This window comes from Watersipora subatra, chromosome 3 (assembly GCF_963576615.1).
Source record: "Watersipora subatra chromosome 3, tzWatSuba1.1, whole genome shotgun sequence".
In the NCBI taxonomy this organism is placed as follows: Eukaryota; Metazoa; Bryozoa; class Gymnolaemata; order Cheilostomatida; family Watersiporidae; genus Watersipora; species Watersipora subatra.
Window position 1 is genome coordinate 5,037,106 of NC_088710.1, and position 72,089 is coordinate 5,109,194.

General features: G+C 35.2%; 2 protein-coding genes across 2 annotated transcripts in view; both read right to left on the reverse strand.

The window, feature by feature from the left end:
* Positions 1-1,706: 1,706 nt before the first annotated feature.
* LOC137389711 (uncharacterized) lies at positions 1,707-28,785 on the reverse strand. The gene is made up of 7 exons (XM_068075790.1): positions 28,771-28,785; positions 20,030-20,778; positions 18,896-19,091; positions 15,440-15,625; positions 10,416-10,712; positions 3,876-3,967; positions 1,707-2,335 (listed from the first exon to the last, which is right to left on the reverse strand). Coding segments are annotated over exons 1-7 (1,536 nt in total). The 3' UTR covers positions 1,707-2,334.
* Positions 28,786-41,742: 12,957 nt separating this feature from the next.
* Positions 41,743-72,089, reverse strand: part of LOC137391314 (potassium voltage-gated channel subfamily H member 6-like) — a 48,125-nt gene continuing 17,778 nt past the window's right edge. The window contains exons 7-16 of the mRNA XM_068077743.1: positions 66,268-66,355; positions 63,600-63,764; positions 61,012-61,205; positions 57,530-57,614; positions 54,372-54,416; positions 50,198-50,434; positions 47,654-47,760; positions 46,316-46,357; positions 44,864-45,060; positions 41,743-42,557 (exon numbers count right to left, since the gene is read on the reverse strand). Coding sequence (XP_067933844.1) covers positions 42,389-42,557; positions 44,864-45,060; positions 46,316-46,357; positions 47,654-47,760; positions 50,198-50,434; positions 54,372-54,416; positions 57,530-57,614; positions 61,012-61,205; positions 63,600-63,764; positions 66,268-66,355 — 1,329 coding nt within the window. The 3' untranslated portion in view covers positions 41,743-42,388. The remainder of the gene's footprint in view (positions 42,558-44,863; positions 45,061-46,315; positions 46,358-47,653; positions 47,761-50,197; positions 50,435-54,371; positions 54,417-57,529; positions 57,615-61,011; positions 61,206-63,599; positions 63,765-66,267; positions 66,356-72,089) is intronic.

Here is a 72,089-nt window from a genome sequence, read left to right on the forward strand (position 1 = left end):
CTCGTCTGTTTGTCTCAACTTCAATAATATCGCAAACTAATAATTCGCCGGCTCACTAAAAACCCATCAGTAACTAGTTATCCTGACAACACTTTTTGCTTATTAACTACTGATATACAGGCTCAAATACTACCTCACTTGTTGCATAGCTTTTACACCTGCATTACCTGTCACCGTCAAACAATTAAATTACGCTTAATAATATATCTACACTTTAGATGTTGTGTCAGTAAATGTCCGACAGCTTGTAGTATACAGATAACTCAGACAACTTCACAATGCAAAAAACTAGCTAGCCTGTGCACTCACACGAGGCTTTTGTGAAAATATGTGCATGTATTATATGTATCGGAAGTTTGATGTTACGTACTTGAGGCTGGAATCGCTAAATTGTTACTCGTATTTTCAAATGCGCTATAGTCGTAAAAACGCGAATCTCAGAGCCGACTAGAGGACAGCCCAACGAAAAAGAGCGTGGTCTCTTGCTTCCACGCGGTTATTACTGATGGTTTCCGCAAACAAAATGCGATATATATGAGCAATCTAGGTAATTAATAGTCATATTTTACAACATGTTTTTTTCACAAGGTAGCACAGTAATGTGATGTGTTTGAAACAATTCAAATTTTATAATCAAAATGCTTCTATTATAAAAAGCTTGAGATAGAACGTGTGTGTGTGTGGTGCATTAAAGAATACACGTAACATTTGCCTGCGTGTATTCTTTGATGAAAGAGCCGAATTATGAATGTTGGACTTACTGCATGGTAACCAATGTGTGGTACAGCATAGTCCAAGTTTATGCAACATTAGCCATAACTTGTCATAGAAATGTGAGTAGCCTTTCTCCTCCAATGGATGGTTAAAGAATCACAAAGTAATAGAATGAAACTTTGACATCAATAAAAAAAACTGACATGTGATAATCTTGAAAAACCGATTAGTAATAGCATTGAAGATACAGTACAAGTAAGATCATTTTCGAGGATTGTTTAAAAATCAACTCCCCATTTTAGTACATTGCGTGCAATGAGTGCCGCGGCAGCTACATAAAAACTGCATCACTGTAGATTAGTTTCCTTAGCCAGGTCGATCACGTAGGGCCTACTTCTCACGATGTACTTCTCCCTCCCAAATTTTTCTTAATTGTAAATGTGGCTTTAATATCTGGTCGATTAAAAATATTTCTAAAAGACAGTTTTGGTAGCTTTTCCTTTTTTGACATGCAGGTAGGCGTGTGAAGACCGGGTACCAACAAAAAGTGAGAACAAAAGCAAGGGCAGTGGTACAAACATAGTGAGTTTATAGTTACTATACATTGACTTGAGTACCATTTCACAAGCTTCAACATAACATTTGGTAATATACTATGTCAATAATGAAGAAATTTCTTTTGCATTTATTGACTATATTATTTCTGATTAGAGATTCTAATGGCCTCTAATGCTTTCACTCAATATTAGTGTTGGAAAAAACATTGGTTATTGAAAAGTAACCACAATTATAGCCATTACTGCCATAATGCTATTGAACTGGTAACCAATTGCCAACACCACATACACCTCAAGGAAACTAAACAGGTGGCAGTACTAGGCTATTTTCTGTTTAACCTTTGTTGACACCATAATGCTGTCTATATCACCCATGTAAATATATGGTTTGAGTGTATAAGTGGATACGGAAAAACAATCTCATACTTGGCAGTGTAGTTTATACATGCTTCTATGGAATAGAGACAAGACTTGCGCATAAGTGTAATTCAAACACCAACCAACTATACAAGAACATAAAACTTCATATTATACAGAGAAAAAACTAACATAAACAAAGTATAAAAAATAAAAAAAGCTATGGCTATAACCTTTAGCCAGAGGCTAAATAAAACATACAAGCATAAAGAAGAGAAATGATCTAAGACTGGGGTACATACAAGTGCTGGGAAAATTGTGATTTGTACAGAGTTTATGACAGAGGCAACTGACACGTATGAACACTCAAAACACCTCTGACATTGGAAATAGATAACAGAAATGTTGTTGGGTAGCAGGTAGATACAGGTGATCCGCACCAACTAAAAAAAGCATTTCCGTGATCTAGTCAAATTGCTGATGTATGTTTGGAACTACTAATAAAACAGCGTATTTAAAGCTCTAGCTCCATATTAGATAACTGCTGAGTAAAAGCATACACCACTGAGAATGGTTTAATACAGTGAAACATGTTGCAAAAGAATGAATATTTAAACTGTGATGGTGGCACCAGTCCTGAAGCATGCATTTTGCTGAGGCGAATGTCCTGCCAGTTTGCGCTGTAATATAGTCTTCAAGGGTCACCTCTGAAAACCAAAGTTTGAAGCAATGGTGTTTAATTTAGAGCTAAGGTTACAATTTATTATAAATACCAAATAATGTAAACCTATGCATTGCCCCTGATACTTTACTGCATAACTTATTTTACTCTCAATAAAATCATTAATGATAGCACAATGCTAAAACAATGATTCCCTTTTACGAATGATTAAAAAAACATGAAACAACTTCTTAAAATCCATTAAGGACGAAAGTCTTAATTAATATTTTATTTATGCCAAATAGATCACTATAAGCGAAGAGATCAAGTACAAATCTTGCTATAAGACATCATTGCATGACCATTTTTACCAACATATTCTGCCTCAAAAGAGAAGGAACTTTTTGATTAATAACAATCTTCCACCATTGACATAGTGACATGCTGGTTATATTAGTTTATAGGCAAAGCATTAAGGCCGGTTCACACATGTTGCCGTTTGTCAGCATTTCCCTGTCGGCTTTCATCGTCAATTATGTGAACCATGAATTGATGCCATGGACGAAGCATCACAGACATGTCGGAAATGTTTGAAGCTGTCAAACTTTCCCGATATTTTGCCTAGGATCGTCGACCGCCTTTTAAATGTGAACCATTTTGGCGATGGTAATTCGTGGTCGCTGATGGAGTGATTTATTCATGTCCGTTTATGATAGTCGCTACGGGACTAGTTTTTAATTCTAGCACGTGAAAACAAAGATGTTTCTTCGTGAAAATTTAAAAAGATAAATGAGGACACTATGTCACAGAGTATTTCCTGATGCAAACGCGGATGGGTATGTGATAGTGTGAACATGGTTATCATCGATGATCACCGAAATATTGTGGCATCAACGGCGATATAGTGTGAACCGGACCTTTAGTTTGACAGCCTGTATCACTTCACCTAAGATTTTAACAAAGATTAAAAACAACCTGGAGAATGTTCATAAGTAGTACCAAGCCATGTACACGCTGGTAACAGACACAGAAAGGTAACTTAGCCACACAATTGTAAACACAACAAACCAAATAGTAGGATACAAGATTAACCATGCACACATAAGCGTAAGCAACCATTTATTTTTAAAGGGCCCAGTGTGGACAATCAACTTACATGTAGCATACACAACCACCACAAACACGAGTACCGGTGAACCCCAGGGCTAGTTAGTAACTGTATGTGAGCAAACAATGCCTGGAAGATGAAGTATGATGCTGGCTTATCTTACTGCAAGCAGAGGCTATGCATATAGTTTTTATAGAATCTTGTCACACAAAAAAAGGCTCTGTGATCTGGTTTGGGCATGTTTGAGTTCAATGGCAAGGGAACCTAAAGAACTGGAAACATGCCCAGCTGCAGAAAGCAATTTAGGTTTGGAAGTCACCACCAGTAGCTTTTTTGGGACTTGAAACCCAACCTGTTGTTTCCAGTTGAGGCATTCTAGACCATAAAGACACAGCTGCTCATGTTAGTAAGTAGGAACATAATGATGAGTTACAATTATGAAAGTTTAGTTGACTCTATTAGGCAGAGACGCACTTACCATTCATTAGTGTCTATTCTGTTCGGATCAGAGGAGCAGTGAGAGTTTGAGAACAATCCATTTTCCTCCCCACGAAAGATCCCAGGCTGTACCTGGTTAAAAGTAAGGCATGGAGAAAAGCTCAAGGTGATATTAACAGGCACACTCCAATTTGGGATACCTTCAGCACACAAACTTTACAACTTAAAACAGAAAACCTGAGTACGTATTTGACTTTAGACATGAGGTGATTGCCAGCATACAAGGTTTAAAGTTTGTTGAAAAAATGCAGTGTCAGAAGTGAAAAAGAAAGAGCTGATGAAAGTTAAAAATCACACATACTAAAAAAATACGAAAATTTGTAGCAAAGATGGTTTGAACTTCTGGTCTAAATCAGTGTTAGCTGCATTGCATATCTCCATCACTACCTCACGACCAGAGCCTGCTGTGGCCTTATGCTCTAGAGTGGTGACCTCCCAACAACAGGTTGGAGTTCAACTTCTATACAAACCACTGGAGGTGACAGGAATGACATCTGACCCTAAATTGCTCTCTGCAAGTGGCAATGTCTCCTCTAATCAAGGTTCTCTCCCCACATAATTCAGACATGCACAGCCTAGATCACAAAGTTATTGTTTGTGAAATCTAAGTCTATACCTCTAAGTCTATACATCTAAGTCTATATATCCATTCACAAGTTTCAGAATTAAAATAACAATTAAAACCTTTTTTTATTGGCCATCACTTTATTAAGTCTTTTTTATATACACAATTTCGTGCTTGAAATTTGGTATTTTGTAATAAATAGTGCTTTGATGCATCCGTTTTAATGCCATGTTTGACGGCCTGTAATATTTATCTAGGAGCTAATATGTGTTTGATAGGCTAAGGTACGAATTAAACAAACTACAGTGCATTCTCATGGCAACATCTGCTTCATCATATGACAGTTTTGACATGTGAAGCAGATATTGGAGTAAATTAACCTTTTATGAGGAGGTTTGAATAGTATCAAATCTACTTTAAATGCTGTTTATTTTAATGCCTTGATCAACATGTTATCATAGCGAGGGTTTTTGTGAATTCGTATTTTGTTTATAATTTGATCCGATGCTCTACCATTTTCAGAGTGAAGGTCTAATTTTAATGCTATTGTGAACAAAACTACTGCTTTGATGTCTTCATCATGAGGCACAAATGTACGCAGCAATCCCTCACTTATTGATGACTAACTCTGACTATGAAAAATAACAAATCGAAGATAAGTGTCAGCGCTTCATAATGTACATACATTACATCATGTAGTATACATGCTGTGAGCTTAGACAGGCTAGACAGGTGTGCTTGTTTTGTTACCAATGGTAAGGAACAGACTGCGGGTACATCTTGCAACTGAAACGATTTTTAATTTCTCATATATAACATTCGCTCAAGGGTTGTTGATAAATGACAAGCAAGTCCAGAATCGTTTGTTTCGCGGATCTATAATGGTGATCGTAATTAGGAGACTAATAATTTTTTCTCATGCTGTTTTTCATTTGTGGCACAAAAACATATTCCTTATTATTTCAGACCATACATACTATACCCTACAGGATGAAAATATTCGTTGGTTATAAAAATTTGCGATTTCTCGAACAGTCAATTCCGCGAATTATTAAATTCCGTGAATAATTAGTTCTATTTTTAATCACAAGGGAGAATAACTACTGCATCAAATTAAAAACTAGCTTCTAGGCTAGTTTTTAATATAAATACTAAACATAGTTGAGTTCCAAAACATTTTTAAAATCATTGCCTGGGCTTTGAGCTAACACCATTGCCAATGCATCACATTTTTTTACAAAATTATTCAAGGTAGTCACAAGATATGTAGAATGGCGTCATCGCAAAAATAGCCGCTAGGCATAAGTACTAAACGTAGCCGAGTTCCAAAACTTCTTCAAAATCGTCGCTGGGCTTCGAGTTTTATTGCCATTGCATCAAACTTTACAAAATTATTCAAAGTTTTCACAAGTTATTCAGCATGGCTTCGTCATCGCAAAAAATCTCTCCTAGTCTTTTTCCATTGAAATCAGCTCTATCAATCTCTAATACCAAAGTTGAGGACGATCATGATTTTGATCTGGACATTATGGTATGTATTTGATTTGCAGTGCAGATACGTTTTTTCATAATTAACTGCATTAGTTAATTCTTTTGTTTAAAAACTGATCGCTTTCATTAAATACTTCAGCTATTGTTTTTGTACTTCCTTAACACTTATTAATATTTTTTCTTTTTTGTGTTCACTGCAGATTGAGAATGAAACAACCTACTCCGATTACGAAAACTAGAGACAAGTAGTAATATCCATCAAGGCAGGAATATTGGCAGAGAAGCAACCAGTCAACCTAGACCTCTTCATCGACAACAACTCCTTGATATCGCTGCAGCAAACGCGATTAAATTATATATTTTATTTCATGTATAGATATATTATAATTTATTACAAACTTGAGTGTACAAATAAAATATTTCAAATACAAATAAAATTTTACAAACGATGAATGGAGTAAATATACAGTAATACTTCAACTTACGAGTGCTCCAACGTACGAGAAACTTGAGATACGAGCCAGCTTTCAAACAAGTTTTAGCACTAACATACGAGCCATGTTTGAGATACGAGCACTTGAGTCAGTTGCCAAGTATGCCGGAGGTGTTTTATGAGAACAGCATCACTCTGTATTTTTCAACTGCTCAGGTTATACTGTTGTACCGTGTTTTTGCACACGATTTTCTGTGCAGAATTATGTGAATTAAACGTACTGTGCGTAGACCAAACGTTTGCCAGTAAAATGAAAGATAATACAAAGAAAAAGCAAATGATAACAATTGATATTAAACGGAAAAATATGCGAAATGTGTATGCGTGATTGAGCTAGCTCGGCAATATGACAGAAATACATTCATAATTATCAAACAGAAGGATTATATTCAGGGCATTTAGTTCGCAAAAGGACTAACCATAGTTTCTAAACGGTGCAGCGATCTTCACGACCGCTGATGGCATTGGACAAACAATTGGCCGGTGACAGCGTAACTGAAACGATGCTATGTAAAAAGGCCGGCGCTATCTATCCAAACTGTTTAATAGACATTCGGACAAGCTGGCTAGTGGTCGTGCATTAACCATTTGTGACGACACCTGTGTTCGTCCTAATCGCAACATGTTGCAAGGGCGACAAAGGTAAACGTCTTAAGATAGGTTTATCCTAAAACGGCCGGCTAGTCGTGAAAGCGAAAAAAAGAAAAAATTTCTCGCTAACCAGCGAGAAACTTCAAACTATGAACGCCGAAGAAATTTTAATTACGTTTAGTTAAAAATGAAAGTTTGCTTTTAGGTTTGCTTCTGAGTTTGTCTTTTAAAACTTTGATAAAATCCAAATTTATCAAAGTCAAATGTTGTAACGAAGGATAACTTACATCTCCCTCCCTGGAAAATGTGAGTGTTAACTGCTATTGTATGTATTTAATTTTACATTTTAATTACTCACATTTCCTTGCATTATTTTTTATTTGTTGCTTTTTGAAAGCATGTAGAACGTAAGGACAATAACCAACATGTTCTTTCTGTTACAATATCTTGTTTTGAGTGTTTTATTTGCTTTTTTTAAAGTATGGAAACCAATCAATATATGAGGAGTTCATTTCCAAAACCAGTTATTTCCGATTTTAGCATTTTTCACAAACAAGAAAAGTTTGTATACTCAATATTGTTCAATATAATTGGCATAGTTTTTAGCTAATTCTCAAGACAAATGACAAAGCAAGCTTATACTTTCTTTTTGTTCAACAATTTTGTCAAGAAGCATGGTAAACAGCCAACAGATTTCTGCATTTTTTTTCAAAAGCAGTTATTTCCAGAAATAACTGCTTTTGGCATGAAAGAATCAGCAACTAGTGATTTAAACAATAAGTCTTAGATAATAGTCTGACTTTAACCACAGCTTTAGGTGAACTAATAATTAATGTGGACTAGTTACAAGCAGTGAACCAACATGTTATATACAATAATATCTCAAAAATAAAAACATACCGTATATCGTTTTACTGTAAAATGCATCTTATTTAGAAAGAGATTCTCTACAAGATATGTATAAAATTAATTAGTAAATCTCACACTCGCAACTTTTTTTGCGTTCAACAAACGGGGTGTGTTTCTTATATCTATGAAAATAACGATCTGGTTTTGCTGTTTTGAAAAATAATTAAAAATGAAATTGTTAAATCAAAAATTTTTTATTGGTTGCACGTGATTGGCAGTAAGGCTGTTTAAGACATCATTTGATTAGTCTAGCCAATGTTTGGGTCTTGTAATGAAAAGAAAAGTGACACCCTATTGATAAGGCAATCCATCAACTTATGTTCTGTACTTATTTTACTGTGCAAGCCGATACATTGGCTTGCGAAAGAGTTAGTAGCAAAAATAGTAGTAAATTACTACTACTAGCACTAGTTAACTTTCGTACTAAACACAAACAAACATGCATTGTGTTTAATGTGATTGTTTCATTTTTCTTTGCCTTCTGCAATTTAGTTAAATTTGGTTTCAAGCCAATTTAACAGTAAAAGGTTTAAATTAATTACCTTCTACACTCTATTTGTTCTTTTTACTTTTACCAGGTCGCGTTATTTGCACAGGTTCTTCCAAAAAGTCATTTAATGTTGCTACAGTAGAATTACTTGTTGAAGATGCATCCATCATAAAAGCACAGGAAGTGGAGAGATAGCTTACAAAACTAAGTCAACGAATCAAAACGCTGACCTAGTTTTACAACAACCAATTGAAAAGCAAGCACAAAAATAACTGCTTTTGGAATGAAACCCAATAGGAAATAACTGGTTCTGGAACAAAACAAAGATTTTAGTGGGTGCAATGTATGAGAAATAACTGGTTTAGGAACAAAAAATTCATTGAACAATGTACTCATATTATTAGAGTATAATTTAAAATTAAAAAATCAAAAAGTGCCAAAAATTGAAATAACTGGTTTTGGAAATGAACTCCTCATATATTTAATTGTTCTATATATAAATAAATTGCACCAACATGCGAGTAAATTGACATACGAGCTCAGTCTCGGAACGCATTAAGCTCGTAAGTTGAAGTATGACTGTAAACAGTTTAGTCTATATGGCGGTTATCTAGAGCAATAAAATTAAACTGATACTCATTATAAATGAATACTAGCGTGTAATGGTGCTCTCTGACTAGTTATTTTGGTAATAGCAGCTCTATATCGCTGTCACTGTCCTGGGTAGATGTTAAAGGCGATTCTCTCGCTACTACATGGCTGGTAAGGAAGTTATCATCAGAACTCTCCTCGTGGCTTACTATTGCAAAGTTCTGCCGGTTGATCAAAGATTTGTGCTCGTAAAGGCGTTTTGTTCCTTTTTTTAAAACAGATATATTCTCCTCGTAAGTAGCTGCGGTCACTTCTACCTCAATTTCCAGACCTCCCTGAATGATTGGTGATCTTCTAAGAATGACATATACCACCCTTGCAGTCATTGTACTTGCGTGTATAATGAAAAATCTCTCTCTCTCTCACACTAAAACAAATAATGAAGCGGTAGGGATGGAAAAAATAAATATTGCGTTTTACCGAAGAACCAAAGTAAAATTCAACTAATTTAATAAATGGTTTTGAAAAAACTCATTAGGCCTACTTACCACAAATTGTTGGTTCATCAAAGGCCTCCAAATCTATAAATATTCGTAAAAACCTCTGAACGCAGTAAAAATTTATAGCTTAGCACGATCGACCCGTAGTTGTAAGCTAAATAGAAAACGAAACACGCAATGCGCGCATGCGTAGGGTTAACTCTATTGGTAGACGTAATAGAGTTAACACTTGATAGAGAGTGACAGTTTTCAGCTGCGAATAAATTAATCCGCGAACATGCATGAAATGACAATTTTCGCGAAATATAACTCCGCGAATAAGTTCATCCTGTAGGGTATATATTTGAGAAACAAGTCTTGTAGACACTGTCTTCCACCAAAAGTATTCTAAAGAGATCTAATCTGGTTAATGCGTGCATCCATTTTATCCTATCCTGTGATTGTCAATGAAGGCTGGCCAATTACACATTAAGATTCTACTAGTACTCTGAAAGCTCCTAACTTACTTTTATATGGTTCAATGTAAATAAATGTTCCAAGACCATGTTAAATTTGGTCAAAATTCTATCGATGAATATCAACATGGTTTTTATTGGATTTTTGTCATAATGTGCAAATATGCTGTTACACCACAACCTGGTTAGATGGGCCAATATCTATCAATACTTAATAATATTCATGTGTAGAAAGAAAATTCTTAGCTATGTTGATTTGGTCCCCTCTTCCATATTGTGCACAATATCATTTGAGCTGTTGAAAAACTTGCAATATGAGGCCGCAGAAATGATGCGACGAAATATCAAGGATACCTAAATGACACGGCTTCATCTAGCAATTGCAAGCAATTGGAGAGAAGATAATTATAGGCATTTTTGGCACAGTGATAATACCTGGGTGGCTGGACATCTTACAAAGGTGTCATTCTCCTTGGAAGTACCAAGGTACACTGGACTTCCAAATAAGGTGGATGAGCTGGTGTTGGCTGTCAAAGGCAGGCTGGCAGGTCTGGCAGGTGTCATAGATAGGTTACTGTCCCTGACTGGCCCTAGGAGAGAGCCTAAATGCTTCTGAAGCATGGAGGGTAGGCTAGCAGAAAATGGTGATATGGGCATGGCATAGCCTGGAGAAAACAAGCTTGTTATCGCATCAGTAGAAGTGACTGTACTCTGTGTAAATACTCCTGGGCTCTATGAAAAGGGAAAAAATTTATATAGTAGACCCAAGAGTTACGGCATCCTGTCTTACAGTTTTTTCGCCTTACGATGTGGAACACAAAGTTTTCCCGCCCCTCGTCACGACATTCTCCTCGCTCTACGACATCAACCACATGTCCCTCGAAATTCAAATTTGGTAGTCGGTGTGTTGGATAGGTCGGAGACACAAATATACTGATATACTATTCGTCGAAACCTCTTCCACAATACCCAAGAGATATGATACTCTCTCTCTGGGGGTCCTACCACACAAAGTTGTCGTCAGAATAGTCACTTTCAAAATCCCCGTCGTCACCTTTTTCAAGTTGGTAACCAAAACAACCTCTTTCTTCACATTCGTTATTTTAATACAAATATCTATTCTGGTGGCAATTGGTTGCATTTAAAACCTGAAACTTGCTCAGCTTGAACTTCTGCTAATCAAAAGCATGGCTGAACCAGCGACCTTTACAAACTTATTAGTGATGTTTGGGAGCATTGCTGATAACTCCGCGAAGAGTGACTGCCGTCTTAGATTTTTAGGGCTACATTTATTGTACTGAAAATAGACCGAGATTGTCTTTATCAATCACTGTTGGTCACAGACTTGGAAACGGATTTGCTGTCTGTGTCGTGGCATTTCATTGCTGTGCACTTTAATTACCCGGCAGTCTATAAATGCTGAGCCAGACGCTTCAAACCAAAACTAGTGAAGTTTCGTTTGATCGTGTTGATTTATGGACAAATAATAAGTTAGTAAAGGTACGGCCACATTTTTCATTGGTTCTGACCGAAATCACGAAAAGAACGAAACACACAGAATTATTCTGTGCTGCTAGAATCGTGCTAGCGAGCATGATTCAATTAGTATAGTACAAGACACGTATAATGACACACAATAAAAGTATAATGCAATTCAACATAGTACACACGATGCAACTGCTTAGATTGCGCTATTGTATGTATTCATCGTTTGGACACTATGGCTACAAATAATTTATTTTTTAATAATGTTTTCTTTTAGTAGCAAAAGGTTTGTGGTAGAAAATATCACGGCAATTTATCATTGTAAATACGATGCAACCGACTTGATTGCGCTAAAGATCTTTAGCGCAATCAAGTCGGTTGCATCGTATTTACTATGATAAGTTGCCGTGATATTTTTCTCGCGTGTCGCAGTATGTTCTCGGACTAACATAAATTTTAAAATTTGCTAGATTCGTGTTCGCTCACCAACAATAGCGCAACTTGAACAGTTACATTGTGTGTACTATGTTGAATTGCCTTTGTACTTTTATTGTGTGTCGCAATACGTGTCTTGGACTATTCTAATTTTCTCGCTAATAATTTGTTTAGTCTGTTAAAAGCATTTCGTCGACGAATTCGGCGGGCATGCACAGCTCAAATAATTCTGTGAATTTCGACCAAATAATTATGTTTTGAGTGATTTCAACCAGAACTCAGAACCAACGAAAAATTCGTTACCGGTAGCCGTAACTTTAGTAATCCTACTTACACAATCATTATCACCTACACTGATAAATGATCATCTCATCTATCACTTTTCAAATGTTCCTGTCGTCGGGTCGTCAGGATCGTCACAAAACATGGGAGGACCCCCTCTCTCGATTCAAAATTCTTCGTGTTTTGTAGATGCTTGATATTGTGTGAGTGAGACGGAAATTGGTGAAAAGTGAGTGAAAGTGAAAATTTATTGTGCATTCTAGCGTTTAATATAATATTTACTATAAACTTTAATACATTATACATATACAACTATATAACTACATATATAGCTTTAATTCATTAGCCATGGGTCCTAGGATTTGTAATAGAGATGCCCCGATTCTAATTTCACCAGCCGATTTAGATACCGGTCCGATATACCGATTCTTATTGAAAAATAATCCAATTCAGATCTTTTGTGTTGCATCGATAATTGTTTATTTTATTATGCAAATATAAATATAATGCAAAGAAAATATAAATATTGATGTATTTATTTGTTTGTATTTATGGAAAAAAGATATACAGTACATGTATATATATTCATATATATACATTCTCATATATATATACAGTACATGTATATATATTCACATACTGACATACCGTGCATCTAGTAACAAAACAGTCCATGTTTCTTGTAATCTGTTATTAATATTAGTAATTACTGTTAGTGGTACAACTTTATCTGTGATAATGAAGTTTCTCTTCTACTGCTGAACGAACTGCTGCGCCTGTACAAGTTTAGAGCAAATAAATGTTTTTCTTAATTATCGTTAGTGATTCAATTATCTCAGCGAGACGTCTTTATCTTCCATCACTATCGATGCAGCCAGTCGTACTGAAGAAGGACTCACTTGCCACAGATGATGGAGGACAGGCTAAATACCGATAAGCCACTGAGGTTATTTTATGCGATACATTATACGGTATGATCAGGATCAAGAGAGATAAATAACTTTATGCATCGACTGCTCAAATTACTTTTGTAATGCTAGTACATAGAAATATTACACTGTATTCTTGTTTCCCATCATTGTTCTCTTGTTCGTGATTGGCTGCAACAAATCATATCACTGTAATTGGGAAACACCGCACTTGGCAATGACGTCCTGACTAAAGCCAAAAGATTCCTCAGCTGTGTTGATGTTTATCAAGCTATATACATGAAATAGATTGTGTGACAGGCCTGGAATTCATTAGGTAAGAGTAAGGAACTTGCAGCTGATGATCTTTGTATTAGTGTAGCAGGCTAAAATACGGTTTTCTGCTATATAGTTGATCTGTAAAAAGTATCTGAAGTTTCCGATTTTTTAAGAAAAAATCGGCCGATACCGATTCAGATACTTAACACCCACATCGGCATCGATTCCGATATTAAAATTGGGGCAACTCTAATTTATAACGATGTTAAAGAAAGATGTAAAAATCATAACCACAATCATAAGCAGATCATAACCACTAAATACACTACAGTTACTGTAGGTAACTATAGTTACTAAGGTTAATATACTATTCTGTTACTACTTTTTGATAGGTACAGTTTGTATATAATATTTTGATGTTTTTTCCCAGGGGGTGTTTTGCATTAGATATTCACTATAGGTTTCTATACCACTCTATTCAACATTTTCGCCTTACATTGCTAACACCGGAACAACTTAATGTCGTATGGCAGGGGTGCACTATAAAAAAAACTATATAGAATTAGCCGAATACCCGGCGTTGCACGGACATTAAAAACAGCTTATTAACAGTTGGAGGTAATGTAGTTGCCTGCCACTTGCCATTAGCCTGGCACATTGCCAAAGACTAATTTGAGTACGCTACTATCTGTATTGCTAAACTTACCAATATGAGCCATGAGAGCAAGCTTTAGTCACATTACGTAACGCAGAATGCTATGCCTATTTTTACAGACATAATAGCTCATATCACCTCAGAATTCAATGCATCGCGCCTAGCTTAATTGGTGAAATATTTGCCTGGCGAACGGGAGGTTCCGAAAACTCTTTCCTAAATTTTAATAGCTACAGCTGGACAAACTGATACACATACGAACTTGGAGATTTATATATATATATATACATATATATATATATATTGTAAAGTTTGCAAAAGCACGAAATCTACAAAAATAAACCAGTTCTTAGGATGTATACGTACAGCACTTATTATCGCTTGCCATAAAAAATGACTGTAGAACAACTTGATTGACCTGTTTACAAAGACAATAAAACAGCTGCCTTTTCTCACGAGTCGCCAAACATTTAATGAGTTTTCCAGGCCTTTACACTTGCCATGGTGGTCGTTCAATAAACATTTTTTACTCATTTCACCTATAAACTGTCATCAGACATTATTTCGAAAGAACTACACAAAAGACTGTCTGACACCTGGCTCGATCAAGTCAGTTGCGTGTGTGCCATTGACAAAGAAACATTATTTTAACGATATTACGGACAAGAAACTTATATGTATATTCTGGAGTATGGCAGAGGTATGTTTTGTGTTTACTTGTCTTTTATCTAATATTTCTGGTTATAACATTTGATATCAAGTAATTTACGTAACATTTTCTGCTTCAGACAGCAATTTTGCTTTAAAGATTGTGAATCAATTTGTTTTTTAAAACCTTTCAGGTTTCACGGTCGGTTGGAAATAAAGTCACAGTCAACAAAGATCTAACCACCGTTGTACTTTGGGAAGTACTCTAAATACAAATATACACACACGCATGATAAATAACTTCTAAAGTTCAAAGAACTTTATATATATATACATATATATATATATAGATGGTAGTATCATAAAATATAAATTTACAGATTTCAATTAGTCGACATATCTTTGTGAAGACAGAGTTCTTTTGAATTTCAACTATTTTCACAAGGAATGTTAATGCAGGTAGCCGTAAAGAGAAAAATAAATTGAATTTTAAAACTTTAATTTAATAATTCACTGCTTCTATTCTATCTATTGCTGTTTAATTTCTATGTAAATGAGTTCGTTTCTCATATATGAACACAATTTTAAAAGCAAGAACCATGAGAATAATAAGTAGGGATATTTGATGAAGATGTTTGTTTGAAACAGGAACTCCTGATGTAGTACTGGCTAGTAGTACTGGTTAGTAGCACTGAAGGTAGAACCATTGGCAGCAGAGATTCTTATGATGTCATGAATCAACCTTCAGTTCAAGTTTGATAACCTACCAGCATGTCACTAGAAGAGGCTGTCGCTTGTCGCTTTATGCGCATGGGTGGTATCACAAGCGGGGAAGGAACTCGTTTTTTTGATTTATCTTTTTCTTGCGAGGCAGCTACGCTTTGGCTGAGATACTTCATAAGCAGACTATTTGGCAGCGGTTGGGCATCAGCCTGCTTTCCAACATCAGACACCTGCAATCCCATGACACTGGAAAATGCATGAGTCAGTCTTCATGGTTGACAGCTGTTTCTTTGCACAATTGTTCTTTGGTAAGACAGAGTAGATAGGAATGTTGGTAGTTGGCTACACGATAATATACTTTGGTGTTAATGTGATGTAAGGGGTGCAACACATGCAGCATAGTGAAGTATCACATCGCTCATGAAGAGTGGTATGTACATGGAACACTATATTACTTTAAACTGATGTTATAGCAGTACTGTATATTTATGGGCAATATATAAACCTAGTGAATATTCATAAATGTGAATCTTACCCAAAACTATTAAATTTAAAAAGTTGGTAGTTTAGGAACTGGTCAAAAAGGCAACGATACGGATAACTATGTTTCATATCTGGATAAGCGCAAACTAATTAAAAAAAATGTCATGTTACTCTTCAAAGCATCTAGCCACATGCAATAAAAATTAGTATTTTATTAATTTGTATGTGATTTTTTGAAAAATGAGTGTCTAGGAAACTTCCTAGGCTCACCAGATGATAAACAACATGGTGTCAGAGTCAACATGGTTTTAAATCGCTTGTGGGTTACTTAGAAGATATAATGCTTGATAGGTAGAAATAGAAGTTGTGTTTAACTCGTTTAACTTTAAAAAGTGTTTAAACCAATCAAAACAAGAGCTGTTGAACTCAACTTCTCATTGCTTGGCACTAGCAACCTGGGCTCTAAGAAATAGAGCCATAATGTATGTTGTAAGGCAAAGTAACGTAAGAACAAATTAGCTTTGGTTTATTGTGGTAAACTAACAGAGTGTACATCAGACTCGAATCAACTAAGTGATCTATAAGAACGTTCAATGTTTTGACCTACTGGGAAAGCAATACACATACATAATATAACAAATATATTATATAAGACAGAAATAAATATTTACATGAACCTCTCTGAAAAAGGAGGTTTTATGGCCAGATTAGTTAAGGACAGGAGGATTTATAGTAATACAGAGGACAGACAGAGTTATGGAGATAATCTAACATAAACTCAGTGAACTCCAAACTAACTTACTATGTTCATTTATGTTTTTTCCGATTTGTACATTCTAGGTAAATTATTCCTCCACTCAATATCTACATCTCAGTATCTACATTTTCGCCTCAGTATTTAAATTTGGACCTCAGTATCTACATTTGTACCTCAGTATCTACATTTTCGCCTCAGTATCTAAATTTGGACCTCGGTATCTACATTTGCACCTCAGTATCTACATTTGCACCTCAGTATCTACATTTGCACCTCAGTATCTACATTTGCACCTCAGTATCTACATTTGCACCTCAGTATCTACATTTGTACCTCAGGATCTACATTTGCACCTCAGTATCTACATTTGTACCTCAGTATCTACATTTTCGCCTCAGTATCTAAATTTGGACCTCAGTATCCACATTTGCACCTCAGTATCTACATTTGCACCTCAGTATCTACATTTGTACCTCAGGATCTACATTTGTACCTCAGTATCTACATTTGCGCCTCAGTATCTACATTTGCGCCTCAATATCTACATTTGCGCCTCAGTATCTACATTTGCGCTTTAGTATCTACATTTGCGCCACAGTATCTACATTTGCACCTCAGTATCTACATTTGCACTCCCTCCAGACTTTCTTATGTCACTTTTAAAAAAACTTCAAGTATTGTTAGTTGGAAACTACTTCAGATCTACAGTGAACTATTGTTCAAGTTTTATATTGTATACTAAAAAATATTCAAATATTCAGTCAGGCAAATTTAACTTTAATTTTTATTTAAAAAGCTTTAATATTACACAAACAATTGTGGAATATCTTATAAATGAAATATGAAAATATTTTTTGTTACAAAATATAATCAGAATTACCCATGTATACACTGAGTGCCAGACGGCTAAGCAAGGGACCCAAATACAAGGTAAAGAATAGAGAAAGCATAATATTATTATGCTTTGTTATTTATCCTGAGGTGTTGACTGATGTTCTAAAAAAAGAATCAAGGAGATTGACCAACCAGAAGCTGAGATATAGCCAGCCAAACACAGGTCTACCAAAAAACATAAGTGTTTTGGTAATCATCAATATATGACGTATGAAATCGACTTGTGTGCCATTGGTCAATTAAGCCAACTAATGCGCTCTTCTATAACAATCACGGCGTTTTAATTGGTTTAATCCCTGGAAGTATAGAACAATCAAATTGGGCCAAACAATCATTGCTCTGAGAATTCCGAACCAGTCCCTCTGACGTGTAGATTAGTTTTAGAATAAAATAATTACACGCATCTATTATTTCGCAACATTCTGCTATCACTTTCTACAAATTATATTAGTTACATCATTTATTCTATACGCAGTTATATTATTATTTTGTATAATATGCATTATGATTATTATATTAATCATAAAAAATAATCATAGATAAGATAATAGATCAATAGAAAAATCAAATCAAAAGTTATCGTTTTCTTTTCTTACAGCAAGAGCAGCACGGTCAAGTTATTCTTTTTAAGATTATGGCTGTAGTGAACTTACAGTCTGTTAATAGTGACGATAATCATAAAAAATCAACTGAATGCTGTAGTAGATACACAGTAGAAAAATGATGAATGAACAAAAATTCACATTCTCATTTCTTATTCTAAACAAACTGCAATCGCGGATGTCGCATATAGACTATGCACGCGCCGTTCGTTGAACAGAGGATCTTCGGAGCATATCCGTGGAGATCGAGTTAAAATTTGAAGCACAATTGTCAAAATCTGCTTTTCTGTTTTGAAAAATCATGGCGAGGGGTTGTGGGCAAATGCCTTTACCACACAATGTTTGCTGGATTTTCCTGAGAAACCAGAGCTAGTCTCTAAATTATTTACTATCGCGAGAAGCGTTTCACATCTCGTAGCCAAAACAATCATTATGCGTAACGGCGGTAAGGGTGCGCAACTCCGGTACATGAACATTAAGCCGATTTCATACGTCACAGTTTTCGGGATTTTCGAAAGGTTTTCCTCTGATTCTTTATTAGGTAGACCTGTGTTTGGCTGGCTATATCTCAGCTTCTAGTGGGTCAATCTCCTTGATTCTTTTTTTAGAACATCAGTCAACACCTCAAGATAACTAATAAAGCATAATAATATTATGCTTTCTCTATTCTTTAAGAGCCAACTCTAACAAGAAAAGCGTATTGTTCCATATTGTGAGTTGTAAATTCTGTCATACCTAAATGAGAAAAATTATGGCTGACTCACCGATGTGTTGTCGATCTCTGTTGAGGCAGACTTTGCCTTCATAGCTTTATCAGAAATGACAGCAAGGAAGGGGTCGTAATCTTTGTGTGAGACAGGAGTGGTGCACGGTTGGGTTGTGTCTAGCGTGCTGGCGAGTGCTGGTAACATACTGTTGAAGTTGTTTTCTGTTATCTTAGAATTCTTTCTGGTGATCGGGCTGAACATTAATAAAGAAAAATTCAAATGGTTTCGAGGAGTTATCTTCTCTACCTATAAACTGAGACATGACTTAGATAATATGTAGTTTTTACATCTAAAACATGTTAATGTTCTACAAACAGCAGCTAGAAAAACGGTAGCATATAATACTATGATGAAGCAGTTTGTAATGGCCTACAATATGTTACTATGTAAAGAATAACCATAGTCTTATAAATTGCTAACAAATAAACCCAAATAAAAATGATTAAGTGTGACCGCATACATGAAATAACCAAAATACCAGGCACATTTTTGTTAGCAAAACAGAGACAATGACCATTAAAGGAGTGACTTAAGAATTTTAACAGCTTTTTGCACTATATGCTACTTCACACTTGGATTTATGCGACAACAAATTACAGATTTGTCTCTTTTGGTCTGTCCTTGGTAGGATGGTCTGTTGAAATGCTACCAATTTCGCATTCTAATTGCCGCCTACGCAGTATTTAGTACAAGCATACTCAGCAGAAAATTGGAAAAATTTTAAATTATGTGAAATGTGAAATTATACAACTGATAAGATTTGTTTCAAGACAAATCTTATAAAATACTTTCATTGAAAAACAATTGGGTACTTATGCATTGCCCAAGGTATACAGTTTTCTATTTAGTTGAGTACATGCTCAGCCAAAGAACTATCACAACAAGACCACGTTTGTTATTGGCCCGTATTACTGCTCGTGTTGTGCTGAACCATTATAAACTGTTTTATAAAGAAATCGCTAGTGATTAGAACAAATCCGTCTGCCTGTAGCATAAACTCTATACTAAAATGTGTCGACTGTCGCTACGGCACATCCATTATGTAGGCTAAAACAGAGTTAAAGTGTTATATTGAGATATCAAACTAGTGTACAGAATAGTCAATGAGGAGCGGTTATATCTCAAGCTTACCTCAGGTCCATTGGTTCATCGTCAGCGAAAAGGGTAGAAAGACTCTCAATAGAAACAGCGGAGAGTAGGTCAAATTGAGATTCCACGTAATCAGCTGAGCTGGCAGCGAGGGTGCCCTTTGTCCCAAATCCATCAGAGGACACTTTTATGTTATCAACTGAGCAAGCTTTTCTCAGCAGCAGTGGTTTAGGGTGCTTTGAAAGCGACGGTGAACTGGGAAAACGGGTAAAACGACCAAATGATGCGTAGCCAGGGGTCAGAGGTGGAGGAGATAAGTGACTTCTACGAATTTGTCTGCTAGATGATGGTTTTTCAGGCTTATGTAATAGTTTAGGCTTCACTGGAAACAAAATCTGCACATCTTCTGGGAGATCAGCAAACGGCCGGCAAACAGGTTGTTGACCATCAGCAGAAACTTGACTCGGCTGGAGGACGACATCTGGGAATACAAACTTTTGCGGCGGTCGCTGATGGCGTTTGGAAGAGCCTCTTGTTGATGATCGCCTAACATGAGATCCAATGATGGAACTTAATTGAGAGCAGGCAATTTTTGGAGTTTCTGAAGAAATGGATGGTGGAGGTGTTGGAATATTTTGAGGAGTAGGGTCTTCAAAAACAGGGTCTTCAACCGGCGGTATTCGAGCAAGAAGGTGAGGAGGAAGGAGATCTTTGGCCTCTGGCAGACCAGCTATAATGTTGTCAGCAAGATCTGGGTTTTCCTCCAAAAGTATCTTTAAGTATTTGATAACCTGAAGAATGGTTTTTTAAATAAATTTCAAAGACATTTCCTTCCTGGTGTTTCAATAATAGGCTGCCCTGCCATGCTTTGTTAACAAGCGCAGTGCTTCTACGCGTCAATGATTGGTAAGCCAAAGCTTTCCACAATATGTCAAACCATGCAAAATCGCAAGTTTCAAGTTCTGCAAGATTTTCCTTGCGCTTTACTCGTTGGAGTACATGCCCACAGAAGGATTACTTTACACGCAGTAATATTCAAAGATTTTAATTGCTACAAGCAATAGCCACCTCGTTTTTAAAACCCCATACCACAATTGCTACTTCAGCCAATTAAGTCAGTTTTATGAAATGAAATGTTAATTTAAAACTGAAAACAGAACAAACAACACAACACAACTTTTAAACTGCTAAAGGCAAATAACCTCAAACTGTGAATCACCATCGCAGTAAATCTACTTAAAATGATAAGTTTGCAATTGGTTGGCAATAGTGAAAAATGCTCTGACAATTACTTAGCAAGGAAACTTAATGGGTCTTCTTTGGCTGCAAGGATAAGCAACCGTGAATGCTTTATAAAAGGAATCGCAACTCCTTGATAGGATATGCACAAAGTTTTTGGTTTCAAAAAAACCAATTGTCTACATATATATGCGAAGGTATGAATTATTGCATGAGCATTATTTCTCAGCTAACTGCTGAGACCATCATCAGACGATATGGCAACAGGTAATTAATCTATTGGCTCAAACTCAGTTAAAGGTTATATCAATCAAATATAGATGGGTGAAGAGGATTTAGAGATTTAAACTTTGTGTTCAATATAAACAGCCGAAACATGGAGCACCCTCAGTAAAAATTTAAAGAATTATCAAGTGTACATAATACTTTTCTACTGGAGCCGTTTATATAAACCACTCGCAAGAGTGAAATACGTATTTCCATCATACGGTATGTGTGCGATTCGACTTTCATGATGGTGAAATATAAGATTTAGAAATATGTTCGAAAACCAAAGCACAAGTTTTAATTAGTTTGAAGCAGCAGTTTAGTATTCAGTAAAATATGGTTGAGATACTTGGTGTGAACACAACTTTCTGCAACCAATTTGTCATTGCAGATGTTGTCTAACCTTCGTTGCTATTGTTAGAATACTTCCCAGCTAAAAATATTAAGCCACGAATGCAATAATGTTCTGAGTTTTGAGTGAATATTCTTGTGTTTAGACATAAATCAGACTCCAATTTTTGACCATGTCTTCATGAAATCAGGTAAATAAATATTTACTTTTTCATTCTGTATCTGAACCGTAATTTGTTTTGCTCATAGGCTAAACATTTTTACAGTAGATACGGTTTTAGTGCAGTACACAGTATATAGTGCAATGTACTTAAACCTTATTAATGTGATTTTTTCTGTGTATATAAAGACCTACCTGTATATATAGACATATAGGTTAAAACGGACCATTCGCCACATATATTACTCCAGTTTAACGAGGGTCGACAGACAGTACTATGAATCTCCTTACCACCTAACGGAGCCACAGACCAAGTGGAATCACATTTTTCTTAGCTTAGGCAACAACTATCGCATCCAACATGCATTTGAATTAAGATAGCTCTGTACGAACCCGCTTTTTTGATAAACCAGTCCTTGATGAGAAAGGATTGTAGTCACGGAGGAGTTCTATAACAGCCCGCGCTATCACTCGCTGATCACTATAACAGCTGTGCAGCAATAGCAGGGCTGGCTGACTTATGGGGTACTTTCTCTCCTCAGCTTCTAAAAAAATACATATCTCAAAATTTTTGATTGAGTCACACAAGACACTGCAATTATGAATGCTTTAGTATCAAACATTTATGTACTACGAAGAAACCACCGCAGTCATCTAATAAATGATCAGTAAATAATGGACAGTGATTAGTAATCGCTAACATCGTGAGTGACTTCTCTGGTGGAAGAGAGACTGAGTGCCCCAAGCAAGACATGTAACCTTATGAGCACTATGACAGACTGGGTCATCTAATTTCTTCTATGAGTCAGGCACATATCCACTACACACAAACAATTTTCAAGATTAGTCACGCCAAGTTTCAAAATAATCTATCAGAGAGTTTAGATATCTTTCTATCTGAGATTGTGTTGCTGTTTAAGGTGATTTGACTGCCAGGCTGTTTCTAGAAGAAAAGCGGTCAAAACTTGATAGCAGGTAAAACACTAAAAAAAGACATGCCCAGACTTCTCCAAAATGACGTCAAAAGTCATGCTTCCTATTTAAACAGTCTCTTCTTTAGCCAATCATCAGCGTTGGATATTCATATGTTTACACATCACTGAGAGAAAAACAATGAAACAAATTCTAACGAAAACATCTTTAAATCAGTTGAAACATTTATAGCAATGTATCTGAGGCTATATTTAAAGTTTTATTCCAGCAATCATGAGAAAGTACATAACAAAATATAGGTCAGCACTGCAACTTGAATGCAATGGCCAATGTCATAACGAAAGGGACTATCAGGAAGTGCGAACATTGACACCATTTTTTGGGAAATATTTTTTTTCAGAGCGTTTTAACTGATCAGAAGAAAAGTGTCCATAAAATGGTACTAATGATTAGGTTACATCATTTACAATTAATTCTTTCGTGGTTGCTGTTCGTATCAAAGTCCGTTTTCTATCTCCACAGCTTTACAGATTTTTCTTTAAAACTTTAAAAATAACTCAATAGAAATAATTGATAACTGCACCAGGCTAATAGTAGTTCCTTGTTTAACGAGGTCTTGATACTTCGACATATGTAAAAATGGTTTATCGATCACGATGTAATCTGTACGACTATTGTAAGACTAAAACTTGTCGTTAGCAAGTTAGCGTCCCCGCAAGCCACGTTATTTGGCTAAAAGTTTATCAGCATTTGTGAGAAGATTATTTTCAATGGCTGGGCACTAACATCTACTAGTTCAACAGGACAGAAGATGAATTGGGGTCAGAAAACACTGGTAGGTATTGAACAGCCAGAAGATCATAAATGGCTTCAGACGAAAGCAACAATCAGAACGCAACTGGCCGAGCAAATCATGCAATTATTTTTGCTTCAAAATGATAATTTTTGTTTCTGCATGTATTATAAGTATGGTTTGTTAATGTCGCTTGTTCTTGAATATATATTTGTAGCATTTGATAGATTACATATAACTTACAAATTAACATATATTCTATATAACTTACAAATTTGCAGACTTATAGCCTATTACTTGATAGCATCATTGACGGTTTTTAAACTTGGCGTTTGATGGATTGACAACTCGTAACTCATCTTCTATTGCACGTGAAAAGTCAGTTTTGGCTGCAAACTGTAGCAAAAATATCAATGAGTGCAATGAGATTTTTTGCAACATTATTAAATATAGTTATAAAATAAAAATATGTCTTCAAATTAAAATAATGAAATAAAAAATTGAAAGTTTCAACAAATAGCCATGCATGCTATAAGATCATCATAGGTTAATTACAAGCAATATATATCAACAGGTAGAGATATTTTTTAGTTTCCTAATGTATAGGCCTACTTATTTAAAGATCTACAAGTTAGAGGTGAGTTGTAGCAGATTTCTCACACCTAAAAGGGCTAATGTCGTACTACCCAAAAGCGAGCACAAAATATAGGCTACATTCAATTCAACCGTAAAAGGGTTCAATTTATCTTCCCACAATTCTGAAAAGCTATTAAAAAATACAACACCACCCTCTATCAAAGTCTATTTGAACGCCACCTCTAATAAAACGTTACTATAGGGGAAGGGTTGAAAAATAGATCACCTTGGCATTAAAATAGAGGGTTTACTGAATGTCGATGTTAATTGTGATAGATAATTGTGCTCTTTTTAAAAACAAAAACAAGACACAGGCGCCTGTCTACATAATCGAATTGTATCTAGTGAATTTTTAGGCTTGTCTATTGAAAATTCTCCCTTATGAAATCCTGTAATGCATTGATAAGTTCATAAACAGGCCATTGGAAGGCATTGCTGCTTATGAAATGGGTAGAAAATTACTTACTATTTATTTAATTTTATTTACTAATTATTAATTATATATATTACTAATTATTTGCTTTCAAAATAAGATTTGGTTTTGTGTCAATGATGTAGACTAACAAAGGACTGGTCAAGTCTGTACAGGCATTACCTGGTAATTATGCCGTTATATACTAACTGAGCATACTTGTGAACATTCGTGAGTGGATAAGTTGATTGTATCAAGCCGAGATCCATTGGGCAGAATATTGAATGCCTGGCGTTGCCCGGGTAGTATGTCTTTGCACAGAAATTTTATTTATATGTAACATATAACAACAGTTACCATTGTAACTTCAAACGTCATATCATGTGAAAAGTGTTTTGTGCCATTTAAATAAATTAAGAAAAAAAAAAATAAAACAACTGTAAAGGTTTTCAAACTTTGTCACACAGTAGTAACTTTCAACTTCATATTATGAGAAAAATGTTTTGACAGGCCAAATAAATTAAGAAACAACATAAAATAACTATAAAAATGTTTAAATGTAAAATAATTAGCAAGAAATAGCTAAATTAAGTCTGTTTTGCTACAATTACAATAAAAGATGATTTGGTAATGATTAATGCGAACTGAGAATACAAAATGAAAATCTTGAATATGTTGAATTAATAATAACAATTCGTGTATAGAAGTGTTTGTATAAAAAAGGTTACTGTACCAGCAGACGCTATCCATCAAAACTCTCGATTCTGGTACAAATGTAAAAATGAGATATCAGACTGACTTTGTTTGGTATTTTGTCTGACCGAACAACGAGAGAACGTAGAGGCTATTCCTACTCGAGATAATACAATTGTTCGAGTGAAAAATATTTCCTTCTACCGATTTAGCAATCAAATCTTATGAAAAACCGGAAATAGAAATGTAATCCACATTTGAAACTGAAACAGCGTATTTAAAAATTACAATTTAAAAAAATAAGTATTAGTAGCAAAAAATTAGTTTTGAAACAATTTCAAAAAATAACAAATGTAAACGGTAATATTAGTTAATAATCAAAAGTGCATATTTGGCGTGCACTTTTGCACTATACGCTTGTGCGAATTGTATAGTCTATATGATAAGTGCCCCACATTTATAAGGTCTGTATAGCTCAGTGGTTAAACGCGCAAATTGGAAGATTGCGATTGTAATCACTGCGAGCTTTTAATCCAAGATTTTAATAGCTATTGCTGGATATACATACCAACTTTGACAAGTAGAGAGCTTACTTTACCCAATAATAATTATTCTCAAGTGCCAATCATGTCTCGGTAAAAGAAAGTGTAGGGATAACACCAAATGCACAGAGCTATGGAAGACTAAGCACATACATGCATGTATCACGTAATCCATTTGGTGATAGGTATTTGTCATTATTTTTATGCGTTCTTTGCTAGGCTAAGCGCAAGGAGTGCGGAAGGACCGTTACACCTAAATTCATCACGCAAATCCAAATATGTAGACCAAACTTATAGCTGTAACTTGTACACTTGTTACACAGAGTTGTTTACAAATTCATTTCTAGGATCTGCACAACAGGAAACTGCTAGACTTATAAAGGTCATCCATTTACTCTGAATGATCTCTTAGAGTGATTAAAAACTTGGTGTCAACCTGTTCTCTGATTCAGCAGCAGAGACTCCTAGTCAACTACAGTATCTCATGCAAAAGGAATGCTACATGTATAATCACGATATTATTGCTCTATGTTTACTTGTATATCAGTTGAAGATAAACGGAGTAGGATGTAGTTTATATACCAGTGATTAAAGTTAAAATGCTGAACACATGTTTAGTGGTCTCTGATTGCTGCTATACCAACATCATAATGAATCATGCTCTAACTCGTCTACTCTCTTTTAAAAAACCAAAACAATGTTATTCTACCTAATTTTGGAAATTATCCCGGAAAGTAATTCAGGTTGCAAAAATGATCATTATATAATCGCGAGGTCAAGTGCATGGCAGGCTCTTCTTTGATAAATGAAAAGAACCTGCAAAACTGCCTCCTCTCCATTAGTGTCAGAGAAATAAAGTTAATGGTTGGCGGTAGGTGTTTGAAAGGATAGCATAAATACATTATTGTCAATTGCTGAACAAAATGTTCGAAAGTTCTTTATTGGTTATCTTAAAGATGAAATTGCAAACAATTTGAATAGGTTTTATCAGAAGGTATTAGTATTTTTCTATCATTTGCGATTGTTTTTGATATTTTAGGTGATCTGCCGGATGTTTCCAAATTAAAATCGAAAAAAATTGTTCGTGGTTAAAATGCTCAGATCAAATGAGAGTGTGATTATGATGTCTATAGTTGAAAAAAGGCTGATGAAATAGAGACAGGTAACGCTGCGACTTCAACACAATAGCTGATATCAATAATAAGAGAGACAGGCAGCTGAGCAACTAGAGAAGTCATTTTGGTATGTACAGTCAAACATGGATAACTCGAACTTCAAGGGACCGAGCAAAAGTGTTCGAAATATCAGAGCGTTCAAGTTATCAGAGCACTGTCACAAGTCCATATATTTACTTATTTATTAGTAGATACATGTACATATACAAACTATAATATAAATCAAAAGCACAAATGGCTTGTTTCAAATTAAATGCTTCTAATGTAAAGTTTAAAACGTTTTCATGAAAAAGTATAGAGATTTTTCTATCACTTGAGATTGGTTTGTTGTTTGAGGTGATGTTATTGCCAGGACGTTTTTCAGATTGACATTGGCAAAACTTGATCGTTGTTGAAATGCTCAAAAGAAAAGACATTTTTTTCTTTTGGGGTTTTACCCACGATCAATTTTGCCGTTTTTTCTTGAAGTTTATGCAAAGATTACTTCACTTTACCTGGGATTCGTTAAGAGCAACACTCCGAGGCAGTTCAATTAGAAGTTTTACGAGGTTTTACGGTACATTCTATATCACTCACGCTTTTTTAATAGATACTTATTGAATGTACACACGTATTCTGTGTTTAGGTCAAACGATGAATAGTTTTTTGTAGCTCAGACAGCGTATACGTTTAATTACAACATTTTTTAAGACATTTTAAACATTCAACATTCCGACGTTGATTCAACACGGAATCAACATCGGAAAACTATTCATCACGGGCTAGCCGGGTCACGCACTCAAGGATTTTCGCCACGCACATACAAAACAACATGCGATTTTTGTTTTGTATGTGCGTGGCGAAAATCCTTGCGCGCGTGACCCGGCTAGCCTGTGCTATTCATCGTATCGCAGCATAAATCAATATTCACCAAACTTTTAGAAAAGTCGTTGACAAAAATATTTTGCCGATGGTGGTAATAACGACGCTTATGAATTACGAAAAGATGAAGTTTACCTCTATGGCTTTGAATAAAGTGATTTTCTAAAGCGATAACAACCGTTTCGGTAGCCGTTGGGCAAAAAACAGTTCGAATTAACAGTGTTGAGTTCGAGTTATCTATAGCAATTTATCATTACGTGGGAACGGACCAAAGAAAATGTTCGAATTAACCATGTGTTCGAGCTATCCGTGGACGAGTTATCCACGTTTGACTGTATTTTCCTTCTGTGTGTTTTAACCACAGTCAAGTTTTGTTGATTTTAATTTTGAAACATCCTGGCAGTCAGATCACCTTAGACATCAAAAACAGTTCCAAGTGATAGAAAAATACTAATACTTTTTGATAAAGTCTACTAACATTTTTTGCAAGTTCCTCATACTTGACTTCATAGTTCCTTATACACGAGTAATGTCAAGGACATGTTGCTGCTGAGTCGAATAGAATATGAAAAGACAACTCCATTATTATACATGCAATATACATATCCCGGAATAATAACGGTGCTTCACCATATGAATGTTAAAGTTACTTCGCAGAATTACCAATATCAGTGAATATAAGGAATATATTAACAGCTTACGACGGCATGCTCAATCATACCACGGCAGCCGCCATTGCTGCGTTGTCCTGCCACCAGCTGATTTTAATTTTAAAAAGTAATGTATTTCGTAAACCATTAAGTGAAGTTTTATAAGTGTAAATTCCGAATTAAAAGCTTTCAATTTTGAAATTTGTTTTTTATTACAGATTAGCAAAATTCGATTCACAGTTGATCTAATTATCCTAGACTGCCTGGACACCTAGCTTTGACCGGCTAATAAAAAAGTCTTTGGATAGAAAACTTATTTTTATTTAACATATACAACATTTACCATTCTAACTTTTAAACTTCATATTATGAGAACGCATTTTTATGCATTTCAAATGAACTAAAAGAAAAAATACCACAACTGTAAAAGATTTCAAATTTTTTCAAAAAATTGTGACTTTTATATTTCATATCATGAAAAAAGTTTTTTTTTGAATAAATGAGGAGGGGAATAAAACTGTGAAGGTTTTTAAACGTAAATATGAAATCATTAGCAAGTAATGGCTAAATATAGTCTGTTCTGCTACAATTACAATGAAAAGTTATTTGGCATACGATCATATGATTTTAGTTTGTTTCAGTGTTGGAATCATAATGCGAAAATATCATATAGACGTATAGAGTGGTATAGAAATCCACAGTAATTATTTAATACAAACACTGCCTGGTAAATATCATCAAAATCATCATCACTACAAAATAATAACAAATTGATATGTTAACCTTAGTAACTATAGTTACCTACAATAACTTTAGTGCATTTTGTGGTTATGATCTGCAAGAAAATGTAAAATTACAATGTACTACGTACAGAGTTTTTATACCTTCGGAACAGACGTGTAACATAAACGCTGAATCTAACTTAAATGAATTTAGGTTACTAAAAACATACTTGAAGGAAGTTTTTAGTAAGCATTCTAGTAAACTTTTAACTAAAATTTTAGAACTTATCTGTTTGCAAACACGTGCCTACCATAAAAGATGATGCTGAACTGAGATACAATTGCCAAATTTTAGTTTTGAGAGAAATTATTTTTGATATTGTTTTGCGGAAAACAAATTAGCCCTAGTACGGCGAGGACAGAAAAGAATCGTGTTTCATAAAGTTAATAAAGTTTCTATTATTACGTCGTTTAGCGTGTAAAATCAGGAAAAGGGTGTAGAAAGTAAATAGTACGAACTGCAAATTGTAAGATCCTTCGTGGACTCGTGGATAGACAATAGGATTACAAGCTTGTAATTTGCAATCGCTGTGAGTTCAAATCCAGCTGGAGGTAAGATTATAATTCCAAAGTTTTAATAGCTATAGCCTGATAGACAGATACCCATCCAAATAGATGATGATAGACAGGTGATAAACTTTAAGAAATATATGCAGATTATTATGGAACAGCAGAGTCGACTTATACATGTATATGAGTAATATCTATAATGATGAAACTTCTTGTCTTAAAATACATATCAACTCATCCATGAGATCAACCTTTACAACAGTATGTACGCTATTTGGGTTGTGCTATAGCACAACCCAACTTTGTCAGATGGCATCAGATATTATTCGAAAGTAACTTAGCAATAGCCACTTTATAATAGTTACTTATGATAGTCACTTTTCAAAGGTTTTGCCAGTATAAAAACTTATCTAATAGTAGAGGTGGAACGAGACAGGTTTTTCAAGTTCAAGACGAGACTCGAGACACTGTCTTGTAAAAATTCGAGACTCGAGACACGAGACAGTAAAATAATGAGCATTTGGTAATGATTTCACTACACAAGTACTAGCTACTTGGTATATATAAAATTAATAAAACTATTTTTAAATTGAATTTTCGCCTGGTGTAAACGATTTAAATACAACATTTTAATAGTGATATGCATGTAGTTTTTGTAAACAAAAGTGACACAAACAGCTCTAAAATACCGAAGTTATATATTCTAAGAATTTTGAGCTTGATTGATCATAATTATTATAAACATATTGCTTTGTACATGTATATTTTTACCATTTATTGAATAGTTCTTACTTTTTAATGTAATGAAACCGATAGCCGTCGCTCTACACAGAAATACCGCAACTAAAAGAACACACGATAATACTTTCATTCTTATCGTTTCATTAATGTTAAGTGTTGTTTGTGTATTAACTGTAGTATGTGAATTATATTTAAATTGTACTCATGAAATTATATTAATTACTGTATACATGCACATGTATATTCTTATATTGAGCTAACAAAACGTCATTGTTAACCGAACACGGACTATGGTCGACACGGCCTTTCGTTCGTTTCTCCGTGTCCGGGCAAGTTTTACCCGCGATTGGTAGTATATACGTAAGAGGCCCGAATTTTATGAAGGGCAGTTGGTGTTTAGACACGATACGATAAAATACAGACATTTTACCCGCAAAAGTCTTATTTATTAAATTGGATTATCCGAAGAGTAATTAGATACGACCCGGTATCTGTTTGAAGGACACAGAACCGAACTAAAATATAACAGGGCCGTTGTCCGGACTACATGATTAGACTCAGTGGCCAACATAATCAATAGCAACAGGTAGTAACGGACCGGGTATAACTTTAAAGGCAGTTGCCCGCAATCCATTACAATATATGGAGTTGTCGCTACCGTAAGAAGCCATGTTTTAACAGCCGTGCGCAGGCGCTTTAGTTCTATTTCCTGTCTCGAGTTTGGCAATAGTTAAGTCGAGACGAGACCGATACGAGACAGGTCGATACTCGAGACGTCTCGTGTCTCATTCCACCTCCATCTAATAGCTGAAAACCTAACCTAGATGTATACATCCTATGGTTTGACAATGCAAGCACCCTGCTGTGATGTAGGATGAAACAATTGAAATGAAAATCGCCAGGTGTGTTCCTCTGAGAAATGACCACTAGCTTTGAGGATGAAATCTTGATGACTGTGAAATGTTGACTTTTGGAACCGCTCCTTTGGAAGGTTGCCAATTCATCAATCCCTTGAAAGGTCTCTCTAAGTGTGTACTCATGTCAGGGCATAAGAAATCACTCTTTAAATTTAATGATTCTGTTTAGATGAGAGATTTTGCCAGCTCCGAATTGTCCACAACAAGAACTGCATTTATAAACAAATCATTGTCCTGTATTAGGCAAGGCATGTAATAATCACTAGCAATACTCTTTGGCTGGGTTTGTCATTGGTCAATTAGCCAATATCGGATTTCAACAGATGAATATTAGACTCTTTGAGAAAAACTAACCTTTTCATATTCTGATTGATATTAAACTTAAATATAGATTGGCCTAACATGATTTAGACTTGAAACCTTGCTTCTATAACGCTCAAGTAATTTAATAAAACAAAACTCAAAACTCAGTAGGTGGAAACTTTGCTGAGTTCTGAAATATTGCAACAACAACATAACATGACTTCTAATGATACACAACCATATATAACAGACTCGGAAGTGTCATTGTGACAATCCTAGGCATTTTGCAAAAATGCTTGAGATAAAAAACTACATTTTAATGCAGGGTAGAGTCCTCATAAATTAGTTTCTAATTGTTTGGCATGTTTGTGTATTTACTTCACCAGTCAATGGAAAATGTGTGTTGCTGCTGAACTGACTAAAAAGAACGATGCTCTGGACGATGCATTATATACTATCATTTCAGCAGCTCTTTCTTTAAATCTGTTTTCATATTTACACTTGAAAGTAAAATAAACAATCAGCTTGAAATAACCATCCTAAAAAGTATTTAATATAAAACCACATTTAATTAATTTGATAAGACATACCTTCAATGAAATATTAATAAATGTACATGTAGGTGTGCATGTTCATTTTATTATTTTTCTAACTATTGCATTTACTAATACTTATGCTTTCCTGTTTTTAATATAAGGTCTATCTAGTACATAATTTAATTTGAATCATTAATGTCGTTTATCAAGAAGTACTCACCAGGCATAGTAGCATCCATCTCAAAAGAAATCACTAATTTTTGTTTTTTACTATAGATTCTGTTGTATATGGAATTGTCTTGCAATAGACTCAAGAAAATAATAATTTGATCATTTATAAAAGCTCACACAATACTTGCTAAATATAAAATATAGAGGTAAAAGTTTTAGGTATTAGGCTTTTCAAATAGTATCAAACAAGCTTACAACACTGATTTGAATCTTTTCAAAATTTGTGGTTTGCATTCATTTCAAGGCTTCCAATCAGTATGTCTTAGAAATATTCATTTTTGGCTTTTTGTTTGTTTGTGTCGGTAGAACGCCCTAGTAGACTTCGATAGACTCTTGTTATACGTAGCAATTCACTGTCATACCCTGATGAAACCAATCTTTAATGTCTCATCACCATAGGCTAATTGGTTAATTTCATTGTGCTTATTACAGGAAAATAAATGACAGATAGAATATTCGACATTTAATTTTTTTATTGGTACAAAATTATTGTCAGTGTTTTATCTGAACTAGTAGCACAGTATTAGAAAATCTTCCCATTAAGGATGCTACGAAGTGATCATTTTCCTCATTTGCCTGTCGCTCTGGTAGGTATAGGAAGGTTAGATACTGCATTCGATTAACAGCTGCACCTTCCAATTTGCTTGTCGCTAATATGAAAGTATGTTTATAGAGCAATCCAAGGGGCTTGATCACGCTTTTGAATATAAAGCAGTTGTTTTGTCGAGAATATTTGATTGACAATTAATAACTTAGAAGACAATGAAGGAAAGCTAGGATAGGTCAGCTGTGCAGCTTTTGCAGTCCCACAATTAGTATGACGCTGATAAATCTATGTAGCTACACGACATATTCTTGCTAGTTGAGATTAATAATTTACAAATTATGGTGAAAAAAGTTCTGTACTTTTAACAGTGATACACAAAGCCTATGACATAATACATACAAAAATAATTTGTAGCAGCCTTTGATGCAAGGAAGCTCGTATAACTAGAAAGGTTTGACTAATTGAGGGATGCCTTTTTTATGTATCATTTATTCTTTGAAGAATAAACCGCATGAGTATCTGTAGATGAATGAAATGATAATCTTTGAAGATTTCTTTGAAGATAAAAAGGGTGTGTTGTAAGTTCTTATATCTGTTCGCTATAATCATAATTTATTTACATATTGGTAAATTAAAGACCAACTCTTAAAAATAGATTGCTACCAAATTTTTAAACATAAATCTAAAAAAACGTCACAAAGACTAAAAATTAATAGCAACAAACGAAAACAGATTACCAGCCCAGTAAAATGTGATCGCCGATTTATTCGTTCATAAACCTATTTTGTTTTAGCATGGCAATCAGCTAAAATTTAAGAAAGTTTACTACATACAATATTATGTGGCTCCATGGAGCTATATCCAAAAATATTTTTCCGAATGAATAATGACTCCGACCAACAATCTCTTCAACATATGAGAACGTAATGATAGTCCAAGATTTATGCAATACTTTAGGTCCGACATATTGTATTAGTTCACACAACTACTTCCTGAGTTATAACTCATTCAAACCTTGAGCTCAAACAAAATAATTTCATAATTTATATAATCAATGAATCATGGTTGTGACCATTACGAAAAAATCATATCCGCGCAATCCAGAGACAACTTAAAATATAGTTAACCCCTTCAGTTAATATGAGCGCTATGTGACTTTTAACACCGCAGTTTGGAGCCACATATATTGTTGGGAGTTTCTTTGAAGGTGCGTTTACACTGGCCGACACTGACTCCGATTAGGTGCCAATACCCCGACTCAGACATTTCACGTATCAGTGCCGACACCGACTCCCCATTTACATTGCAACGATCGAACTATTTTTGTCGGTACCAACAGCCAATCACAGGGCTTCACCGTTCTGACCTTCACCCGACCACGCGAAGACGAGGACACATAAAAATTAACACGCTTGATGTGAAAAATTCTATACTAGTACTACACTACTACTGCTGCTGCTCCTATTACTACTACCGCTAGAAGCAACTACTGTATGTCGAATAGAGTCTTCCGATGATGATGAGATTTTGTTGATGGCAGGATCGGCTGCGGCAGCACTGACAGCCTGTATGATGGAGGAGGAAGAACAGGTTTGTTTGATATAATATTTATTTTGTTGTTGTTGTTGGTAGTAGCAGTAGTAGTACTAGTTATTAGTTATTGTTTTGTGTGTGTACGCAAGGAGCTTTGTGGTGTACGTTTGCGTGTCACGACTGCTATCAACATATGTACCAGTCTAGTCTACTACTATTTATTTAAACAATATTATTTCACTATCAGAAAGAGCGCGAGGGAAAGTTTAATGCAGCTCCTAGCTTCTGATTGGCTAATGAGCGTCCGATTTGTCGACGCAACGGAGCACTGCTGGGTTGCACCGACACCGATTTTCAGATCGGTGCCGACACCGATCTTTCTGTCCACATTTACCGACATCGACTCATCAAATTTGTCGGTGCTCGACAAAATCGGCCAGTGTAAACGCACCATGAGCGTAATGTTGAACCATTTTTAGATGAAACAGTTTGCTGCAACCTGTTAGGAGTTTTTTATCAGTGCGTTTCCATGCTTCGAATGGGTCCGCAGTTGCACGCTGCCTATGAATTCGTACCCTATCGTTTTAATGATTCTAAGTTGCACTATAGATCTTTCCAAGATTCGAGATGTATTGCTAAAAACAAAACTTATTAAAGTACGGCTCGTGTTCATGTCATGATCACTTTTCAATTTATTAAAAGGTGATTATTTCGTCATCCTCATACGAGCAACTCATCCTTGGCATGTAAATGTTCATGTGAAGGTAAAAAATCAAGCAAAAACAGTAGTGAGTAGCTGTAGAACAACTTCATAGTAGAGACCCACTTGCTTCCGGGCTGAAGTGTGCTGAAATTCTTTTACCTGCACTGGGGGTACTTAGCTGAGTATTATTGATTCCGATCCATCAGCAGTAAGTACCCTAGAACACTTATGTATTCGCCTCATCTAACTTTCGCGTTTTCGCGCAGTCATCCTCTCGCGAAAATTTCATGTGCAAAACTAAACTATCATAACGAACGAGCGAAAACACGAAATTAAATAGCTTTGTTCATTGATAGTTCAAGAAACAAATGGCAGCAAGCGATCAAATTGCATTATCGATCTCACCAACACCATTCCACTTGCGGTTCACAATTACAAACTAGCCCAAATTGAAAATTTTTTCTTATCAGTGAACTGAACCTGAGGAATCTAATTATGTTTGTTCCAGTGCATTTATTTTTACATCACTATAGTTTCGCACTCATCAGAGCTGCGAAATTAAGTTGCAGCGAAATTTTACTCTATATGTTACTCACGAAACTAAATACTAGCAAAATATAAGTGTCCTAGGGTATGTCTGTGATGCAGGCCCTTATTCCCTGGGGCGGCTGGCCAGCTGAGCCGCCCCAACTTTTTAGGATTTTTCGGCGGCTAAGTACAGTCAAACTCGAATAACTTGCCCTCAGATAAAATGTAAAATTTTATCTCGGACACTTGGTTACCTCGAACGGATTTGTTTGGTCAGTTCCCAAGCAATAATAAATTGGTTTAGATAACTCGACCTCAACATCATTAACTCGAACAGTTAGGGTATATGCTCAACGGCTACAGGGACGGTTTTTATCGCTGTAGAATATCACTTCATTCTAAGCCATGGAGATAAATATTAACTTTTAGTAGTTCTTAGGCATCAATATTATCATCATCGGCAAAATATTGTTGTTAACGACTTTTATAAAGGTTTGCAAAAGGTGAAGTTTTACCAAACATCGCTAGGCAATGGCCCATCAAAAGCGTGGAAACCTTCGGATGAACTTAGAATATAATCGGCAAAATTGATCTTTGTTTAAATGCTCAAAAGAAAAATATGTTTTTTCTTAGCAGTTCAACTGCGGTCAAGTTTAGCATATTTTAATCTAAAAACGTCCTGACAGTCACCTCATTTAAAACAAACAAATCTCAAATACCGGTAATAGAAAAATATTTATACTTTCCAATAAAATTTTTAAAAACTTTACATTAGAGGCCCGGTTGAGGCCCTACATGAAAGAAACCTGTTGGGGGGGCTTACACCGCCCCCTCCAAACCCCCAGATGTTCATAACTAGTCGCCTAACATTGGCCACCCCAACTTGCAACTAGGGAATACAGGCCTGCTGTGATGTCAAAGTACCTACACGGCGAATGCCTTCACACTGATTTAGCAAAGCGAAATGGCGGTGAATGCGTTCAGACTTTACTGTTTTTATGATTCATAGGGGAAGCAACTCTGAACCCATTGGAAGCATGGAAACAGTGTATGTAGAACTGCAGATTTCCGGTCATTTGTAACATCAGTTTTTCAACTGGCTAAAATAAAATGTCCTTGCATATTTGGCCATGTGTCAGAAGAGGCTGTATCTCGACCAATCATTTGATGAGTTATATAATAAATCAAGCATTATTGTTTAGGACAGCTGCTGACCAATATCTTAATGACATTCCAGCCCTGCATATAGAACAATGGTGCAAAAGCTGATAGCCGAATTTCTAGAGATAAATGATTGAGACCGATAAAAGACTACTTTAGCTTGCATCTCCTGTAATTGTTTCGAATAATATCACACTTTCAATGAGTTTGTAAATTTAAAAAAAAAAATATTCCAACAATGTTTGGGCAGAGTTTGGCAGCCTAGGTTCAATCTCGCACTAGGTCCACTACTAAATGCTATTGGTGCCGTGCAATACGCAATAACTACGCCATTGCGTAGTTATTAATAACTGAGCCACATCAGAGTTCTGCAACTAAGAATTGCATGTATGGAATAATGCTTTGGTGACTCCTCAAAAACCAAGTTGTACAGAGCCAACACGATATCAAATTCAAGCCAAAACGGTAGCACATGTATTATTCAAAACAAATCCAACTAACGAGAATGGAGTGACAAGCAATTATGCCAAACCTAGCAGCATGACACTTGTTTGATAGTACTGTCATTGATGTATTCAAAATGACGAAAAATGGTGGACGTTTACCGATAGCCAAGTGTTTACTAGCAAGGCAGCTGCGCAAAATTATGAACGAAAAGAGGCTCATTATATCCAAGCAAAACATATGTATTCACTACATCTGATATGCATATCATGCATATCAGATGCATGATATGATCATGCATCATAAAAGGAAATATAATTGCATGGTAATTCTACAATATCTCCAACAGCCGAGTTATTATCTAATTAATCGTCTAACTAAAACAATTAACTTGAAACATATATATTAATTGAGTAAATTTTTCTTTAATTTGGTAGCACGCAAATAAGGCCCAAATATCAGAAAACTCATTAGTCCTATAATGCAATCATGGTGGACAAATGATCAGCAAACCAAACATAAATTATATAAAAATACAAATTTTAAGCTTAAAAATAGTAATACTTTATAAAGACTAGCTTCGCTTTAATTGGCGCATTCTCACCATTATTACTAGTATTCTCTTCTATCCTTTGAGCACGAATATATGTTGAAATGGGCATTGCTCCCACGTTGCTATCGGTCTTGCAACAGAATGCTAGTGACTCCTAGCAGAACAGAAAGGTGAAATATCTGCTGGAAGGCAGGTATAATTTTATCTGCTTCTTGACTTACTAATCCGTGCGGTATGAATATCGTATTACAAAATCGACGTCAATGTTATCATCGCGACATGTATTTCTGGTGATAATTTTCCTACCTTTAGTTGGTCCTTTTTCGTTAGGACGAGTATAACTGGAGTGGCTCAGAACCTGGTCACGTGACGGAGAATTTTCTGTTTTTGTCTAATATTTAATATCTCATGTCAAATCTTACCAATTTTTTCGAGATTTATATATTTTTTTATATATTTCTCTATTTTTCCATACATTTTCCAAATACCTTTCTGTGTACAATAATCTTATGCAAGATTCTGCAACTATTTATGCACATTTTTGCATAATATCTTATTTTATATTTCTTAACAGTATTGGGTTATTAGTAGTGGGTTATTGCAATATTGCTGTGATAGAATATAGCATTGTGGCCAGTGTCTAATATTAATCATGATGCATGAATAAATGCAACTGGGCATGTGCAAGACATGTGACAAAAACAGAAAATTCCCCCGTCAAGTGACCAGGTTCTGAGCTCCTCCAGTTATACTCGTCCTTTCCGTAAGCGTATTCTCGGGTAGCGAGTGGCATTAGTAGCTTGTGTTCTCGTTGTAATTTCTAAAGCTACGTACATAGATATAATGAACCCGTTATATTTATGTTTATTATATCTATGGCTACGTATCAATATAATTCTCATTGTAAGAAATTCCGGTTTATCTGTAGATCGCGGTGGTTAGAAGAGCGGCGATTTCTATCATTAAACTTGTTGTATTTGCAATAATTTCTTAGTTATAGTTTTTCCCTTTTTAAGATTTACAAAATAATTTTATTTGCATTATATATCACTTTTATAGGTTGCAAAAGGACTGGAATTATACATCGTTTGTTATGTTGTCTTGAATCAGTAGTTAACAATGATAAGACGTGCGAACTTTATTGCTGCCCCGAACGGAACTAAAAACTAATTCCAATCTTATAACAGAAGGTTATGACTAATTGCTGCAATTAGAGCAACAGTAAAAATACATGAATAAACATCTTTTAAATCATTCTTTAAAGACTATCCAAAGCAATCTAGTAGTTATCATGAAGAAGAGAAAGAAAGCCTGAAACAAGTGGAATGGCTGGTAGTGTTAATTAAAGATAAAATGTTTAAAATCAAAACAAAAATATGTAAAAATTAGTTTTATTACTGCAAGGGTCACAAGACTAACTCTATATCTCTATTAGAATTTGTATCTATGTACCATCTGTCTCCCTTATCACTAAGGCTGCACTTAAAGCAATGTGACCATATGCATCACTTGTTATAAGCTTGTATTTTAGTTGTTTCTTACACAATGCATGTGTTTGTATGTTATATGCTATTACCTAAAGTATTTATCATTAAATTTTGGAGTTGTAAAATTATTTGAATGAAACACATTCTCATAATAGGATTTCCTTCAACATCCAATGATTTCTACACACTCAGCAAGTATCAAAGTTGGTTAACTTTATATGTTAAGGTTTGATTGTAATTTGAATACAACTGCACATACTCTGGCAAGTCTGATACAGAATGATGGTATACACAATATATAATGAGCAAATGAGCATTCATGAGCTTGGTGGGGACAATATAGCATATTGTACTAACTGCTCAGTAGCTTAAATCTGTGGGTCTGTTGGGCCATTGTTGTGAATCTCTGTCTGGCTTACGGGGTGGGGGTGTCACAAAGGTTATGTCATGTGTTGATGGTAATGCTGCTTTTAACTTGTTTTTAAAGGAAATAAAATGTCACGCATCTGTCTGTATTAGGTATGTAAAAGTTCTTTAGTCATTTTCCGCTACATAAAACTGCTTCACCTAGCCATAAGATATGGAGCCTTACAGTGCCTCGCGTTCCATTTTCTCAAACCGAGATGTTGAACTCAGTTGCTGTTCAAAAAACTCGGGCTGGATTTTAGATAAACTCGAGTTGTGTTACGCAAAATTAACCCGGGTTTGTAAAAAAAAAACAAAGTGAGTAATTTGGGTGTCTCATTTACAGAACTGCATTTGCACATTTTATATAAAATTTAATAATTGATTAATAATAATAATTTAAATATATATATACATGTACATATTTAAAATTATATATATTGGCGATATTTGCGCATATTTATTTATATAAATATAAAGAGACAAAAACAATTGTAGAATGTAAAAACCAAACTAAAAACAATATATGTGGGGCCGGGCCATTTCTTTTTCAAATGAAAAAAGGAGTTCTCTTTTTAGAACCTTGACAAGAAACTGAATGAACACCGGAAATGAACAAACATAAAAATTAGATCGAGGATGGTTAATGACGCACCAAAGAAAATTCCATATAAAAAATATAGCTAGAGAAATTAAAATGATGAGAACATTTGAGTTATTAGAGCGAGTTGGATTATTTCCAACTCGGAAACGGTAACTTGGGTTTTTCAACTTGCTTTCGAGCAGATTTTGCCGGTTTGCTGAAGCCAAGTTTTTCAAAATTGGATTATAACTTGTGCGTTGTAAACTCGAGTTTGTGGTAAAAGCACTAAGTTTTACAGTACATACATAGTTTAATTTCTATTAGCTAACGGGTGCCTGTCGGTGTACCATTGTTCGTTTAACCAGATATACGGTTATGCTACCGTAATACCAGTATATTGCACCTTATTTTTACAAACTCGAGTTTGTATATATAACCCGGTTTATCAACTTGGGTTGCTAACTTGAGGCACTCTAATCCGCCATAATAAGATCAGGCTGTTCCAGTTTACCAGTAGACCATCTTGGGTTGAAAGATTAGCTTAACCTGTTTATCTGGTTTAGCTTGTATGTACATGTATATATACATTAGCTTGTATGTATATATACATTAGCTTGTATGTATATATACATTAGCTTGTATGTATATATACATTAGCTTGTATGTATATATACATTAGCTTGTATTTATATATATTATATATATGTATATATATACATGTATATATATAAATATATATATACATGTATATATATATAAAGTTATATACATTTATATATATATATGTATATAACTTTTTTGTTGGCATTGGTAATCATCAATAAAGTGTTTTCTTTACCAAAAAAAGAAAGAAAAGGCAGACATTAGGAATTATTGAGTGAGATGAACAAATATGTTATAAAAGTTGTTAATCTAATAGCATTGCCGAGGAGTTGGAGTAGTCAATATTGAAGGTCATAGCTTGAAGACTTAGCTTATCAACTCGATGAATACCAACCTGTTATGTAACCGCTATATTTCAGGAGTTTAGCAAGACTTGTAATTATTTATACCAATATTTTATTGATGTATGTTTGTGTTATGCCAAAGTTAATTTATTTAAAAATTAACTCTTTAAATAGAGCGAATGACACCTAACTAGGCAGGGTAAAAAGAGGTCATATTATACTTGACCAAAGTAGAGAATAAACATGCAAAATATCTAAAATAATAGTAAAGACTCTCTGGACTAAGTAGAACTTTGGCATTTCTTCGTAACAGGAAAAAGAAAGACAGACTGAATATTGCAAAAAGTAATGAATTTTTCATTACACTTGCTTCAATAGTAGCCCCATTCAATGCATATATGCTATTGATAGTTTTGTATACAGATATACAAATTTAAACAATGCTTTATTAAAGAAAAAATGAAGACTTCTACCATCACAACCATTGAAGCTTATAATAAAAAAAAAACGTTCAACCCGTAAAAAAAGTTGTCAACACACCAAGCATTTCCAGAGAACTCCAATACCAAAAAATTGTCCGACGCGGATTACCTAAGCATCTGAAGTACGTATTGCACTCAAGGAGGGGTTTAGATAAGCAATGCTACTTTATGGGAACTTTGAGAGTGCTGCAGGTTATCTGTTTAATATGGACTACAAGCTTCTATTTACATATTGCTAATAAAACTTAATGCGAGTTCTGGAATTAATGGGAAGCGGAATAACTGTTGCAGGTGTGTTATGTTCTGATATTGTCATCTCCTAAGTGTATTGTAACATCAGGAATCTGTTGGAAATTGCTATTTGATGATGAATTGGTGTTGGGATTCTGTATATTCTGTTGCTTCAACATTCGTAAAATCAATGAGATATCAGTAGAAAGCCTCTGCTCCATCCGATCAAGTTGGCTAAAAATTACATAAGAAACATTAATCTAAACCATAGATGCTAAACTATGACAATGATTGTACAACTTCACAATTGAAGATCATCTATTTATGTAAAAAATTACATTCTCCTCGAATTTATTTTATTTAATAGTGTACACGTTGTTTGTGTCTGATCAAAATTGAAAACAATTCCAAATATTCTAGCTGTTTTGCTCATCATATTGATTTTGTTTTTGTGCTAATCCATTAGAGAAAGTAGAGATAACTCCACATTTGTTAATTTTTATAGCAGTTTCAAAGAGAGAACTCTTTATGTGGAAAAGATAAAATAAAGAACATTATCGTCTTATCACTATTTCATTTGAGATGAAACGTTCTGACAGAAATAAAGCTACATGGACTATTAATCAAAGCTATATAACGGAGCAAGGGCAGAACTTGTTCATTATCCTATCAGTGCTTATACTCCTTATAACCGTAAAACCTGTATTTGAATGCCATCATTATTTGAACTCCACCTCTATTTGAGCGCCACTATGGGAGAAGGGTTAAAAAATAGAGCGCCACAGCGTACAAATAAATGATTTATGATATATTAATGATGTAAAAGAGAAAGCATGGAGTGAGAGGTACATGTGGGTTACTAGAGAAAGCATGGAGTCAGATGTACATGTAGGTTACTAGAGAAAGCATCGAGTCAGAGGTACATGTAAGTTACTAGAGAAAGCATAGAGTCAGAGCTACATGTAAGTTACTAGAGAAAGCATAGAGTCAGAGGTACATGTAAGTTACTAGAGACAGCATGGAATCAGATGTACATGTAGGTTACTAGAGAAAGCATGGAGTCAGATGTACATGTAGGTTACTAGAGAAAGCATCAAGTCAGAGGTACATGTAAGTTACTAGAGAAAGCATGGAGTCAGAGATACATGTAAGTTACTAGAGAAAGCATAGAGTCAGATGTACATGTAGCTTGCTAGTGAAATCATGGAGTGAGAGGAAGATGTAGGTTACTAGAGAAAGCATGGAGTCAGATGTACATGTAGGTTACCAGAGGAAGCATGGAGTCAGATGTACACGTAGATTACTAGAGAAAGCATGGAGTCAGAGGTACATGTAAGTTACTAGAGAAAGCATAGAGTCAGATGTCCATGTAGGTTACTAAAGAAAGCATGGAGTCAGATGTACATGTAGGTTACTAGAGAAAGCATGGAGTCAGATGTGCACGTAGATTACTAGAGAAAGCATGGAGTCAGAGGTACATGTAAGTTACTAGAGAAAGCATAGAGTCAGATTTCCATGTAAGTTACTAGAGAAAGCATGGAGTCAGAGGTACATGTAAGTTACTAGAGAAAGCATAGAGTCGGATTTCCATGTAAGTTACTAGAGAAAGCATGGAGTCAGATGTCCATGTAGGTTACTAGAGAAAGCATCGAGTCAGATGCACATGTAGGTTGCTAGAGAAAGCATGGAGTCAGATGCACATCTAGGTTGCTAGAGAAAGCATGGAGTCAGATGCGCATGTAGGTTGCTAGAGAAAGCATGGAGTCAGATGCGCATGTAGGTTACTAGAGAAAGCATGGAGTCAGATGCGCATGTAGGTTGCTAGAGACAGCATAGAGTCAGAGGTACATGTAGGTTGCTAGAGAAAGCATGGAGTCAGATGTACATGTAGGTCACTAGAGAAAGCATGGAGTCAGATGCGCATGTAGGTCACTAGAGAAAGCATGGAGTCAGATGTACATGTAGGTCACTAGAGAAAGCATGGAGTCAGATGTACATGTAGGTCACTAGAGAAAGCATGGAGTCAGTCAGATGTACATGTAGGTTACTAGAGAAAGCATGGAGTCAGATGCGAATGTAGGTTACTAGGGGTATGCTGACTGCAATAGAGCTTGACCTATTAAATGTAGAAGAAAGTATGAGAATGTAAAGATCGATTTGAAGCATCAACTCCTCCGGCATCATATATATGAGATTTGAAGACTAAGCAAATGAGCTCTTGTAGATGGAAATTCTGCTCAATAGAACTATTCAATGTATTGCACGCAATTGGCTCAAAAAATTAAACTTTTATTCAAGCTTACATTTTGTAATTTTATTGAATGCAAATGTGAATTAAGAATATGGCCAACCAAAAATCCTGTCAGCTACAAGTCAAGGGCATAAGACATGAAAAATGTATTAACAAGTGATATAGGAAGTACTTCAACTAGGTCAAACAGCTACACTCTCTTTTTAAAAATTCGTTTGTGCCATTTAATTTTTCCTAATAGTAGTAAAGATATCTGTGATAAAAACATTCTGAAATATTAAATTCTTACAAACTAAGAGTATTGAGTCGTCCTTCCAACTCAAATGCACTTGGTTCTCGAGAGGCAGAAGAGCTGCGCCGAGCTCTCTCATCTACATGCGTCAAAGAGTTAGTGTCAGAAGGTATAGTAAGGTTTGTTGATATTGTTTGATTACTCTGGTCACATTGTATGGACGGAAGCCCTCCGGAAGCACCCGCAACATTTGGCTACAAATCATATCTAGACTGTAATTATTGCCACAAAGTTATTAAAAAGAAACCTGATTTGGGATAGATTGTATATTGACACATCGGTTTAACTCTTTCACTACCACAAGCCTCGTAGTACGGCAAAGCGATTGCGTATGGCCAAGAGTCACATGGTGTGGCTTCTTATAAAAACATTTCTGATTAGTGAGTAGCTCATTCATTAGCCTGTCGTATCTGTACTTAGTCGAAAAGAAATATTTATCTGCATGTGCTGAGCCAATAGAAAGTATGTTTACAACCCATCCTAAGCACAGTTTCATATAAAAAAAACTTCATTTTCTTATCGCAATTTTTTCTCTGCATTGACCAATCGTGTTAGACGTATTACAGCTGCAAGGGTTTCACTAATTCAAGATCCATGGACTTTGAGTGATTTATATTGAACAATAGTACTACTGAGAGTGATTATTGTATTTTTTGCAGTAATAATATTGAGGAATCGTACGGCTCAAACATGCTCTCAGTTGTAGCAAAAATGGCGAAAAAAGTATTCGCGCTCACTCCGCAACACATTTGTGGCATTTTGTTCTGCCATTAGCTGATGTAAAATTTGATCTGAACTGATCAACTTGGTATCAAAACATTTTTATAGACCTTGTGGTTCAAAAGTTATGACCATTTATATGCGCCCCTGCTGAATATTAGGTTTTTTCTGAACATGTAATTATGTTCCGGTAAAAAACTAATTTGGTAGGGAAAGAGTTAAAGATTAGGAAAGTTTGCTAGCAAATCGTGCATGAGTATTGAGTAAACAGCAGCGATCTTTCAAGCAGCACTAAAATAAGCTGGCAAGACTCGAATATCGCCGTCAAGCTCTGCATTATGGCTTGCTCACAAGCTAAAAAGCTTCAAGGGTGAAACATGCTACCAACTCAGTAAGACAGATGCAAGCAGAAGAGTAGTAGTAACTCATTGATCAATCATGAGTAAAAGAAAAGCATAGGTCCATTGCACTCTCTAGTATATAAATTAATTACATATCTACAACTTTGTGAAAGTTCAGTAAGGAGAATCAAGAGGAGATTACTCTCCAAAGAATAAGCGAAACTGTTATGAGCTTGTTATAATTTACACCAGAAACTTCATCTGTCATGCTCTATTGAAACCAAAGCCACTTGAAAGAAACTCAATCACCATCTTTGACATGCAATGACCACAGCTGAGATAAGGATCAAGTTACAATGACATATAACGAAGAGCATTTCATCCCTACCAGACAAGCACCAACCATACTATCCGCTGATGCTTTTATCATCTACAACCAGCAGTAAAACAGTAAAAGCGATGGAACAAATATGGTCTTTGAGTTTGAGACAAGTGCTTCCAATGATGCATTGACGCATTTCATTCTCAAACAGACTTTTTGAATGATGTTTATGGATAAGATACATGGAAGCAAATGTAAAGTATTGTTAGTGTAAATGAAAGCCTCTTCCACTCAATGTAAGTAACACAAATGATCTTGCGCGCGTCAAGTTGTTAATATATTGTGGGTTTATCTATTGTTAGACACAAGCAATGAAGTAATCATGAAACTATGTCTAAAGGCTTGGCCAATGATCAGTACCATATCTCATATTTTAAGAGATCTGATATTCTGAAGCAGTTTTGATAAGAAAACCTTAAAGGTTGACTTGCAACAAAGTTCACATTACAGTTATTTGGTATCAAAAGATTCGCCATGTCTTACTCTGTTGTGTTGTAGGTGCCAAATATGTGGAAATGTGATTACAAGCTCTTAAAAGCTCAAAAACGAACAGTTAATCGCCGTCATCATGAAACTGCCGTAGACAATACGACATTTGCACCAACAACATAGCAGAGTAAGACATGGTGAATTCTTTGATACCAAATAACTGTAATGTGAACTTTGTTGCAAGTCAACCTTTAAAGAATATGCTCAAGTTGAAAAGTTACAGACTTAAAAACTTGACAGTGTGCTGAGCGAAATCAGGGCGAGTCAAGAAGCACCTTGCGCAGTGTGTTACAAGCGGGCAAGCCGTGAGTGCAGTGAAATGCAACCAGCCAGTGCTTTACTGAAAAAATAAAAGAAGGTGCATAGCTGCAATACTAATAGCACTGCACCACTCATGCTATAGTACCTCTATTTCACCAGTGGAGTTGTCTACTCGCATTGAGTCACAAGACAATTCTCTAGCGTGCTCAGAGAGAGTGATTTCAGACTGTGAGATCAAAACAATCTTTGTAAGACAGCGGATAGAGCTATACATGTTTTCTCAACAAAATGGCTAGCTTTAGTTCCAGGCAAGCGCAGTTGTTTTTCTACTGCTGAAAGCACAACTTTATGTGTGGTAGATTTATGGCTGTGCTAGTGACTACTGGATGGATCAGCTCACATCACAAACAATACGATTTAGTTCATTACATTGGTTAGTGAAGTTTTAAAAAGCTAACAAATATGCCTCTGAACTTTACAAAAATCAAATAGCTGCGCCCTACTCAGTGCTATAAAAAGGTTTCAAATAAGTTTTTTCCGATTACAAGCCTCAAAACTAGGCCTTTACAAACTGAAGACATTGTAATATCTCACTGTAGAAAGATGACCAGATAGTAAACCTTCTGACTCTTCATCCGCCTTGTTCTTGACCTTAATCGATCGGACTCCACTCATGAGCGCCTGGCCCATCGGTCCAAGTCCTGCAAGAATGCTTACTGTTTTCAAGATCAAATACTTATCAACAAGTTTCCTTGCAGTTATTTGATTTTATTAGAAAACTTTCTACTGAAACCGTAGTACGTCTAAAATAGAGCCACATACATCCATAGCACATAGTTGACCAGACTCCAGCAAAGAAGAAAAGAAATAAGGTGCATAGCTATAAGCAAAGTTGTTTTTAATTAAGTTTATAATGATAATAATAATGATGAAAACAGTTTACATGGATGTGTTAGCAAAGAATACTGGAGTCTTATGAGCTCGGTGAAGGATGAGCTTTCGGTGGTCTTTATAAAAATGCAGCAACTATAGCCTAAGATTGTCATTTTGAAGTTCCTAATACTCTACATCTAAAACACTTAGGCTAGGCAAGCAGCATTTCTAAGTAGTTAGGTAGTTACAACTAGGAGGCTAGATCTGATGAAAATAACAAGACCGTTGCTCGCGGAGTTAAAACATCAATTGGGAAGACAACTCTCAGTATATACATTTATTTACTATTCAATGAGAAGTCAGCTAATAAATACTGTGACGAAGTTTTGGAGTAGACAAAAGAAGATGACAACCCTGCCTTGATGGTCGGGGCGCAACCACTGAGCGAGCACCTATCAGTATATGACAAGGTTTAGCAGCTTACTGGGCTAGCATAGCTGACATGCAAGGCAAACCAGGAACCCTGGGCTGACATAACAGCACAAAAAGCAATATTTTCAAATAGATTTTTTGGTCAAAAATAATAAATGAGCTGTTAATTTTGTATTTCATCTGTAAACAACTCTCAAACACTTTTATGGAACGCAACGACCACCGGTTCTATTGCTAAATAGAATTGGTTCTCAGTATAAATTAGTACTGTTCTTAATAACACTGCAGTCGCATACATTTGCTATGATTGTATTATCTTCTGAAGTTACCTTGAAGAACACGGGCTCAATTATAATTTTTTTATTGATTTTCATTTTTGGGAAGCCTTTTGGTGTTGAAACAAAGACTGCTAATGAGAGCTGTTGTCATGGTTACGTTTTTGCCAATTCTGTCATAATCTAGATTACATGTATATCTCTTAGTTTCTACACATAGACTCACAGTCTATCATTTGTAGCTAAGATAATTGCCTAGTAAAGGACAGCATTCAAAGGTAGGCATCGAGACCGCAAGTGATTTAAGCATTGCCAAAGCTTGCGATGGAACAGCAGCATAAAGGTGCAGATGTTTGGCAGCACTCGGGGGTCATAACAGAACAAAAGAAAAGACTTTAAAAGATTAAAAACAGAAAATGAAATTTTTTTCAGGTTGAAGTGTTTTGCTTAGAATTATACTATAAGACATATTACAATCACCTGCTTATGCATATTCTACTTTTAAACTATATATAAATATAACCTGTAAGATATTTTCCAATTTCCAATAGGTTTTGCCGGCAGCTTTGTGACCCACCCATATTACCAAAAAAGCTGATAGATAATTTGTAAGAAAAAACTATGAGAAGTTTAAATGCTGCAGCAAGCTTACAGTACATGTAATTGGTTTAGGTAGCCTCCAAAGAAACCCAAATACATGAGAAAGTAACTCACCTCCCTCAAGCCCTGTAAAACATGTGTTGTGTACGTAAATTCGTTGACAGCTGACAGCTACCGCAGGCGTCTAGTCTTGCTATCATACACTTATACAAAGTTGATTATGTACAGAGCTGTTTGTATCATTACATATACTTATAGAATTATGGTTTGAAAACCTATTGTTTGAAATGAAAACTTTTGTTTGGAATGAAATTTATGTCAATAAAGTAACGTATATATAAAACCGTTAATGGTTTTTCAAAAATTGTATCTAAGATCTGCTACAGGGCCTCGTAGGAGAGGGTTTTATTCAGCCAGCCAAAGATTAGATTTAAGTGAAAGCAGAGATTCTTGATGCAAATTAGAAAAAAAACATTCTAGCCAGCTGACAGCTTGTTTCAATTCAATCCACTAAGTTGGCTGGCAATGAAACTTGTAAATGATTATACAACTATAAAACTGTTAGCTAATTAATGAGCAGCATGGGCATAGGTTGATCTGTATAGGTTTTTATATTTCATCACATCAGCCCCATTTGTTTTCATATGGCATCTTCAACTGATTTCATATGTTCTTTGATATAATTTTCACATTTGTATTAAAGTTGAAAGTGATTTATTACATTCAATGCATCGGTTTAATTAGCAACTCAAAGTGAACGATTGTAGTGTTGCTTAAACTACCTTCCTTTATAGATTGAGAGAACCGTGACTTCAAGTAACTATTTTGAGGGAGAAAATAAGCCACATAAATTAATTTTGTTAGTATCTATGGAATCGCATTTTTAAATATCTCGTTAGCTTTAAAGGGAGCAAAGATAAGTGATAGCCAAAATTTAGGGCTAGGAGTAGAGACTCACTGAGTCGGGAGGACTGCAACTTTGGAGACATGCCAGGAGAAGAGTCTCTAAAATTAAGACCAAGAGGTGTGACATCCTGCCCAGCTCTGGCCGGTGTAAATTCAAGTATACCCACACCGCTGTGTCTCTTCTCTTCACTATCTCCCAAGCTTCTCAGTTTGGCAGAAGCACTTTGTTTAGGCAGTGGATGTACTGTGCATGTCTTAGGGTTCTTGTCACATGTACAAATTTTCTTTTCTGTATAAATGGTACGAGCAAGAACTTTACCAAATCAATTTGAAACCAATTCAATGCTTTAAGCGTAACAAAATGATTTCGTAATGAACTAGACAATTTGTTTCTTTATAAATGCTGCCTTACTATAGAGCTAAGAAACAAAACGTTATACATGCAAAAGTTTGCTGCTTGTACCTAGAACAATACAAGACATATTCACAGGCAATTTTACAACTCATATCACGGGTGATGGGAAACCACAGACAAGCAGGAAGCATGTCAACGTCTGCCGGAAAAGACACGTGCTGTGATCTGAACATAAAGAAACTATATGTATTGCCTCTGTTTACTAAAATACTTATATAACATACGAGAGTCTTTCACTGGAACAGCTAGGGGAGAAAATAAAAGCAACATAACTTGAAGCTTTTGGCAGAATCAATAAAGAAGATTTGCAAGCTAAAACATCAAATCTTAAAATCGGAGGAATACTACGAGGGAGGATGACAACATCGAGTTTAAATCAGCTCTCAGGTGAACGTAACTAAAGATGACTGTTTTTACTCTTGCCTCTTTCACAAATAAATTTAAATAATTTATATGAAAGCCAAATTTTTTATAAATTCTCATAATGCGTGTAAAAAGCTAGTTGTTTCTTTAGTGCAACATCTTAAAAACATTGCAAAGAAAATCATCTTTTTAATTCCTACTTCGATTTCTACCGACTTATTTTAAAATGCAAGGAGAGCAAAGGTCATCAAGTCATCTGAATATAAATGTATGACAGCAGGTGTGAAAGAATTAGTTTTTAAACAAGCCATCAGAATAAAAACAGTCTAAAAGAAAAATAATATGGAGAGTGAGATATAAGGGGCTGCCATTTGAAGGAGAATAGATTGCCAGCATATTAAAGATTTAGGGGGACTAGAGCCCTTCTATTAATAGGTTCCCTCAGCTTATAAACATGTACAGACAATTTCTAATTACAGTCAACTCCACAAAACTTTTTTCAACAAATGTGGAGAGATCCAAGCAAACATTTGACTATACAACTAAAATGTTTTTTAACATTTAAAGGTTTTTTCAACACTGACATTTTGAGAAAATAACTGAAACTGAAAGCTTGAATTAAAAAAGTAATCAATGCAAAAATAACAAAAAAAGACAAGATTAGCTAAGCTAATTTAAACTCAACCTAGTTTAAGCTAAAATATGTTCTGTTAGATATCTCTATGACAAGCTTTATTTTATATATATATATATATATATACTCTATGACAAGTTTTATTTTGTATGTATATATCTCTATGACAAGCTCTATTTTATATATATATATATCTATGACAAGCTTTATTTTATATATATATATATCTCTCTATGACAAGCTTTATTTTATATATATATATATCTATGACAAGCTTTATTTTATATATATATATATATATATATATATCTCTATGACAAGCTTTATCTACTATACAAACGGCAATCGTTGTCTGTGTGATTGATTGATTGTCCGCCTTATAGAGCGGTCTTTCCTTTTATCGTCGTACGAATTTCGGTCGTACGAAGCGAACTGAATTAATATGTGTAGTAACGGTAAATAAATTATAGAGCGGTCTTTCTTTTTCCATTCGGTCGAACGAAGCCAACCGAAATAATATGAGTACTAATTATCGTATTTTCGTAATATCGTAATTTCGTAATATGGACTATTAGCCGCTACTTTTCTCTGACGATTTGAGCCAAACGGCTTATATAAAGGTGTGGCGATTCTGTTGTTTTTCTTTCACCGCTCGGGCGCATTAACCGAAATCCCCGGTTAGCACGCTTTTTAAACGGCAAATTTTCTGCCGTGTTAAAAAGCACCTTTCCTGAGTTCTGCGGCCTATACAAAGGTGTCTATACAGCTATACAAATGTACTATTCATTAAATAAAATAAATTAACGAGTAGTTATTTACATGCAATTAATATTTACTGCCAACGTGTACCGAGAAGGTCACGTAAACGTTTGTTTCTTGGAGCCACTGGAAAAACGCATTTCTCACCTACTAAATTTCCACATCAAAAAGGTAAGTGTTTCTTATACGATGTTGTATTGTCTATGAATTGCCACATCTCCACTACTTAATAACGTTGGATTTGCCGCTGTTCGTGATAGTGGGTCATGTTCATTTCCTTCAGCAGCCGAGTTACTAATTTTTTCCAGCTACGAGTAGGCCTACTGTAACTTACTATTACAGAACTTTCACGAGTACTCCGAGGGTTGCGATACGCTATTGTGAAAAGAAAGAGAGCAGCTGCTATCGACTTACTGTCACCCTGCATCAGCCATGACCAGCTATACGTCGCCTGCTCAAAAGTAGGCACACGCCGAAAACTGTTTCTTCATACGCCCGACAGAAAAACCAAAAATGTTGTCTATCCGCAAGTGTTGCGTTGAACTAAGGGAGAGAGAGAGAAAGGGAGAGAAAGGGAGAGAGAGGGAGAGCGAGGAGGAGAGGGGGGGAGAGAGAGAGGGAGAGGAAAAGGGAGGGAGAGAGAGGGAGAGAGAGAGAGGGAAGAGGGAGGGAGAGAGAGGGGAGAGAGAGGGAGAGAGAGAGGGAGAGAAGGGGAGAGAGAGGGAGAGCGAGAGAGGAGGGAAGAGGGAGGGAGAGGGGAGAGAGAGAGGGAGAGAGAGAGGGAGAGAAGGGGAGAGAGAGCAAGGAGGAGAGGGGGGGGGGAGAAAGAGAGGGAGAGAGAGAGGGAGAGGGGGAAGAGGGAGGGAGAGAGAGGGGAGAGAGGGAGAGATGGAGAGAGGGAGATGTAACTGCATATTTGGAGTTGTTTTACAGTATGAAAGCCAACTCTCAATAAACCTTATGCTGCCCGTGAATCTGCTCCTGTAGACGGGTAATGCAGCTAGTTTTATATATATCTCTATGACAAGCTTTATTTTATATATATATATATCTCTATGACAAGCTTTATTTTATATATATATATATCTCTATGACAAGCTTTATTTTATATATATATATATCTCTATGACAAGCTTTATTTTATATATATATCTCTATCACAAGCTCTATTTTCTATATACTAACTATATATATATATATAGTTAGTATATATATATATATATATATATATATATAGAAAATAGAGCTTGTGATATATATATATATACATATATATAGAAAATAGAGCTTGTGATAGAGACATATACATAGAAAATAAAACTTGTCATAGAGATATATATATATCTCTATGACAAGTTTTATTTTCTATGTATATGTCTCTATCACAAGCTCTATTTTCTATATATATATATATATCACAAGCTCTATTTTCGCATTGGCAAGCCTACACTTCCATTTGCGTATCTCCAAAATTAAGTTACAATAAAAACTTGTTTTTATCGATTATTTCTTTATTAATTGAACTTTTTACACCTCATTTCTTACATCTATTTATAACACATTTTTATTGCTATCTGTAATTACCTGTACTATTTATTAATTATTTATTGTAGCTAATTTACAATATGTTTTCGCGCCACTATTTATTTCAGCATGCAATGGTTTTAACATGTGAAGCTATTCTCGACAAATAAATTCATATGTAGAATATAAATTCATATTCCAATGTTGCTGTATTGGCAGTAATAATAACAATAATGATAATATTAACTATCACAGTCCTAATAATAATAATATTAATGATCCTAATTAATAAAATTAATTCGGATCATTAATTAATGATTAATTAATTAATTAAAAAATATATATGTAAATAAAATCAAAATTTATAAGCTGAGGAACATTTAAATAGTTTATAAGGAACATCATGTTGTAGTTTATTTCCTTGTTAATCTACCGTAATAAAGATATGTCACAGTATGCCCTCTGCAGTGCAACTGCAACCTATAGCAGATGATTGCAAAGGATCACCTTGCACATGCCAGATTCACTCACCGCTATCAATACAACTACATTGGTAGTTGTCTTCTTCTAGTGGGTCTGGAATAACCACAACAAACTATTCAGATAGAACAATAAATAATGCACTTTCAAAGGATAATTTGAATTTTTTTCAAAATCAAGGTAGAAACAAAATGCTGCATCATCCACAATGCTACCACAGGTTGTTTTGTGAAGCCATTATTTTTCAGCTATTGATAAAACATAATAATGAAGGTATGACATGAAGGCAAAAATCTGCGACACTCAGATGCAATGAGTTGAGCTAAAATACTAAAGGTTGGAAAGAAAAACACCAAGAAATGTCCTCTGGCAATGTACTTATCATTTCATACCAGCTAAAGGCTTCCAAAATGATTTCGTAAAATTTCTATATATAAACAAAAGTCTGCCAATCATATGATACTATAAGGCCTCACTTTCACCTGATCATGTAATGCTGAATGAGAAGAGGTGAAAAGTTTATCTATTTCTGTTATGCTTAACTGACCATGGTTAGGTTTATAGTCATTCTCATGAAACTAGCATGGAAACCCTGCATGGTCTAAAGCTAACCGATGAATACCTTGCCAGCTGTGACAAACTCTTAACAGTACATGTGGTGGATATAAACCAAGACACCAAAGACATGAAACAAGCGATCCTATATTTTCGTGCTCACTTAACTTTTGCAAAAGATAAATTAAAATTTATCTCACAAAGAACACATAAACAACTTCTTAAAGCCATCTATTTCTGACGACATGCGGTAATTCTATAGTTATTACTGTTTTGGCTCAGTCTTACCTGGTAAGAATCCCTGAGCTTCTAAAGGCAATTGCTAATACAAACACCAGTGAAATGCCACCAAAGCATGAACTATCTGATCCTGTCAGCTTGTTTAGGTTAAAACCTCCCCCTTAACGTGTGAGGATAACTCACACAACATGTGAGGATAACTCTCACAACATGTGAGGATAAGTCTCACAACCAGTGGGAATAACTCTCACAACAAGAGAAGATATGAAGAGGTAGGAGAGCATAAACAATAGGTGACTATGATGTATGAGATCAAGGCTATTGCTTGCTAAATAAGGCTGCCAGAGAAACAGCTTTTAAATACAATGAGGCTGCCAGAGAAACAGCATTTAGACACAAGGCAAGAATGCGATATGAAGTTTTTAAAACTGTACTACAACGTTATACTTGTGATAAAGATAATAGTAATAACATACTAATCATTTTACCTTTTACAATAGTATAATATAGTTATATCACATATGTTAATATACTGATGATGATGATAATAGTAATAATAATAATAATATTTAAACATTTGGTGAATAGGCTCAAAGTTTGTTAAACTTGAGTACAAGTTTTATGTTTTACAATATAATTCAAGATGCTTAGCTGATGCATATACTAAAACTTTACAAAATAAACAAAACACTGCAATATGGAATCAGGTAAAACAATTGAAAAGCTCATGAAATAGTAGAATTTAATTAAAACTTATTAAATTTGCAAAGATAGAAGCGCATTACCCATCCCTCAGCAACGTTATTGTCTGTGTTGAAGCCAGTTAAAGCAATAATAAGTTCACTGTTGTGGCATCATATAACAGAGAAAGCCAGGCCGTTATGTGTATGTGCGTGTGTGCGTGCGTGCGTGCGTGTATATAGTACACAGTAGTTTCAACACAGGCAAATTTAAAAAGAACAAATTTTCAATGTAATTCTTGAGAAACTACTTAATTAATTAAATTAATTAATTTAAATGCATAAAATAAAAACCCATGAAAAGTGACAAATGGTGCTTTCACTCAGTATCTGTTTAGATTCTAGACAAACTTTTTGAAATAAAATATTAGTCTGTCTTCACCTTTCTTTTTACAACCTTTACTTTGCATATACACGCTATACAAGCGATGACTTTATTATAAAAAGTGGTACAAAATAATTACTTGAAAAAATTATTTGCCCAAAGAATCTTTTTTAGCCATACGTCTTAATTTCAGCCATGCCAGGTTAGTACTATGTAAAAATTAGCGGATAACAATATGTGTTACTGATATCATTGTGGTAATCTGATCGTCATGCAAAGGGAATAATATTAAACTAGCCATCTTGGGCATATATATATAGATTATATTATATTATATATAATAATTATATTATATATATTATATTATAATATATGTAATATAATATATATAATATACATGTATGTATATATAACATATATATTATATATGTATTATTATATATATATAATTATATATATATATAGATTTGATATTACTATAGTATCAAAATGTGTTAAATACCACAGGGAAAAAGGTATGTTAATAGTACCCAAAACTTTGTCACCAGACTTTTGTCCATAACTGTATAGACTTTTAGTGTTTAATGTGAGATTTTCACCAACCCTATATCTGAAAGTTATTGTGTTCAGTTTATTGTACTATGTCTAAAATATAAATGCTGACTTCTTTTAGACCATCTTCAGAGATGTGGGTTAACGTAACAGGATGTTGACGTAACAGGATATTAACGTAACAGGATGTTAACGTAACAGTATGTTAATGTAACATAATGTTAATGTAATACGATGTTAACGTAACAGGTTGTTAATGTAACAGGTTGTTAGTGTAACAGAATGTCAATGTAACAGGATTTTAATGTGTAACAGGATGTTTGACGTTACTGAGCAGGATCAAATAGATTGTTAGAGTTTTTAAATAAATGAAAAACAAAGCTGCTCCTATACATGAATTGGCTAAACTGCTTCATAGATTGAGAGAAAGAGTGAGCGAAAGGTGAAAGGTTTTATGCCCAAACAAGCTGATGATGGACCGCGCATTACTCGAGAAGCAATAGGTAACAGGAAAATGAAAATCTCACCAGAGAGAATGTTGTCTTGTTCTTTGTAAACAATTCAAAGAGATAAATATATCTGATGAAAAAGCATCACAGAATAACAATCCTAGAAGTCTGCATTTTAAAATTCTGTTTGCACCATAGCATGTTAAACAAATTAATACAAGTCACAAATTAATTGTAATTAATTAATTATACATCCAAAAATAATCGTACCAGAGTAAAAACCTACAATTGAGAGTAAACCTTACAGCTTATCAAGTCAATACGCACACAACAGAAAGTTGATAATACCTGCTAGCTTTTTAAATAACATTTTCCAACGACTTCTGCCAGAGTTTCCAAACTCATCGTCTGGGTCTCCAATGGTAAGCTCCTCCTACCAGCACAAATTTAACAAACTACGTCAGTATCATCAAATTCAATGACAAAACTGACTTCAGAGCATGCTTAAAATGGTTAGTCGTCTCCCCATTATAAACAGCAAGTTTTTAAAAGATTAATACATTCATAAATAAAGTCATCCAATAGCAAGAGATAAAGTGTTAAAATTAGCTAGCCCGGCACAGCAATTAGTTGTACTCTACACGCATCTCTCACTCAGGCAGCACTTTCTGGCTCGTGCCTGTATTTTAGCAAGAACTACCATTAACCCTGAACAACTTTCTAAGCATCAAGTACCATTGTAGAGTGACACTAGACAACATGTCCGCCATAAAGGATTGGCGAGTGAGTTGTCGCAGAAGGCTCAGATTTACTCGAGCAAATGAGATCTTTAACGTCAGACCTTATTTTGTTACTATTTCTTGTGTTTACCTTGAAATGTAAATCAAGAGAGCAAATAATGAAAAATGATTCCGTTATTTGCTTTTGTTGAAAAACTTTCTTATGAAAATTCAAATGTTGACTGCAAATTTTAAGAGTAACGTCTAGCGTGAATGTGCTGGTATTAATTGAGAGACAATATATAGGTGTGAATGAAATGGAAACGTAGGACAACATATTCAATAGTTAAATTACCAGAAATGTGGCGTCTGATATGTTTGAACACGAGTGTAATCAAACTCACGCTATAGCCAGAGTTTAGTTGCCTAAAGTCAATATCTAAAAGCTGACTTCAAAGGATGAGTTTCGATTAAATCTCAGATGTGTGCTGAAAGTTTATCCCTTTCTTTATATTTGATTACAAAACACTAGTATTGCAACATAACTTCAATGCAACATGACAATTTTTAATTATGTCGCAAGTGTATAACTCGTGTCATCTCGGGTGGAGAAGTGAAAGAAGATATCATAAAAAGGAAAGGATGAAAACGACAGGAAGAAAGAATTAAAGACAGCCACATATATGCATGATGAAGTGAAGATAAATTCATGCCTTCATTTGCAGTTTCAAAAACCTTTAAATCACAAATATTGGTCTACGCAAAAGTAGTCTATGCATGACATTTAATGCTGCTTTTTGACTGAAATACCAGCACCGAGTGGAAAATGGCTGACAAATCTTTATCCTAAATTTATTTGTAAACAAAACAAAACTTTTCTGTCAGGTTAAAGTGTTAGAAATAAAGGTTTTAATTTTCTGCATTTATTCCAAATCGCTCTTTTGCTGAATTACATAAGCTAAGAGTTTAGCTTTGATCTCTAGCGTAAAATTGCTGTTGCGTCTTTCTTGTTCTATCGCCTTTTATGTAGAGCTTCATAAAATTTAACTTATTATATTGTAGTATGTTTACTTTATATGTTATAACATGCCACAGAGTTTACCTAAACTGGTGAACTTGCTTAACTAACACAAGTAGATCGCGACTCTCTCAAAAGTGGAACAAAGCTCTTTTGCTATAAACAAACAGTTTGGAAGTTAATAAATCTCTAAACCTTAAAGTAGAGTTAAAATGCTTAATAATCAAAATAAACTATGAATACAATTAGATCTGCTCACTGATTCGGTATATGTAATATAATGTATATGTAATATATGTACATTATATTACATATGCGGTATATTCGGTATATGTAATATAATCAGGGTAAAACAATAGTGGATAGTTAGACATGATTATAAACAACACCAATCACAGTGAATCACATATTTGTTTTTCAGTAATCACTTTTGATCATGTGAAGCGGCAATCGTAATAACGACAAGTATGAGCAGGTGGACAGCCCTACAAGTAAGAACAAGTGGCCAGCATGGCATGCAAATACATAGAGCTGTCGGGTGCAATACATACCGTTAGACATTCCTAGTAAATTAGTTTTTAGGCAAATTATTAGCAGGAATACAACTACGAGCATGCATTGAAGCACTAGTGAGACACAGTATTATGTTAAAAAACATTTATCAAACTGCAAAATATCAACTAGGCAATGCTAACACAGTATGCGGTGTGGAGGGGACAACCAGTAGTTATACTGAGTCTGTAACATATGATACATAGGGAGGCTAACAGCAGCCACTATTTATTGCATACTGTAAAACCTCTATTTGAACATCCAGGCGCTCTATTTTTCAACCCTTCTCTTATAGTGAGGGTCAAATAGAGGTGGCTTTCAAATAAAGGTAGCGTTCACTTAGAGGTTTTGCGGTAGGTATGAAGTTATTATCAGCTCGCAAAATAATTTCTTACAGAATGTTTTAGAAATCAACTTGTTCTGTTGCAGCGGGAAAGATTGAGTCTTGTCATATTATTGAGCATCTTATTTGGATAGAAAAACATTTTTGGAGCGTCATGTCGTGTACTGACGATCTGGTGTCTGCCAGTTTGAGCACACACAGAGTGTTAATGAAATAGAGGTGAGGTATGCATTTTGTTCGTAATCATGGTTGAAAACTGAGTTTGGTTAGCCAAAAGAAATAGGCAGGAAAATATGCTGCAGAACACAAGCTAAGACATTTTAACCAGCAAGATATAATCTTTGTAAAAAAATAGATTCATGTCATTCGTATGACTTCCTTTAATTTCATTGTGATCCTCACCCCCTCCCCCTCCCAACTTCCTCCCCCTCACCCCTTTTCCGCCCCACGTAATATTTTTTCACTTAGCAGTATAGCCAGCTGTTTGCTAATTGCACCTCCCGCGTTTTTTCTATCAACTGTAATATACAACTTAGCTGCTGGAGATACCGGTGTTTGATGATTAGTGCACGCAATATCTTGTACAAAAGACCCAAGTTTTTTGGAAACTCAACAGCCATTTGATAATCAGTCAATAATGTATAATATTTTAGTCCCAGATGATTTTACCAAATACACGTAATAGTATTGGTAAAATTGGGTAAAATCATGCGTATATGAAAATTCTCAGGCTACAAGTTTTCTCACATGCTGAAGAGTTGAAATAAAATTATAGATACAGTAGTCTAATTGAACACAAAGTGTGAAAGTAGTAATTTATTAACATTGTTTACATGCAAACAAAGGTTAAGTATCAAGGTCAAACGAAGGTTAAGTATCAAGGTCAAAAAAAGGTTAAGTAGCAAGGTCAAACAAAGGTTAAGTATCAAGTTGGAAAACTTGTGGAAAATGATATGGAAACATTAGATTAAATCACTGTAAAAACCTGCTATATTGCAGCTTTTGTAAACCGGTTTCAATTGGACTCGCCACTCTGGTCAAATAAAATCTTTACAAGAAACATCAAATTTTGGACCTTTGCAAAACATAATTATTCAATTAAAACCTATCATTAATGCATAACTGTACAATGAGGTGGCCAGGTCTACAGTTTTTTCCATATATATACACTAGCAACAGCTTTTGTTTTATAACTTACATCTCTGAGGTTGAACGTGACTTCCAGATTTCTCTCAAATGTTTCTGCAAACTCAGGATACATTTCAAGAACTTCTATAAGGTCTTCTCTGAGAATTTTGTGTAAGTCACAGTAGGTGAGGGCTCTGACATTGCAGCTTGACTTTCCCACTGTCTTATATCTGCATATGTGCTCTCCGAACACATCACCTTTGCCTAGAGAGACACGAGTGTGTACATAAATAGACTGTTTATAAAGACAAGTGCAGTGAATGAAAGCAGTTTACGGTGAGCAGACGGGTTCCCATTTGCAGAAGACCAATAAAGATACATTGTCACAAGATCAGCTTGCGGAGTTGTTTTTCCCTTTCATTCATCAACTTATCATGCACTATGTTTCCATGACGCCGTTGTGTCATCCGCAAGATGGAACGGCAAGAAACCGCAAGTCAATCGAGTTTTGTAACTGGAAAATTGTTACCGAACGTTACTTGTTTGATGAAAATGGAAAATGCCCTTGCAGATGGTGCGGTGTAAAATGCCCTTGCAAGCTATTCAATTTTAAACATTTTTCACATTTCGGCCGTTCTTATTTTGAATTGAGCAGTTCCAAATGTGCCGCTATGACCTCTATGACCATCGACCTAAAATTCCTTATTCTTTTTAACAAAGCATCCGTGTTAATCCGCCTCACGCGAATGTCCATTGAGACACCCGTCACACGTTAACTGAATGTGCACACAACTTCAAATCAGCATAATCCACACAATGGAAATACATATAGCGGTGATGAACTTCTCCCGAAACAGCTCTTCTGAAAACACTAGACATATATAGCTATAGCTATATAGCTATATAGCTATATATAGCTATATATAGCTGTATAGCTATATATATAGCTAACGAATGTTTATTGAATTGAATTAAAAGCAAACATAGACAAAAACCAAATCGTAACAATCAAGTAAAAAATAAGTATACAAAAGGAACTTTAATGTAGAAAAACTGTTGCTAAGCAACTGTTACAAATAGAGTTTTTTCAAAGGTTGACTTGCAACAAAATTCACATTACAGTTTTTTGGTATCAAAGGGCTCACCATGGTTTACTCTGCTGTGTTGTAGGTGCAAAATATGTGGAAATGTGATTACAAGCTCTCAAAAGCTCAAAAATGAACAGTTAATCGCAGCCATCATGAACTTGTCATAGGTTGGAATCCATCCCCAAAACAGCTCAAATGGGACATAGTTGAACGCGATGTGCTTCTGTTTACACTTTCATGTAACCTCATTTGTCGAAACACTCTCACAAATATACTTCACGCATTCAATAAAACCATGTCTATTGTCCTTACGCGTCTATTTTATCGTCATTGTAATGCTGTCACTTTCAGCACTGATATCTTATAACCTACCGTGAAAACTCGTTTAATTTTTTTAACCTTAGCTCGAAAGAGTGCATATCATCCTCTGATAAACATGAGGAGCCTGTTGGTCACCTGTGATAGTCGAAAAATGCTGCAGAAATTGTTCGCGCCATTTGGCAAGAAATATGGGTCACAAATATGGGTCACATGAAACAAAACAAAACCGAAACTCCGACACACCGATAAGTCACAGAAACAAAACTGTAAAGTAGTGAGCATCTATATTCGATGCGGGCTTTTCTGTAGAACCTGCAGTGTTTGTCATAAACTAGTGCTACGAGATGGTTTATATTGAGCCCTTCATTGTCAAAACAATAACCACGTCGAGTTGAGTATACGTCAAAATAAAGGAATTCTAACCTACGGCGTTTTCATGATGGCTGCGATTAACTGTTCGTTTTTCAGCTTTTAAAAGCTTGTAATCACATTTCCACATATTTTGTTCCTACGACACAGCAGAGTAAGACATGGTAAATCTTTTGATACCAAATAAATGTAATGTGAATTTTGTTGTAAGTCAACCTTTAACATTCAGCATATGAGCATATGCATACTATGGGAGCTTGTCAATTAGTCCATTAAATTCATTTTTAACACAAGAAAAGTATTCAAATATGCAGAAGCTTGACTAAACTAAATTTATTTTCAAGTGATACGGAAGATGTAAACTTACAGACATCACATAGCCTGTGATACCACAAAGAGTGTATTCTTCCATTGACAGCTAGTGATTCTAACACTGGATTATTTGAAATCTTAGGCTGCATAACGTTTTCTTAATAATCCTTTTTAGAAGATAATATACCATGTTATGCATAAGAATACAATAACTACTTTGTGTAACCCAAACAAGTTATAAAGAATTAGCAAGTATTTATTGGCGGACGAAGAGAGTATTTTTAGGTGTTGAAGAAACATAAAATATCACATTAAAATTCACAAAATTATTAAAAAAGCAACTCAACTTGTTATCAAATCGTATTACTGAGTTTGGCAACCAACAAATTTTTAGTGGCCAAACTCTTTGCATAGAAACTTGGATGGTTGAATGTTCACCCCAATTGTAAGTGGAGAGAGGATAACTCCGACAAAATTACTGCGCTCTCCACACGTACAGCTAAGTATTTGGTCTTTGCGCAACACAAAACTTCAATACAAATAAGTAAACTTCTCAAAAAACAGTTACCTAATATGGCCATGACAAGGTCTTCCCTCAGTATTTCAATTGAGCCTCTTGAGATAAAATAGAGGGCATTAAGCACATCACCTCGGTGTACCAAAGTGTCACCAGGAGGCACATGGGTTGTGTGAAACTTCATTGATAAGGCCCTGAGACAACCAGGGCTAGCACCTGCAATTTTAACAGACCACTTATAGGTTTAGGTTCATAATATTATCTGCTCACAAAATCAATTTTTTTAATATGTCAGCCAAATTACAGGAAATTAATGACTCCAAATGTATAGCTTCAATGATGTAAAGCAGAGCTTTGCTACAACAGCTTTCTTTGTTTGATTTTCTTGTTACTGTCAATGCAATCAGACTTGAGGTCAGTACAAGATAGTATGAAACCATGTTGCTAAAGAAGTAACAAGCAAATTGATGTTAGACACTGGCCGGTCCACTCTATAGAATAAGGTTAGACACTGGCCAGTCCACTCTATAGAATAAGGTTAGACAGTGGCCGGTCCACTCTATAGAATAAGGTTAGACAGTGGCCGGTTCACTCTATAAAATAAAATTAAATAGAGACCTTTAAAAGCTGAAAATAATAATTATTATTTTCAGATAGGTTGAACTGAGTCTTCCACAGAGATATTCTATGAACATAGTTAACAGACCGAACTTAGAAGCAATATTCTAGGTCAGGTCGATGCCCTGTCTGTCTAATAGGTTGCTCAGTAAATATTAAACACAGTCTTTGCATGTTTCGAATGAGTTTGGAGTTGAAGCAACTCCAAATCATATAAAGGGTAAAATACGAATGCATTTGACGCCATTTTTCTTCGCTAACTTTGTGTAAAGGCATTCGCTGTTATAAAGCGAAACTACTTTAACGAATTTTGACTTGAAAAATATATCACAAATCTTGGACAGATCTATATATCGTGCAGAAATGGACTCGTTGAAATGGTTGGGTGCCAATTCGTTGGCAGTGAGCAACTCCAAACCTATTTGAAGCATGGAAATATGTGATATATACAGTTGCACTATATATATGTAGCGTGTGATCATGCAGCTGAATAGTCATTAAAAAGGGGGGCGGGCAGGCCACCGCTGCCAACCAAAGTTTTAAACTTTACTTTTTTTTAACTTTTCTAGTTGCTTGTTAGAACATGTTTAAATTTTACATATATTTATACTATTCATGTTTTTGCTACACACTGGATGCGTTATTTTCGAAACTGCTATCCATTAGTCTACCCTAGCTTTAGTTCCCTCAAAATAGCAGTTGTAGCAGGTCAACGCAAAGGCTATAACCAATGCAAAAGGTAAAATATTTGTGAGTATGCACACTACAACAAAAATAACAATTGATTGTGAGCCTCGCTGAGTGCCCAAACACAGCTAGGATTCTGCTTTTCAATTTACAAAAATTGAATGTCAGAATTTTAATTTTACACCATTCTTCTTAACCCTAAAAAATTATTAAAATATTAAATAGCGATCTATGACAGTTGTTTTTACAAAAACGAAATTGACCTATAACAGTGCTAAAAATATGTTACTTTTTAATGTTCATATTTTATTTAGAGCATCGCATAAAATCGAAAACATGGCTGCCTGCAACTTTTATACTTTTTCCAATATTACTGGTAAAAAGAGTTAAAATATTATTCATCGACTCTCTTTAGCTCTACGTACCGTTATCAATAACCTCTTCTAGCGATTCAACTGCAATCTATTTTTCAACTTATGGGTAATTTTACATATTGACTAGATTTTATTAATGAGGGTTTTTGGACGATAACTTCCTTCAGCAAACAAGTTGTGATGGAGTTTTACAATCACAACTATGTCATTCCTCCAAAACTATTGCAGTTCTATTTGTAGCAATTATAATCTGAACAAAGCCAAAATCATATGAGGGTATGTCTTCCTCTGCTATTTCGACTGATGTTCTGTTTGGTACCATTTTCTTAAAAGGCGTGTTATGGTGCCTCGTTCTTACATATACATAAACCTTTTTACCATAACATGCAATGGTATATAATAATAAATATATATCATAATCTTTATAATGCTAGGGAGCAAGCTGTAATGCTTTGAAGATGCCACTATACTGCTTGGAGCCAACTTAGAATCTTTTTGCACCACAAGTCATCTGAGTCATAAAAGTCTGAGTCTTGGAAATGTACCAAGATAAGTCTAAGGAAAAAAATAGACCAATTAGATGTTACCACACTATAAACTAACACCTGAGGAGATGCAGCTAGTGTTTTCACAGTTAACACTTGTCTGCTGCTTTAGGAATTAGAAGGTATCTCTTTATAGAACTTCATTGCACAAATCCGCATTTTCAAAACTGGGCTTTATTAAAGAGCCCAATATTAGTGTAAGAGAGCTGATAACTATAGTAGCTTTATCAAGTCAAGTTTTCATGTCTGGGAGCTTCATCGTCGTCTTCATCTTCAAGTCTCCCTCCCCTGATTTCTACAGACATTGTTGCCGTAGCGGCCCTCGACTTCAACCTTTCCAGTCTCATGATGATAACAAACTAAACTAACCAGCTTGGATTAATTCCCTACTGCAGCTCAATGATGTAATGTCTGCAGCTCACTTTAGCATGGTACACCTCATCATAACAGGCATTTTACAAAATAGGCATGGTAAGACAACTCTTGTATGCTCACCAGTAAAGGCTGGAGATTCGCTCACCAGATTTTTATTCAAATGAAGACAAATATCTGCTTGCAGGCATTCCGGAAAACCCTTCAGAACCTATAAGAAATAAGGTAGACTATTGAAGCCAAGGCCAAGAACAGAAATTTTGATGACAGTTAAACGATTGCAGTCAGTTGATAAAGTACAGTCGGAACGTACAAAGGCAAAATCTAACTATCGCAATCAGGAGATTTTATGGAGTTGAAGCCCAAAAAATTCAACCTACTGCAATGACGGAGTTAAACAAAATTTAGTCTGAAATGTTGAATAGAAAGTTCTGGCACTATCAACGTTCTAGCTGATAAAACGAGGAGCGGCCTTGCAAAAAGTACAGTCACAGTGCTAAATAGGCACCTCAAGGGATCAATACGGCGTGTTTATGCACACTCGAGTTGTTAGTTAAATGTATAGCAAATAATCATTAAACAGGTTCGGCAGTTGCTGACAGCAACATAGACATGCAAAAGCAATTTGCTAAGCTCGCTGTGGTATCTTCAAACTTGCTTGATACGTTTTTGTTATGCATATGCATATACATATACACGTACCCATACATATATAGGTACATGTATATACATGTAATTGTGTTTTAGTTCATCTATTTTCAGTTGATATTCACTTTATTTCGCTGGCTAATGGGCAGTAAAAGTCAGACGGAATGGAAAAATAATAACATTTAATTCAATAGTATTTAAAAAAAAAACTTTTCCCATATAAGGGTGTGCTAGATGTTCATGTCTGGTGTGCTGTGGTTTTTGTATGTAAAACACAGCTACTAGCAGGCGATAATATGGCTTTAGAAAAACGTATCATGTTTTACGAGTACGACTCGGTAGAGATCAACTTAACGCTATTATTAATAATGCTATGCGTGTACACTAGTTCGATTACGAGTGGTGAAAAATCAACAAGCTAACACGAGTGAATCATTTCCTGTACAAACAATAGCTGTCCGTTACACATTCACGCGGTCGCAGAAGTTCTCCTAGTACAGTAGACTTACATTCAAACCACTTCTCCTGGGAAAATAAAACATTAGAAGCAAATCTAAATTTATTTCCAAGTGTTCTAAATCTACGCAGTAATACACTCACAAAATAGATTTCTTTAAATAACATATTGTGAAGACAACTCCTTAAACAACTAAAACTCGAGTCGCAGCTGGTATATATACATAGCTGGTATAAAAAACAATTTAATGAAATGCACAGTATGAATAAGCAACAAGAAATTTATTGAAGCGAATGCAAATAATATTATAATATTAATTATTATAATATATAATATTATAGTATCTGTTTCTCTCGTCTTACAATAAAACAGCGGCCTATATTTATTTCAGCTTTAGCAAAAACTCATTCTGGAAATATAGAGACCAGGGTATGAAACTTATAAAATTTATTACTTTTTACAACCAATATTTAGACTTTAAAATATTTTAAAAAGGTCTTAGTTCATATTCATGTCGTCTATACACTCACTATGACAGCAGCTAGATTATCGATCTAAATGACCAGCACACAAGTCTGCTGACAACAATATTATGTAGTATAATGTGTAACTTTAATTTCTGGAAAAAATGTAAACTTTTAGTTAGAGAAATTTATATTAGTAACTAGTATTAGGATCTGTAAATAAAGTAGTTGTGAAATGTTTAAAATCAAAAGACACATGTGAGTTTCACTTAAATGTCTGTGGTTCAAGGTAATATTTTGTTCCTTCTTTTAGGAAAGTTAAAAAAGACGAAGCAATACGCATAACTATGATTATATATCAGAAAGATGTAACTAGTTGCCATAGTTAGCCAAGGCCATAGACTCTTGCTGCAATACCTATATTATTGCACAGTATCTCTTTTGAAGTAAAACAATATAGTACCATAAGTTAAATATATACAAACAAAATGAAATTAACAAGGTATAGTATATTTAAAAGACTGCTGGTCTATGAGTCTAATGAGATTCATTGCTCTAAATAGTATGGAAAAAGCCTGACATCCGCAAGTTAATTTGTAACCTATTAGATTGCATGTGTTTTTTTGCAATCGCAAAAACTGATAAACTGATATGAAATCCAGAAGAGTGCTGGATAGGACAATGACTTTTGACCCCAGAAGTTTGGGGTTCAGACCTCGATGATTTCCAACAATAACAACTAGTTTTTTTTCTCAAACATTTTCAGATTTATGTTGGCAAAAAAGAGTGTTTAGCTGCAAATGTTTATCACAACTACGTAAACAAGAAGACGTTGCCACTGCAACCACTTGCGGTTCACCTGATTTTGGAAAAACAACAACAACGAGATGGTCATGTATTGATGCCACTTCAAGAGGCTTTACCAGTAGATTATTCATTGTTTTGTTCAGGTGATTAAATTATCTGCGATTAAGGCTACTTTAACCTTACTTGTAGGGAATACGACTAAATGATATGTGAAGAGGATGAGCGCAGAAGCACATGTGAGGCTTTCAGATTCCAATCGAGAACCCTTCATCATTAAAGCGAATTACGGTAGCTTGTGGCTTGTCATGGTACATAGATTACAGGATAATTGAGTCCGGTAGGTTTTCATTGGCAAGATATGAAATCAAGCCTGCCAATGTACCATTAAAAGCAATGGCCTGAAATCCTTATAAATAGTTAATGTTTTCAGGCTATAATGATCGAACACTTGCCTTGTAACAAGTGCGGCAGATGTGTGCTAAAAGTGTTTTATTGAATTCTTTGGCAGATCACATATCGCTAAAAGCAGCTTATCCAGATGACTGCGAGTTGAACTAAAAGGATGCCTAGCCGCGATAGATCATTTTTCAATACTTTGTCACACCCGCTCCTCTAGGATACGCGAAGGCAATCCAAAAACACAAAAATTTAGATTTATATGTTCTGTAGCAAACCTTTACCTACATTATAATTTAAACTCGTATTTACATCATTTTTCTTTTATTTTAAGATTGTAGCATAAAAAACAACTGAGTAAAATCTTAAAAAATGTTTATCAAGTATTTCTGCCATTTTAAACATTTAACCGATTTGCCATACAACTTTCCTTATCTAAAAACTTCCTTTTAGAAAAAACCTTGTAAATAAATGAATTCTATGAGGAAAAACTTGGAATCCATGATTACAATCATAGATATCCAGCTTCTCATACAGCCGCAGAGCTCTGGGCTTTTTCACACTTTTCAAGCAGTGGCAGCGCTGTCTCAACCAGTGAAAGCGCTGCCTTACTGCCGAAGTGTTTGCCGTATAATCTGAAAATGACACTTATCCATGTGTAATTGCTAAGATGTTGTTTGTCTATATATTGTCTTACCGCAGCTGCTCTCAAGTGTCTAAGCATTCCCTGACCTTATGCAAAGAGACAGCCGCGCCGTCCACAAACTAAATTACAGAGAGTACAGCATTACTTCCAACAAGAACCTAACATAATTATTTACAGCCTTAGAAAATAAATTACCTTCAAGATTGTGACACACAGTCAATTGCAAGTAGCCTATATAAATGTATGTTTTGCCAGAGGGAGAGTGGGTATTATAAAAGTGCAGTGTTCACCATTTCAAGGCTAGTGCTATAATTAGACCCGCGTAAGCTACAGGAAAGCTGACAACTTCCAAGATTGACCTGATCTAACTCAGCTACCTCACACCTTAACTACGCTTTTTGGAGTCATTATGATGCTGAGACATCCAACCCTAATATTATTTGACCACCACCTTAAGAATTTTCGATAATTTCATTTAAACTAAAAAAACTGTCCGTTGAGGTTCGGCTATATTTATGAGTAAAAGTTTCTATAAACTGCGCTGATAATAGTATTTTTTCATATTTGCCTGTTTGGTTGTGACTGTTTTACCAAAAACATGACAGCCCTAAAAGCAGCCAGCCATTCAACTCTCATTTCACATACACTACGCCTCCATGGTGTGGGTGATGTAGAGTTGGAGTTGTTCCCACATTGAATTAACGCCCAATAAGTGGTTCAATGGATATTCATATGTGGCTGAGTACGGCAGACGCTTTGTTAAGAAAGTGAGGAGTTCAACGCTATAGGTCATAGTGGAGCACTCTTGTCTCTAAGCAGCACGCGTTCGAAATAGGAAAGAGTGAAGCGTGAAAAATGCTTAAAATGGAATAGTTTGCATGGCATTTTTTCGCAAGTTCTATTTATATCTTTTGCAAACATGGAACTTTCGGTAAAAATAGGGGAGTAACAAACTCACTTATTTAACGAGTTTTTTTCTGTTTCCATTAAATGGATGTCGCAAACTTGCGGATTATCTGTGTCATAGAAACATAGCAATAGAGACAAGAAATGTTCTTCCATCAACTGTACTTGACCGTTACCGCAGAATACCAAAAGCGTTTCAAGTTTTAACCCATAAAACTAACCAAAATGCTTGCGGTGCATTTACCATTAGCATAGCTATGGAATTCTACAAAAAAGTCGTTCTATGCAAATGAGAGGTCATGACAGCCTATCAGGCCCACAGGCTATAGTTTAGATGTATAAGTAGTTATAACTTAAAAGATAAACTTTCGATTGAGAGTTCAACTCACAAAGACCAGCATTCTGATTTAATCTTATGCCTTCTGAGAATTCTAAGACTCAATGATTGTAAAGAACACGATAACTCTGTGGAGAGCTGCTAGCGACAATAGAGCGATCAGTGTATTCCAAACATAAAGTCAAGGTTGCTGACTAGCCAGTCATCCATAACGTTATCCGTTCTCCCAAACTAACTGCCTCTTCAAGTCCGCTTGTAAAAAACTATTAGAATGTACAGTGAAACAAAATTATTCAAATTAGCCCACCGGGACATAGAAAAATGGATATCTATTGAAAGTTTATAAAACGTTAAGCTAACACAAGGTTTGTGTGTTTCTTCAGTATATTGCGAGAGTTGAACAAGCCAATCAAGCGAAGCAATCATTTTAACTAATAATCAAGAAATACAGTTTTTGTCCATTAAATAACCAAACCCATTTTCCTTATAAACAAAATAATATATGTAATATATATAAATACTTAAATCTCTTTAATCGATGAATATTGAATGCCCTAGAGTATGATTACTTTATTTATATTTATTATTAACAAAATAATCGTATGTAGGGCTTTCAATACAGTAATACTTCAACTTACGAGTGCTCCAACGTACGAGAAACTTGAGATACGAGCCAGCTTTTAAGCAAGTTTTAGCACTAACATACGAGCCATGTTTGAGATACGAGCACTTGAGTCAATTGCCAAGTATGCCGGAGGTGTTTTATGAGAACAGCATCACTCTGTATTTTTCAACTGCTCAGGTTATACTGTTGTACCGTGTTTTTGTGCACGATTTTCTGTGCAGAATTATGTGAATTAAACGTACTGTGGGTAGACCAAAAGTTTGCCAGTAAAATGAAAGATAATACAAAGAAAAAGCAAATGATAACAATTGATATTAAACGGAAAAATATTGAAAAATATGCGAAATGTGTATGCGTGATTGAGCTAGCTCGGCAATATGACAGAAATACATTCATAATTATCAAACAGAAGGATTATATTCAGGGCATTTAGTTCGCAAAAGGACTAACCATAGTTTCTAAACGGTACCGCGATCTTCACGACCGCTGATGGCATTGGACAAACAATTGGCCGGTGACAGCGTAACTGAAACGATGCTATGTGAAAAGGCCGGCGTTATTTATCCAAACTGTTTAATAGACATTCGGACAAGCTGGCTAGTGGTCATGCATTAACCATTTGTGACGACACCTGTGTTCGTCCTAATCGCAACATGTTG

Bases quoted from the DNA above. Each gene is read 5' to 3' on its own strand.
- LOC137389711 (XM_068075790.1), bottom strand. The intron at 15,626-18,895 runs GTGAGTCAGCCA...ATGGGATTGCAG, and splicing joins CAGAGATCGACAACACATCG to GTGTCTGATGTTGGAAAGCA. The intron at 3,968-10,415 runs GTATTATCACTG...ACTTTTAACCAG, and splicing joins TAAGATGTCCAGCCACCCAG to GTACAGCCTGGGATCTTTCG.